This window comes from Triplophysa rosa, linkage group LG4, assembly GCF_024868665.1.
Source record: "Triplophysa rosa linkage group LG4, Trosa_1v2, whole genome shotgun sequence".
In the NCBI taxonomy this organism is placed as follows: Eukaryota; Metazoa; Chordata; class Actinopteri; order Cypriniformes; family Nemacheilidae; genus Triplophysa; species Triplophysa rosa.
Genome location: NC_079893.1, coordinates 1,245,839 through 1,317,927, shown reverse-complemented (window position 1 = coordinate 1,317,927; position 72,089 = coordinate 1,245,839). Strand labels below are relative to the sequence as shown.

Sequence of the window (72,089 nt, the reverse complement as noted above, 5' to 3'; positions counted from 1 at the left end):
AAAAATTAGTCAATCTGACAGAAAAACTTCTATTTGTTAAATATGATTTGAACCAGCTAAGAACCGTTCCCTGGATGCCCACAGAGTATTCTAGTCGAGATAAAAGAATTTTATGATCAACTGTATCACAAGCCGAGGTTAAGTCTAACAAAATTAGGATAACAGAGTCACCAGAGTCAGTCGCCAATAAAATATAATTAAGGACCCGTAATAGAGCAGTGCTATGCAGCGACTTAAAACCAGACTGGAAGGTTTCGAAAATATGATTTGTACTAAGCAAAGACTGTAGCTGAAGATGCACAGTTTTTCCAGTGCTTTTGTAATAAACGGAAGATTTGAGATGGGTCGAAAATTATTAAAATCTCTAGTATCAAGAAATACGTCTATTTAACAGTAGCATACAAGATGAAAACTGAATGATCAATAAAAATAAAACACTGCACAGTCTTCACTGTATAAAATAAATATGCAATGACTCTAAATAAAGCTACAAAAGTTTCATTTTCTCTTTAATATGTGACACAGATGTATTAGGTTACTGTCACTTTAAGGCAAATTCTTTTTTTGATGCGGATATACATTTAAAACACAACGGACTGTGCTTCTGTGAACCTTTTGTGTTTTTGACATAACAGCGTGTGTACTTGACAGTATAAGAACATATACAAGACGCGAAAGAGAACTTCATGATGATGAGTAGAATAACTGAGATGTCTGGAACTGTTACACTGTAAAACAATCTAAAGATCTCTCAGCAAAAGTAGAAAGAGCCGAATTTGTAATAAATCACTCACAGTGTCTCAGTTTAAATGGTTGCAAAAGTGTTTGTAGAGCAATTCATCTTGTTCTTCAATGTTGCCAGTTTTGCGTCAGTTCTGTGGAATAATGCCGCATAGCGGTGAGCTTTGGAACAGCAGTGTTTCAAGTACCGAAACGAGCAAAATTCTGGTATTGAACCGATTGAAATCTAACATGTACCCGGTACCCCGTCTGTTTCCAGAACCGGTTTACCGCGCAACCCTACACTCCAGGTGGTGTTTTTCTACTGAAGATCAAAACGGTAAAGATCACCTCTTCACCAATCAGCCTCAAGTCAACACCGTGTCTGACCTCCATCTCCTGTAAACCTCTACACTAAACTGAAGATAAAATGCTGTAATGGTTTCATTGGAAGTCCCACCTGAGACCCATTAGGCTTGGGGACGAAATGGTACGGCTGATGCCCGAGTTCCACTAGCTTGGTCACATATTGAGGGATTTGGAGTGAAAGGGGACGCTCTGGACCCTGCCCAGGGCCCGAGGCATTAGCATTCTGCACGGACTATCCAGGGAAAGACTCCCAGAGTCACAAAGCGAGGGATAAAGGTAATTGCTAATGGATGTGTGCACCTGCTACAGTGGAGCTTGAGCCCACCATGAATAGAGAGAGCGAGTGAACGAGAGCGAGCGAGTGAACGAGAGCGAGCGAGAGAGGGAGAGCACGAGTGAGAGAATGAGCAGATTTATGAAAGAAAGAGAAGAAGAGTGAGAGAGCGACAGACACATGTTTCTGGCCCATTGTCAAGGTACAACGCCAAACCGAAATTTTCTCATTTGACAAATACAAAACTCTCCCAGAAGAGGCTTTAAAAAACAGTTTGTGACAATTATCCCAAAGGAAACACCACTGAATACAACATTTTCTTAGAAGAAATAAAAAGAAACATCAATTATATAACTGCAGACATACAGTAACAGAAGAGAGCTTAGAACAGCTCAGATTATTTTGGTTTCTAAAGCGTTTCATTGGTTCTCATTTGGGGCTGCAAGATGAATCACGAACAAATATTGCGTAAATCGACCGGTCTCCAAGAGCGATTATGATATCGCAAAGTGTGTGATTATGTTTCAAGCGTAGTGTGTCTGTGAAGCACGGCTCTGTGATCGGTAGGAAATGCTGCTCGATCTGAAAGCAGTGCGAATTTGAGTCGCTTATAAAGTGCATTTGAAAAAGCAACAACCGTCAAACATCATCATGATAATCATATACTTTATAATCATGAAAATACCAGAGGAATGCCCATAAGCATTTTAACTGCACTGTGCACTTAACCATGTAGTGTATGGATTTTAGAAGGGTAGTATCGTCCAAAATGGAATACTAAACGGTTTTATACTAACCGGAAGTATATCGGTTTCCCAGACGAGAGCAAATGACGCACGGCACCATGTGTGTGAATAAAAATTAATTTGTACATTTTACATTTAGTGTAGTTTTCATGTGTTTTGCCCAGCATTACTTTAGTCATCATCAGACTTAAGCGGTATCACTCTGCAAGAGAGTTTGGTTTATTATAAATCGTGTGCGGTTTATTTTCAATTTATCATGCAGCCAAAGTTCTCATTCACTAAATACTACATGTAATATATTTATATGAACATTTACTCAGAGACCTCACAAATACTTTCTGAATGCACAAAACATGCATATACACATGAACGACAAAACCATAAGACCATTCTCAAATATATTCCACATTTACAACCTTTCCTGTAGTTCAGTGGTTGCTGTGCAATATATAGTATAGTATACCATGTATAGTATGTATATGATAATGTAAGTCACTTTGGATAAAAGCCTCATAACATACATTACAAAGATATCAGCTACAAAATACCAATTCCTAGGTCAATTTAGTGATAAACTGATGATCTCTTTATACAAACAGTAAAATCCCAGTAAAAACGATTATTTTTTTGTTTACAACAGTAACAAAAGGCTCTAGGAGGCTCTATTTAAATATGTAGCTACTGGGAGAAATCCTAACAATTCGATTCAATTCAAATGTATTTATATAGCGCTTTCACAATGTGCATTGTTCCAAAGCAGCTTTACAGGAGAAAATAAGAAAAACACAGAAAAGGTCAAACACAGAACAGTGCACAAGCAAGACCTAATAAATAATCTCTAATATCAGCAGTCTCCCGGTGAACAAGCCAACACGGCCCTGTGGCGAGGAACCCAAACTCCAGTGAGAAATAAACGGAGAAAAAACCTCGGGAGAAACCAGACTCAGCCGGGAGGGCCAGATCTCATCTGACACGTCACAGCTGCACTCACTGACTTTCATTCAAAGTGACTGAGTAAATGTTTATGAAGAATAGGGAGATATTAATAGTTGTGATTTAGGAAATTTCATTTGTTGAAATTCTTATTTTGTGACCGATATCAGACAACAGAGGAATGTTATAAGCAAACAGTAACTGAGTGCAGCTATAATTTCAAACTGCTGTCATGTGATGTAAGTTTAGCACTAAATTCTAAGTTTTGTAAATTTAGCATTAATGTGACAAGTAGTGCGTCTTTGCTCTTGGTTGGGGGTGGAATGGCCTGAGCTGGGATGGTCATTCCCAGTTTACCTCCACCACAGACTCAGGTACAAGACTTTCTTAAGAACGGCACTGATATCTGTCTGTCTGTCTGTCTGTCAGTCTTCAACAAAACCTTGAATGTTTTTAGTCGTTATATCATGACTCATTTCATGTTTTACGGACTCATTTCAGCCCAGCCCAGCTTTGTTTGTTGTTTTGTTACAGAAACGGTTCACAGTCTTTCTTTATGTTTGTCTCTGAGCAACACTGCTATTTCCAAGACTAGGCTTTCCAAAGTGAGTGTGAGGACGAGAGCGGCATGCACCTTTAATGAGGAAGAAGACGCAGTGTTTTCTAGTACTTGACTTGTGGGTAGAGAAACACATTGGTGGTGTTAGAAAGTTTCTCAAATCTTAGCAAACACTAAACACTTTCTTACATTCCTCAGAAAATGAGTCAAACACTCATTCATCGCTGGCCTTTAGAAGCAGACCGATGAGTGTGTGAGCCATTTTCTGAATCCAATCCAAGTATATGGACTATTCTCAAGAAATCATTTGAAAATATTAGCACGAAAGCAGTCAAACATCATACGTATTTACCCTAAAAGTAAATATTGGGCTTCACAAAGTTTTATAGACGTATAAACTTAATATAAACTTGATAGAGATAAAATAACTAGTACCTAGTTAATAATTAGAACCTAGTCAAATAACTACATAGATTGTACATTTCAAACCATATTTAAATTCAATAAAAGCCAATTTAAGGCACAAACAATGACCATAGATTCACTTCTAATAGTGCCGAATAAATATTGATTGATTCCATTGATTGATTGCTCAATTTCACACGGACGAGTTAAACCCATCAAAAAAATCCATGCATCAGTATGTTTAGAGACCATAAGGACATATAAATAATTTCCTAAGACTGACTTGAAAAAACACAAAGAAAAAGCAGACACACGAGCTTTGAGAGCCACTGCAACATTTGATCAATGTTTATAATGTCTCACAAAGAGTCACATCTCATCTCAAATATACGTATTCTCTTCTCATCAGTCGATCCCTTTGACTGACAAAGACCGAAAAGAGTTCAGACACTCACTTTTTAAAGCTAAACCGATAAAGTCAGTCTGTCTGTATCCTCCCACGCTCTCTCTCTCTTTGTGACAGTCTGTTTCTAACCGTGCCCGTCACTTACACCTGTCCTCGACTGCCACCACTGGGAAACATTCACATTTTCTCCTCTCATTGTGGAGTTGAGTTTCAGGCGTTCTGGTTTGGAAAGGGCTCTAAACTGATGCGGTCTGTGAATTTCCCCAGAGACTGGTGTTGAATTGGGGCGGAACAGACTCCATAAACTAGATCAAGCTGTGTGCGGTCAGCTGAACGTGACAGCACTACCGGAAACCAAGAGTACAGTTCTCTGTATAACAACATAACAGGATTTTTTAAGTTTTCTATTGAGAGAAATCAGGGTTTGTCCTGGCTCAAAATGAGGCCATCCTGATCTTGTACATAGGTGCATGTGTAGGCCTAACTACCCTTTAAGTGGATTAACCAAACACTTACCACAAACAACATATAAAAGTTCTAAAAATTTGATGAAAATGACCATTATTAAGTTATATCAAACATCCAATTTATGCAACCAACAGAAAAGTCGCTTAAAATCAAATATAAGCTTTTTATCATTTCAACTAACTTTTCACCCCACAATAGCCAACAGAATTCACCAGTTTTACTGAATGAGCACATCCTGTGTTCTCTTGAGGTTCACCGAGATTTAAATGATTCACTGTTCTCTTACATTCGCTAGAGACTGAATAGTTTCAATTGTTCAAACAAATCGGTTCAAATGAGTCATTTGTTTGCGAGTCGTTCTTATCATCGCAATGTGTGTTCACACTGGCGAACTCGCAGTATAACGCTGATTCAACGAGCCAACTGCACAGCTTAAAAACATTACAATGATGTACAGCAGGTTAATTTAAGGAACCTTTTCAAGAAATTCGAACGTACTTGGATGCAAAATAAGCAACATTCACCTGAACAGCCGTGAAATACAGCTAATACAGCTCCTAATAGCTCTTGCTCTGTCAGCGACTCTTCAGCGCCTCACTGGTGCTGATAACGAAACAGCGCCTCTGTCGCGTAACATCGCAACTGCAGTTAAAATCACAGTCTGTTGAATGCACGGTGTTTGTTTTTTATTTAAGACACCGACATAATTTTGGCCAGAGACCGAGGAGACGCGAAATTTGACTGAGGCTGCCGCCTCCAAATTTTCTATACTGGAGAAACCCTGGAAATGAGAANGTATTTAGTTTAATTACATCAGAAGTAACTGTAATTAAATTACAGAAAAAATAAGAGTAATCCCTTACTTTACTTTTTCAAGGGGAAAGTAATTATATTACAGTAACTAATTACTTAGTAACTAGTTACACCCAACACTGAATACAGCTAATACAGCTCCTAATAGCTCTTGGTCTGTCAGCGACTCTTCAGCGCCTCACTGGTGCTGATAACGAAACAGCGCCCCTGTCGCGTAACGTCGCAACTGCAGTTAAAATCACAGTCTGTTGAATGCACGGTTTTTGTTTTTTATTTAAGACACCCGACATAATTTTGGCCAGAGACCGAGGAGACGCGAAATTTGACTGAGGCTGCCGCCTCCAAATTTTCTATACTGGAGAAACCCTGGAAATGAGAAAATCAAACAGGTTTTCATTAAGCGGCTATCAAATCTCTGTGCATCTTTTTAACATATAGTATGGTAAAAGTAGGGTAAATTAATGTAAAGTGGGACACTTTTTGACACTGAAATGACTATCAAAGTGTCCCAATTTAACTGACTTCACCTTTTGTTAGATATTTTTATTTATTTGAAATATAAAATTATATCCAATGTATGTATAAAATGCACTTTCCAAAACAAAATATGTACATGTTCAAATTGGCAATTAAATTAGCTCTTTAGCAGAAATTAAAATAAAGACAAAAAACAAAGACAAAAATAAATTAAAATAAAAGACAACTTGCTCTGACTTGACATTTATAAATATGTATATATGTATGACTGTATTGTGTTCACATGTTAACCAGAAAATTTGTTGTTGTAATTTTTTTACCAAATACATTTTCTATACATAAGAACATTTTGAACTGTATTTGGACAAAAATGTAGTCTTTATGACAAAGCCCCCATGTGACAACTAGCCCCAGTCTCCAGCATACACATAAGCCAATGATAATGATGAATTACAAAGTTCAGCTCAGTAGTCATAGATTACTGTATTACTGTTAAAAACTAAATAACAGCATGATGAAAAGCCCAGAGTAATGGACTCTCATGTCTGTCTGCCAGTAGAGGGCGTTATGAGACAATTCAAGCATGCCGCTCGAGTGTCAGCTTTGAATTATGTCCTGAAATATTCTTCATTATGTCTGTGGACTGTGAGCACTTCCACCCCCTATAATTTGGTGGGGAAAGTACATTACACGGGCCTCTGTTTTTTAGGGGGAAAGCTATTTACTGAGAGTTAAGCCTCTGAGAGCTGAGCTCAACACACCTCTCTATAAAACACACATTAATCTTAACTCATACAGTCAGCATATCTGTTACTGCCACAAGCGGGGATTAAAAAAATAAAACAAGCCTGAAAATGAGTAAACAAACAAAGAATCAATCTATTAGGTATTTAAATGCATTTGTTAAGATGTCAAAAGTGAAATTGTTTGTTCATTATCATTAACGGATGTGTTAGATTATAAATTGGGAGAGAGTGACACATGCTTGATTTATTAGCATACATATAAATTATATTAAAATGGCCTGTTTAGTATACATATATGAAATTATGACTAACATGATCATTTATATTCATATGAGATTCATTTTATTTATATCAACTGAATCTACAGTATATGAGATTCATTTTATTTTGGTATTTTATGAAATACAGGTGCTGTGGTTTGGCTCTCCTGCAGATGCGATGACACATTAATAGGAAACAAGAGACGGTTAACTGCTGCGTTATCTTATAATATTAAAACACACATTAAAGCACTTTTCAAATTAAAATCTGAAAGTCTTTTTTTTTCAGAAAATTATGAGTGAAAGGAGGCACTTAACCTTCAGAAAATGCTGATCAACCTCACGAGGTATGCAAACCCGTTACCAAAACATGCATACATTTACAAAAATGCTGATCAAAACCCATTAAAACTCAACATAAAAATTCAACAAAACTTTGCTAATTAAAAAAAATATATATATTTTATCAATATTAAAAAACACACCAGAACCATACCAAACAACATAGAGATAGGGATGGGTTGAATAACGTTTACCACTAAAATTCTCTGTTATATTGTAAGGTATGAGCTTTTTTTTTGTCGCATTAAAGACGGAAAGTGCAGGAATCCATCAGGTTCTGCTCCAGAGAACCTTTTTGGAAGAACACTTTAGTTCCTTCTCCGAGGCAGGGTCTAAACCAGCAAAAGAAAAACGGAAAGTTTCTGTAAACTGGAAAAACAGAAATATACCGTAAAAAAATGTCTCCCTGTATTCTCCCTGTAAAATTAAAGGATATAAAGATATATTAAAATGTTTTCCCCATTTTTCTTGTAAATATGTTTTCATTTTCTGTAATTTTAAAGTTTTTGAATGTATTTCATGTAAAAAAAGAAATATGTTAAAAATAACAGAAATTTTCTGTCAGCTTCAAATTAAAATCTGAAGACTTTTTCTCAGAAAATTATGAGTGAAAGGAGGCACTTAACCTTCAGAAAATGCTGATCAACCTCACGAGGTATGCAACCCTGTTACCAAAACATGCATACACTTACAAAAATGCTGCACCGGGGGTGTCAGAAATGAACTGTAAAATAACGGTTTTCCCCCTGTAAAATTACATTTCCTCAGTTTTTCTTGTATGTTGTTGGTCTTTTTCTGTAATTTTACATTTTTTGACTGTATTTAAAAAATATATACATAAAATCTGTAAAAAAAAACAGTAAAATTCTGTTTTTTATTTTATGTGGAAAATCTGTAAAAATTTACAGGAAAATTCTGTAAAATTAGAGTTTTTTACAGTGATAGAAACGATCGGTGACGTAAGCAACGCTGATGGCCGAACTTCCGTTGTTCGGTTGTTTGTCGTTGTTCGACGGACGCGCTTAAATTTTGACGTTGCTATCGACCAGCTTTCGTCACTAAATAGTTCCTTTTGCCGGTGAGAATGCAATCGGGGGAAAAGCATGAGGAAAACTTAGTTCACGACTGACAGCCCTCTTTACACGTTCTGGGACTTTGTTCCTGAACTTATCCGATCAGAAAGCACCTATTTTTACTGTGCTTTTCTGTGGCGCAGTGGTTAGAGCATGACGCTAGCAACGTCAAGGTCATGGTTTCAATCCCAGGGTTGAAGGCACACAGTCAGAAACAAATGTATAGTATAATGCAATGTAAGTTACTTTGGATAAAAGCGTCTGCCAAATGCGTAAATGTAGTACAATGTTAAAGACAAATGGATAACAAAACAACGCCTAGCACCAGATATCCTGCAATAAATGCAGGGGCCTGCATAGAAATTTTACATTCTGAAAGTCAAGTGCGACTAAGCATAAAAGAATAAAATGAACAACTATACGGAAGAAATAATCAAAAGCCCTTAAACAAAAATACAAGCTTTAGAGTTGTATGTAAAGCCCATAACCTGATCTTAATGAAATTCATAAGTATTTTACAAAATGGCTAATTGGAAACAACGTGAATCCAACAAAAAAATGTGCTTGTTAGGAAAAGCAATAATAAGCAACCTTGTAAAAGTTACCATGAGATTGCCTTGCCCCATAGAGACAACTGAGAGACGAGATAATTTACATTCTGCTGCACTAAACAGCCACACACAGAGCCAGCCAATAGAGCTTAATTTACAGTATATCCAACTCAGAAAATTATTTATAAACAGCTGGAAGACGGATCTGAATCTTCCTTTCTACTCCACACGGCTCTGTGTCCAGAAAGCATCTGTCAGAGATCATGTGGCTAAATCTCTGGCCATCTCTTGACCAGGTCATCCTTCATTTGCATCACCTGGACAAGCTGTCCACTTTTGTCTGTCCACCAAGTATCCACCTAGGTCAGTACAGGTTACATATCCTGTCCCCGAGGGGCGTTGAACAGACATCGCATGTGGACAAACAAAAGCTTCCACTGTTCGGAAGACAAAACATTTTCCCACAAAGTCTGCACAAAGCCGCTGATCTTTAGATAAACACGACACGTTCATTTTTAATTCAGAAAGACAATCAGCCATGTAAAGACGGGACGTAAAGCTTTGTTCTGCCATGGTATGAGAAGAGAGATGAGCTTTCAAAAGGTGACAACCTTATGCTGTCTGTGATCTGCCCCGAGGGGGGTATCGAATGATCTGCCCTGCGGATGGAATGACAGTCGGAATGCTCACCTACCTCCAGGATAAAACTTCATACAATAGATGTTTTAATATCAAAACACATATCGTTCGGTGCATGTTTGATCAAAACACGGCCATGTGAATCATGTGCTGATGCTGGCCTGATTATTTATCAGCGAGGCTTCAAGTCACATGACAACTGGTATTTTTGGGTGGTCTCAAATGATCTAAGAACCTTTAAATGAAAACCTTTTGACCTCCTTTCCATTGCCTTTGAAGATACTCAGAAGCAGACCCTTCATATGAATAATAAATAAAAACAAAACACTGCTTTAATACTTAGGAGTAAGGACTGGGACCATAGTCGAGTTTAGGGTCTTATAACAGGATAAGAAGAATATCACAAGAGGGATCACAAGCAAACATAGCGCATTTAGGGGATATTCTACCAGAAAAATACATTTACTGTGACAGGGCCTGACACTTTAGCTCATCCTCCACAAAAAAAAAACATACAAAAACAAGCTTAAAATCATACAATCCAATGACAGAACTCACCATTGATCAGTCAAACCAAAGGCGTATTGCACACATTTTATGTTGAGTTTTATGTAAACGTGACAGGACTGACCAAAAACATGGCGACAGTTGTTAAAATATTATTTATTTGTAGAATTTATGTATATATTTTTCATCAATTCATATGAATGATAACAACTTAAACTTGCTATTCATGGAGTTTTTATTTCTAAATAACATTTTTTTAGCATAACAAAACTATGAAAGCTGTAGGTCCAATTGGGCTGAGTATATAAGTATACAAGAACACTAGACTAGTCACTTCCATCTTCAAGTCACAAACACAATCATGACAAATAGAAAGCATCAGATATTCTAATGGATTTAATGGTTATAATACAATTTTTATTGGTTTTAATGAAAACTACAACATTTGATTTGGTGTCTTGTGGGTCTCTAATCACTAGTAATCTCAAATCATTTTAATTTAAACCTAATCTTGTGTTTGTTTCATGTATCACAATCTTCATAGTTTAACCTTTAACATTAAGCAGGTCAATAACATTGATTGGGAAATACAAGCATGCCACCTGTATCAATACACCTGTGCGACGTCGTCACACGCGACTAATGACCTTACCGAAGCGCATGCAAGCATTAACAAATCTTTTACAATTCCAAGATTGAAAATTCATCAATAAGCCACTTAAAACAACGACCAGACAAACAGATTATTTCGCCAGAAACGAAAGAAAATATGAATAAATCTTACCTTCACGCGGTGACATGGCGTTCTACGTGCATATCACTCCGCCTATTGCCGCGCTTTCGTAGATTCGTTGAGTTTGGAGTTGTTTTGATGCAGATGTTACGAGCACGGGAAGATACAACTGAATAATGAATGGATTTCTGCTAACCATTTTTTCAACACATCCTTGTTGTCTTTGGTCTTTAACTGTTTTGAAAGCCTTCGTGTAAGGTCATTGAAGGCATTAACGTGCGATTGGTTTTCAGGGAGTTGTGCAACTGAATGTGTTTCTGTAAAGTGAATCTGGGGGGTATTCCAGAAAGCAGGGTTAATTTATCGTCAGCTAAACCCTGAGCTCTGGGTTGATTAACCCAAATCTTGCTTACTCGGGGTATGTCGGTTCCATAACACATTTGAAGAGTCAGTTTAATCAACCGTACGAAAGATATCCAGAGTTAACGCGCGCTCACAGAAACAACATGAAGACATTGTGAATGGATCACAGATTTCACGAGTCACCATGGAAACGGCCGGGAAGCTTAAAGTTTTTGTAAATTAGTTTATTTTCAACAGATGACTTAAATCTGCATCAGTGTATAAAGTGCAGGATTAAAAATCATAATATTAAATTATTTAAGTTACGTGTTTATAAAACTATAATCGCTATAAATTAATTATTTTATTAAATGTATACATATTTTAAATATATGCACTATTTTTATACTATAATATTTTAAATATATACTCATCATGGCTATCTTTGCTAGTTAAAGTGTAGATTTGTTGAGATGTTTGTAACTGTTATACCATGGTATTTTACCAAAATTGTGTTGTGTATATATTTGATCACATTGCTAATTTTGAAGGCAGTATTAAACCTCGTTTTTGTTCCTTGGTTTTCTGAAAACTGACTTTGCATTGTATCAGTTTTATTTGCAACAGTTGCTGATATAGTCATATTAATGGAGACTCTTTTAATTCTAGAAACTACTACATGGGTCATCATTTTGGAAAAAAATATTGGTAATGCTTTTCAGTACACTACACTATGTATGATAATTAATTTTCAGCAGAGGATGAATTTCTGCTGGGACAGAGGTAGAGGTTTAAAATGTTAGGCCCAGTCACATGTCCAATATATCATGTAGCCTTTGTATATCCCTTTCAAATACACATATATTTTGTTTTTTGTTTGTTTCCTTTTGACTTTGTTTGCTAAAAGGCCATGACTTTCCAAATGTTAAAAGAGGTGGAAACGGCCTACAATTTTTAATAAATTGTAAAATTTGGAGAAAGGCTTTTCTTTACTAAACTGTAGGAGGAGGCTGAGGATCAGAAATAAATTTTTAAGTAATACAGTCAGTATGAAAAACCTTAAATCTAAGTTTTTTATGTAAATGGTTTAACGTTAAACCAGGAAGAAATCTACGATCGGCCGATAAATTATTGCTCCAGGTTCCTCCGGCCAGATTAAAAAGGAAGCGGGACAGGGCCTTTTCAATAGCAGGGCCTCGCCTATGGAATAACCTTCCGTTAGCCATACAATCTGTCCCATCTCTCTCTGCTTTCAAATCTGCATTGACTAAGCATTTCCTTAATATGTCATTGGATCCTGTTTAAGTAGGCTCCGGCAAAGTATTGCGGCACTCTAAACAGGCTTAGGAGAGCTGTAACATCTGTTTTGTCTTAATGTATTTCTGTATGTGTTTAGAAGATTGGAGCTCTGTGTTTTGTGTTTCCTTTTTTTATTGTTATGTTTGGCTCTGTCCATTTTTTTTGTGTGTGTGTGTATGATTATCGGATGTATTGTACAGCACTTTGGGCTGCCCGTGTGGCAGCAGAAATGTGCTTTATAAGAAATAAACCCAAACCCAAACGTTATAAATCTGCCAGCCTGATAATCAAACTTGCAACCTTTGAGTTTTAAATCTGGCTCTCTAACCATTAGGCCACAACTATCTTGGACCCAATGCATCAAATATCGCCTAATAAGTGGACAAGAGTAATGATGTGCAATTGCTCTGGAGTTAAAATACTTCACTATTAACATCCTTCAACTGTTGGAAATTGTAAGGTGTGTAATATTTATCCAGTGATATTAGGAGATGTTTTAATAAACCTAATTCAAAGTATATACAGTATTTAATATAAATACATTTCTGTCGGGACCACTGTCGTCAATTATTTAACGATGGCATATATTCAGTTTGGCGGAATGAAACTGTTCTGGGCAAACTCTCTGCCCGTCCATGCAGCCTTGCATGGACATAGCAGGAGCGCAGCAATACTGTCCCCACCTGGGGAACCAGAACAGTTCCTGATGCGTAACAGGATTAAATGAAAAGATCCGCAGATAAGGAGGAGATAGGGATGGAGGTGGGTTTTAGGTGCAACACGATTAAGCAGCTCATGAGGAGCAAAGAAATGCAACTTAAATAGGACGCAGTCTATTGGCCTAAGAGTCGGACTCGTGACCAGAAGGTTGCCGGTTCGATTCTCAGGGCCGCGGGTAACGACTGAGGTGCCCTTGAGCAAGGCACCTGACCCCTACTTGCTCCCCGGGCGCTGCAGTGATAGCTGCCCACTGCTCCGGGTGTACGTGTGGTCACCACTTGCTGTGCGTGTGTTCACTACTAATAGGTCACTTTCACTTCACTGGTGTGTGTTGTATGACTATTGGTTAACGTTGATTAGCTGCGCCTGATGTGATCAGCTGATGCAAGCTGAACTCACCTGCCAGAACTAACGCTACGCTTCATAATGTTTAACAATAACAGCTTACATTATTTTATTTAAAGATTATTTCATTTTAAATTAAATGGGTGAGATTGGAAATGTAATTATAATATAAATGTAAAATTATAATATACAGTATTATATGTAATCTGTGCTTTCATGCCCACTTGACGCTCATCAAATACGCACACATGCGCAGACAACCCCTAAAGCTTAGTAACATTTCCTTCAAATGAACTTACCCTGAACATAACCTGCTCCGGAGCAGGTTATCTTCAGAGGGTGAGTTGCTATGGTTACTTACATACCATTAAAGTTATCTCTATTTTTGGAACCGAAAGTGGAGGTTATCAGCTAACTAACCCTTAAACTTACCCCATAACCAGCTTTCTGAAATCTTCTGGGTTGTCATGAATGTATTGTTGTTATCATTGCTTTGTTCTTTGGGTATGTTTGTGTGGTACAGTAATAAAGAAAATAGTCCCGTTAGGTTTTTTAATTGAACTTCACTATAGATACAAAAACGACAATGTATAAATTAACTTAACATTTTCATATGCATACAGAGTGTAGTTAGTATGTTCAATATCATCAGCATGGAACATGAAAATGGATTGAACAATACCCTGTAAAGTAAAAAGAAAGAAAAAGAGCTCAATGACTTGCAAATTGGGCTTAAAATCATGTAGTGTGAACTTGGCATTAGTCATATGAAGTCAAACATTTGAGCGTAACGTCAATGATGCGTCAGGTAAGGCCAGGATTGATCGATCTGCCCTGAGTTCGGAGATGAGAGAAGTCCGACGTCGTTCACCGTTCCAGACGTTTATTCCAAGTTTTGAGGTGGGAAATGTCTTAAATCCGGTTTGTCTCGATCGCAGCATACTGCAGTGATAATAGTCAGGCCGCATTGAGAGCCGTTGCTGCGATGGGTCACGTCACTGCCATTTTGGAACAGGCAAGATTGCATTGCAACCTCAAACAAGTAAATGGGGGAAGCATGGCTCTCTGGATTAAACGCTCAAAAACGAGTTTTCAGCAGAGTCCGTTATTTGTATTTTGATGTATTCTCTATGGGGAGTAACGTTTAGTATCAAATTAGGCCTACATTTCAATGTCAGAAATGATTTATTGTCTAAAGTCGGCAAAACTCACGCTTGTCAAGCATCGAAATCAGTAAAAAAAGTTAAATGTTACTGTGCTGTATATCCAGAAAAAACAGCTTGTCTTTGTCTTGTATGTGTTTATATGGGAATTTTGCCCTGTCCAATATGGCTATGACATACAATTCTGCAGCAAAAGCTGCATATATGGCTGTAACGGCCTGTTATGGTATTGTTCATGCCTACAAGAGTAGAAGAGCATAGGTCTAAATGCCATTACATGCACTGTGTAAAAATAATATATTGACATAAAAAAATTAAATGTATAGTAATTTCTTCAGTTGAGGTCATGTATAGGGTGTAAAATGTAATTCTTGCACCTTTAGTATAATGGCCTATTGAAGAAAACACCTAAAATTATAAAACCTTTTATATCATTCATCACTGTTTGTGCCGTGGACATGACTGATACTACAACTTCAGATGAGGTGTGCTATTATTTTTCTAAGTGGTCAGGCATATTGATTTTACCTGGTGTGTAATAAATGTCTTAAAAATCCCTCACATTGAAGAAGGGACCCAAGCCATATTTTGAGTCAAACATATATAGACCCTTGGCTGGTGGGCTCTCTTATTTGGGCCAGTAAGCAACCACTAATACATATCCTGAGGTTTGCATGGGCGACCATCACTAACATTCGCTTTGGAACATGTAAAAATGTCTTTATTATTGTTGTTGTGGAAATAAGAGCTAGATGCATAAACAAATAACCACTCTGTGTGCAGAGAAATTACAAATTAGGCAGATTTTGGGGCGCATTAACTTTTTATAGGCTATCACTGTGCTGTCTAACAGTGTATTTGTTTAATAAATGTGTCTTATAGATGGGTTGGACACTTTATCACAATCTTTAATGTAGTGATCAAAGGCCTCGTGCTCATAAGCACACCAAACCAATGTTCCCACTCTATGAAAACTATGTAATTTCAAGCGTTTCTAAAGATGCATGAGATGTCAATTACATCTGTTAAAGTGGAGTTTTTGTGCACAACAGAAATACTGTGTGTTTAGGAATGCTTCAGAAACTAAAACATTTTATAAATGTTGCTGCAAATAATGAAAAAAATACATCATGTTAATTGTGCAATGTCTAACTCTTTTAAAAATCATTTAAAAATAATATATATATTTTTTAAATGTATTCAATGCACAGGGTTATTCTGCATGTAGGCTACAGTTAATAATGAGTACAACATGAAAAGTATTTGAAGTACATTTCGCTGTAACTTCACTAAAATAGCAGTGCTGGAAAACAAAAATGAATTTGTTTAGTAATAGCTACAGGTTATGTAACAGCCAGGGTGTATTGCAAAATATATAAAGAAACTTGTTTACGCACAGTATAATAGATTTATAAAAAATAATTTCATATGAAATGTTTTATAATGAAAATCTGCAAATTCTGTAAATGTGAGCACAGTTCGAGACATTGATATCGTTTTGAAATCTTAGATAAGATGCATTTGAGATTCCTAGGAAACCTTCAAGATGTGTCTATTTGATCTCCCTTTAATCGCATTGCTATCTGAGAAAAGGCCACAGATTTCTGCAGTGAGCATTCAAGCGGCAGTCATTCACAAAGTTGGGCACATTCCTCGCTAATTTATTCAGCGATTCATCTAATTTGATTATGCTTTTAGCTACTAATTAAAATGCAGCGCTTAAAGCTCAATTTAACACGTTTTAATACATGTAGGCCTACATCCATTCTGCAGATATCAACCACATTCAGCACGGAAAATGAAACCTAGATTTCATGCAGATTTTCACTTCATGCAAGTGATAACATGTTGCACGCGATGTTGCCATTCATGTTAAATTTGTGATCTTTAAACACGAGGTTATTCCTAATGCCAAACTTCAGGATTCTTCACCAATGACTTCGATAAGCAACGTTTCATTATTTGTTTGCGCTTCTGTTCAAACATGTTGAAACACATTCTGTGGTATTTGTTGACAGGTAATGTTTGAGTTGTGCATTTCCTCGTGATAACCTGCCCTCTAATCTCACTCGTGGGTACACAACGGTGTCGGGATCAGAGGAAAAACAGACTATTTATGCACTGCTCCTTTCATATGAAATTGGGTGTTAATGTTTAGATTTTGGCCTACCTTTTTTTTTTGAAGGGCTAATGTGACCTACAGTACTGTGCGTATTGTTCTCTTTCTTATGTAACAGGCATTATCCTTCCACTGAAATTTCAAAGAAGTGACAATGCTTTAGGCATTTTTGAGAGGTATTATTGATAACAGATATCCACAATGCCAAGGAAAAACAAACATAAATCATTTGATCAACTCTAGCTTTCCCACCGAGCAAGCAAGCTATACTGTAGGTCACACAGCCTTTGAATTTTCTTTTTGTGTTTACATGGTTTGTGCCAATGAAACCGTATGCAAACTTTCATGAAACAAACAAAAATATAGAAGCTGTCCTTCTGAAACCTTGTATGTCCAAATTAGCTGTTTTACAGGAAATGGAAAAAACACTGTACTTTCTAAATGATTAAATACTGTGTTGTCAAAGTTGACAAGCACTTTTTAATATTGTTTTATTGGTTAGATATTTGCAAAACCCAGTGACAAACATACAGCCTATATGACCCACTTGGTTCAACTAAAAAATAAGTTACCTGGTTGCCTTAAAATTCAACTCAACGAGAAATTCATTGAGTTGACTAATAATTTATAAGTTGAATTCACTTACATTTTTAAGGCAACCATTGTAAGTTGAACCAACAAAAAACAAATATTTTTTACAGTATAATGATCTAAGGCAAAAACTAAAAATCACTAAATATGGAGATACAAGGTTTCAGAAGGACAGCAGTGATAGCATTAAGAAAACACTCTAAAAAGTGAAAACAATAAGCTTAATGATTTAAAAAAACATTTTTATTAGGTTTTCTAAGATGCTTTTTTTCTCTAAATGCTAGAATTTTGTTTACGCTCCCCAAGTGTTATGAAAGACATGAACCATGTCTTTCTTTATTTAATATGTTTATATTGTGTGATTCTATCAAGTTAAACTTTTAAAACAGCTTTTTGTTAGCTGTTTTGGATTAATTAAGTTTTAAATTTTTATACATTTAGTACGTACTTTTATCCAAAGAAACCAACAATGCAATTAGTGTATATTATACATTTTATTCAGTATTGCAGAAACTTTATTAATGTCATTTTAAGCTTGTGTTATGATAAAGTTGTCAACTGATATCGAATTCATCACTGGTCAACAGCAGACTTATGCAATGATGTGCTTTGTTGCCATGTAAAGTAGAATGTATGTTTTCCAAACATAATACAGGTTGCTTGTGTTAGCTTGCTTGATCTGTGAGGAGCAGGTGAACAAGATTAGAAAACACATACAGAACAACACGCATTTGTATAACCGTTTGACTCAACATTACAGATATAGACTCCTTGTGACTTCTTTGACAACTTGCCCCAGCGCCCCGTTTATTATTTGTAATGTAATAAAATAGATTTTAGCATCTGTAAAATTGAGTTGATGCTTCATGTAAAACACAAATGAATGACTGTAATTGACACCACACGTCTTTCTCGCTTTGCGTCAAGGTCATTTGTAAGCAGGTGCTGTATTAGTTTTATTAGCATCATAATCATTGCTCACCTCCGGCAAATATTTAAACCATTATGTCGTTCTCTTTTGATCCAGATGTTTAATCAAACACTAGTTACATAACAGAGGACAGATACGATCGACCTCATGTTTACCCTCCATTATAATCGCATGAACATGTAAACACCGTCTGTTCGGTGAGCTATTGCTTTACCATGCGAGCACGCATTTGTTTGCTCACTTAGATTCCCTCAATGCCTCTTTCTCGGCTTGTCTTTTTCTCTCTGTTTTGTGCTACAGATGTGTGATGCAGAGAAGAGCCATTTCCACCTGAGTCCAGTGCTTAAAAATGATGTGGCGTAATAACCGTAATAAATGGTACAGCACAAGCCTCAGGTCACAAACAACCGGAAAATGGCTTCCAAGTTTAAACTTTACAGCTTGTGTTTGTTCTTGACATCAAAGCTACAAGACAATTGCTCATTTATTTGTTTGGTGAGGCTGATCATTTCTGATACTATTTTTGGTTCTTAATAAGGGTACGGTTAGGCTCTCACTGTGGCTGTGTACAAATATTATGTGAGCTGCCTTTTTGTCTACTGCACGTAGCGTAACAATATCCGGGATTCTATGGATTCGTCCTATTTGAAATATAGCCTCAGTGACTCCATAAAAAGTGTGCAGCTTTGTATCATGCAAGAAACTGTACATTTTTGTAAGATGTTAAGTTACCTTGTAAAAACAAACGTACAAATGTATTATTAGTAATAAGTAAAAGCAAAACCCCTGCAATTCAAGTAAATCGTTACTTGAAACGATTACAAAAGCAAAACAACTGAGGTGAAACCAATCATTCCATTTTGCCTTTTTGTAGAGATGCACCGATACCATTTTTTCACCGATAGCCAATTATTCAGAGTGATATCTGCCGATACCGATTTTTAAGATTAAATTAATATTTCTAAACTTTCTGAATGTTATTAATTCATATAGACAGTTTCATCTTAACAACTTGGTTTGGTTTGAGAAGTGGGGAGACACAAAATTGCGGAAAATATTATTAATTTGAATCCTATCAAAAATTAAAAATACCTATGTTTTGCGTTGTTTAAATTGATTAAACCATTAAACCAAAAGGTGGTTTTATTGTGTAGCAAAAGTTGACTAAGAAATGGAAGAAAACATGGCATGTAAACCAGAATCTGCGATCGGAAGGGGACGAGACAGAAGGGGATGAGCGGGATGACTTTCTAAAATGCTTAACGAGGTTTAACGTACCTAAACAACGACCAGGGAAGCTCACGTTTCGGTCAAACCTTGTCATAAACACTAACTGCTGTTAAAAGATCTAGTCCTTATCAAACGAAAAAAAGTAATAAATCACACGTTTCTTCCCATAGAAGTCCATTATAAGGAAACCGCTTAACATAGCCTACCGAAACAAAAATATATATATATGAAATTCGAATCAAAACCACGTGATTGAAAACAATCTTTTTTAGCGTGTGCACGCGACGCCCGCATCGACACAGGCAGACTCTCTGTGTCCTGCTCGGTCTACTTCTCCGTGGCGATGACGGCGTGTGGTTAAAAAATCATTACAAACAAATTTGAAAGTGAGGGGGACACGAACAGGATTGAGAAAAGTGAGGAGAACGTGTCCCCCTGTCCCCAGTGGAAATACGCCCTTTTCACAATGACGTCACTTAACTTCCGCCTTTTTGCAAAGCAGTGTATCGTAACATCCGTCTTGCAACAAACAACAAGAAGAAGAAGAACTTCCGTTTTGCCGTCGCGCTGGAATTTAACAACAGTGAGAAAAAAACTGACAGAACAAGTATTCAAGTACTTATCCTAGCACCTTCGCTAACACAAAAAGAAAACAAAACACTTACCTTCATAATCAAACAGGTACTGTTCAACGAAGAATTTGTATCCTTTCTCTAGCGAAAATTTGTCTGCAAGACGTTGTACATCATCTAGACGTATTTGTGGCAGATGTGCAAGCCACTTGGTAAACTCCATTCTGAGGCGCTAGCGGAAGTAACTTCTTCTTCTTGAGTTTTACTGGCGGTTGGCAAACCAGCTAGGTGCATTACCGCCACCTTACGAACTGGAGTGCTAGCGGAAGTAATGATACACTGCTTCGCGGCAGAACGGAAGATGCGTGACGTCATGTGAAAAAGGCGTATTACCCCGTCAACAACATAAACGTTACTGCGCATGCGCGCGTTTGTGGGCTGCAATTAACTTCCAGTACACGTTGACAAAAAATACGGTGCCTGCAGATCATTTCTGATAACATCAAAATAAACCAAGAAGAGCCATTACTTGGCTAAACTTGTCTCTCCAATATTTTGAATTGACTGCGATACCAAGCTCAACCGCTAGATGTCAATGCACGGTATACGGTTTGTTTAAATGCGTCAAACTACAGGACCCATTCAACAAATTGTTTATTTAACAAAATGAACATACAACAAAATTCAGCAAATCGTTTATTTAATACAATTATTATGCGGTAAAAGAATAATATAAATTAATATTAACATAAATTCAATTAAATAAAAATAGTCATTTTATTAGACACTAGCCAAAGAAACACAAACCGGAAGTTAACTGCGGGTCAGGCACGCGCGCGTCCGATGAAACGGTCTATAAAGTATAATGACTATTAATACTGAACATCAAACTTGTGATGTTCCTTAACATTTTCTACAAAGCACACATTTATTGCATTTTCCTGTCCACTTTATCAGCCCTGATCATCGGCTGTTTTTTAACTATCGGTCAATAGCTGGTAGTCTAAAATGAGCTTTTAATGACCTATACCGATATTTATTTTTATTTGTTTTTCAGTTGAATTCAAATTGAAAAGTTATTTATTGATTTTTTGAATGTTTCAAAAGTCAGTGAGTTATCCCGTCAAATAATCGTTATGTCAATATTGGTCAAAACTGTCACGAATATGATTTTTGTAAATCATAATTCTGATTTTTATTATGTGTACTATTTTGTCTTGTCTTCATTATAGAACAATCCGAGCTTTGATTTACTGACAATGTACGATTTTGGAAGGCCTTCTACCAGCATGTGAAAAGCCAGCAACATCAATGATCATTGTAGAAGAAAAAAAAATTGAGTTAACTTTACGTGCATTTAAATCTACCGATGAGCTGAGCATGTCCTGTAAGACTCTGTCAGCATTCATTAGGAGATGCTGACTATCTCAGAAAACTGCTGCTTAAGATGCTCTAAAGAGATGCAATCGCACAAGCCAGAATCTGCAAGTCAATTGCATGCATTGATAATAAGACACTATTGACCCTGAATGATAAGATGGATAGAATTACTTTAGAATTCTACAGTAATGTATACAGTTACACACATTTAAACACGTCCCACTAAATTTTGATATACTGCACCAGTAGTGAGTGTCCAAATACATTAATATTACTGTTATATATACAGTATATATATTATATATATTATATATATATATATATATATATATATTATTATATATATAATATATATATATATTACATAAAAAGCAGTTTTTACTCAGCTGTTATTGTCCTAATTGAATAAAAACTGCTTTTGTAGCATAAACAAAATAAAAGTAATAGCCTATCCTCGAATATAAAAACTACATCGCGCAAATTGACCCCAAACAGGCTATTATTTCAACCTCTTCATCTGTTTTCATATGTCTGCCTTCTCAGATTTATCAAAAGCCTGTGGTTTTCTTTGACTTATGTAGGCACCTGTAAGAACATGTGAAAGTGGACTCTCGCTTTATCGCTCTCACGTGGGTGTACGCGATTTATGCAATGAACATATAAGGTGTGGGCTGCCGAGGGGCGTGTGCGGTTTGTGAAACTCTACCTGAAACCACAGGGATAAAAAAATCTGTCACACAGCTTGCTTCTCAATTTTCACGTGTAAAAGCTGATTTATCTGATATTGTTATTAAACGCACATTAGCGATCATTAAATGTAATTATCTCAAAATGTGGTTTGCGGGTTGTAGTTTCAGTTACGTGTAAAGCTTCCAAGGCAGGAATTTACAGGTTTCATGACTCACGATGAGGTTTGCGTGATCTTGGCAGTCTGGCTGGTATGTTAGTCATATAAAAAGAGTGGTTTGCGATTTTACCAGCGGAAGGATCCACTTATTGTTGTTCTGTGTTAGACGTTTTAAAAGCACTCTACAAGCATGACTATAATCACAATATACTGTAGCACCTTATTGTCTTCTGTAAATACAATATTATTAATCACACAGTTGGATCCAAAGGTCATTTTCGTTGCTATATTTTTTTACAATTTGAGTTGAAAAGTCAGAATGTCTTTGTGTTTGGTACTTTAGATCCCTTCCTTTGGCAAGGACTCTACACTACACAACCTGATCATCCATGTTATCTCAGCATGATACATATGAGAGGGTTCAAACAGGGCATATTCTAATGGAAACAAGAATATCTGAACTTTTGTACAACGTGAACACGTACAAGCAAAATAATTCTTATTCTGACACAGATTTTTTTTAATTACAGTTCTAAAACTTTCAGATTTTCAGTATGATCTCAGACAATATAACCACACTTTATATGATATACAGTACATACTGTATAACCCCCAAATGCCAAATGATTTTTTTTATTGTATATACTGTATTTGGTATCACATTATAAAAAGGTTATAATAAGGTGTTAACGTTGGTTATGTAAAAACTGTATACCACTGTCCTATCAATAAAAAAGGAAATGTGAAATGTGTCAATTAACAAATACATTTAGATGTAGACATCATGCAAATCTATGTACACATTAAAATCTGTATTTGACATTAGTGAACTAATAAGAGCATTACATTTGTGTTGCCTATTAACAAAGATACTATAAATAATAGTTTTCCTTCATTAAAGTTTTACGGTTCATTGTGCGTTGACTACAGATACAGATGTTGGTCTATTTGCAAATTAGATTTTTTAATATTGTAACAATTGCCGTTAATAAATGGTGTAGAATTTCTGTTCATTGGTAACGTCAACTATGCCATGACTGAAGGTAATGAATAAGATCTCACTGTAATGTGTTACCAGACGTCTAATGTGTCATGCAACATTAGCAATGGTCTACACATCATGTCACTCAAACTGTCGTGCACCCGCAGCAGTCAGTAATGACCAGAGCGCGTAAAGACAAATTCAGCTCTCGTCTCCTCTCTCTCTTTCCTGGCCGTGAGTAAGTCACGATAGACGTACGGAGGGAGGAGCTCCAGTCAAGCACCAGTACGAGCTCATTCACTGGCCGCAGATCAGACCGATCAGACACTGGAGTCTGCGACTATACCGTCTAAACCGCGGGTGTCCGCCGCGCTCCGGGGGAAGCGGACATCACCACTGCTGAATTTCAATTGCACACTGTCATTCTCCGTTGCTTGACTATCTTCGAGTGAGTTCCTGAAACTCAGAGATGAGGACGCAACATTTCTGAATAGAAAAACCGTAATGACCGTAAATGAAGCATCGGACAATGGACAGCTGAGGGCTAGTTGGACCTGGACTTTTTCCATGCGGTCTTTTTGCGCGGTGGGCTTTTTCGTGCCAAGGAAACCTATTGAGAAGTCCAGAGGGTCCGGGCGCGCTGTGTGCGCTGCGAAACTGCCCGGGTTTGTTTGATTCACAAAGCGCAACTTGGCCAAGTGGACTACAGAGACTTCTGCGCTGCGTAATTTGGGTAGGAATAGCATATCCTTACACCATTCAATTGTTATTCTCGTTATTTATTGTACTTTTGTCTCCGTATCTCTTACCTTTTTTTCTTTAGGTATTAATTAAATCTTCGATGTCCGCAACGAAAGGATAGATGCCATAAATGTTGTCTTACAAATATAAGGATCACAACGATTTTTAAGAAAGGATTAGTAAGAGTTTTGGAGAAATACACGAGAGCTGGCACACTGTCTGTACTATACAGTACAAGACGCACAACACTTGTTTCTCATCCAAACTGTCGGATAGGTATATGCTTGGTTTCCAGTGCACATTCTGTTTATATTTTCGACACAGAAAGCAATGCACCTCTTAGTGTAACCCACCGTCTCCTGAGATCTCTCAGACACCTTATAAGCTTGATTTTACTTATTCATTTCCAGCTAAATTCAACCCCTGTAAATGAAACTCGGGTGACTTCATTGTTGAAAGCTTAATGTGCCATTGTCTGTGCCACAGATGCTCACCTTCAAAGTCACATTCACACAGCAGACATACCTACAGAGAGAGAGAGAGAGAGAGAGAGAGAGAGAGAGAGACAGAGACACAGAGAGACTCGGAGAGAAGTCTTAATTTAATGTCTTAAGAGGACCAGAGTTCGCAGTGCAAACTCAGCACAGATGTTGTTATCTGTGTGCAGTCCACATGAAACCCTTGCTGATAGGCTAATGCTGATCTGTTTAATACATTAATATTCACATGTAATTTTAACACAGTTCCATTTACGTCTGCATGAGACTGTTTGTTCTTAAAAGACCTGATTAACCCTCATGTTGTGTTGAGGGCCCTCGAGGCTTTTGTAATATCTCCAGGAATATATGCTTCGCATGAGTCTTCAGGTTCGATCATGTCAGAGACTTCATTTCTGAATAGTGCGTGTCTACTTTGTGATTCAAGCTGTAAAAACATCCATAAAATTAGTCAGCAGGGGAACATTAAAAGAATTCCGGTGGGGAAAAGAAAAGTAATTTCTAATGACTATGTCTTTATGTTTGGTGTCGCGGATGTACAGTAAATGATGTCTGCGTTACTGGTCCTACAATGGCTTTGCCATTATTAGAACGTTTCGGAACAATGAAACTCATTTCCTCCCAAATCCTCATTGCTCTAATGCGGTTGTGGTTTTGTATTTGCATTATTCACAATGAACATCCAATTTTCATTACTCAAAGGAAAGGATTTTAAATGAAAGTATAAATGTATGCGTTTTATTTAAATGAACAAAGAGAGTAATATATTACATTACGGTAAGTCTATGGTATTGTATATATGGTAAGTCTAAGTCTATGTTATACATTACGGTAAGTTTTATTTGGTATAAATTGATGTCATAAAAAATAATTGTCCTACCATAAAAATGGTCATTTTCATACCATGAAATGGTAATTGTCACAAAATGTCACGCCATCTCATTCTTCGAGCAAAAGCCATGTGTTTTATCTCCCGATCTTGTGGTGACATTCATATTCCTGTCAGGTTTCAAGGGGTTTGTATTGAGAGTGCAGACTGTACCCTCCATGACAGTGTGCATTGAGTGGGCGATGTCATCGGCTCTTCAGGACCATGACATTACCGAGGGTCTGGCCTCTGTTCTTATACGTGGGTGTTGTGGCGTCTCCCGGGGGCCTGCACATAGTGCCGCAGACACAATGAAGAGGCCATCTGCGCTGGCACACGGGTTTGTGCAGGGTAAAATGGAGCGTCACTGATTCGCTCGCCGCTTTGCCCCAAGCCCTGTTTACACTTGTTTTATTCTGTCCATCCCTCCATCACTTGATCCCCTTTTCTGGATGCTGAGGACTCACGGCGGCATACGCTGCACACAGAAACCTGCAGCAGTCTTGTGTTGGTTACTGCTCTTCTGGAAAGCTGTGAGCTTATGTGCTCAACATTGGGACAAACAACACCGGTGAACTCAAACTAGCCGAGAGGACTTTTGTGGTTATTGTTACCTGCCTGGATGTTGTTCAAAGCTGTATCCATGAACTGAATGAAATTAGGCTTTCCTAGAAAACAATATTTCAATCATGTCTTACCTTTGGACACCTGTCAAATGAGATCTTGATGTCTTGCACTGCGCTCAGATTTGTCTGCAAATGAAAAGTCAGATATAGCACACAACCCCAAATTGACTCATCAAATTATGCCAAAACCAAATTATCTGACCTTTGCAACCCACAGTCATCTTTAGCTCCGTACTCTTGCTGTGCATCAACAATTGTCTGGTTTTATTTCTGCCATGAATTTTAACATCTGAGAAACATGAAATATTTAACTGCCTCTGGGTTGGGTAATAAACTGAAGTTGTCTTAAAAATGTAAGGATTGAGAATGGTGCCGTTGCCATTATAATTCAATATCTGTATTTAAGTCTCAAACAGGACTAGTTTAGTCTAAGAAATGCACCAACTTGCATTTCTTTTTTTTACATTTATGCATTTAGAAGACATTTGTCAAAAGCGTCTTATACGTTTTCTTGTCAGAATGTGTAATCCCTGGGTTAAAACCCATGACCTTTTGGGGGGATCTATTGACAGAAATGCAATATAATATACATAACTATGTGTTCAGAGATGTATAAAGACCTTACGTAATGAAGCGTTATGTTTTTATTAACTTAGAATGAGCTATTTCTATCTGCATACACCGTGGGTCCCCTTACATGGAATTCACATGTTGTTTCTACAGTAGCCCTAAACAGACAAACTGCTTTACAGAACGCATTTCGTAAATACCTTATGTCCTTCGGCAAAAGAAGGAAAAACGTGACGACATCGTAGTACTGTGTCAGCCACCGTAGTGCTTTAAAGGGGAGGGGTGGAGTGTGCCATTGGTTGCAGTTTGCAACCTCACCACTAGATGCCACTAAATTTCTTAACCTGGACCTTTAATGTAGTCCTTTACCAATTTGGCTTATGCAGTCTGAATTCATTCAGAACAGCCTATTTCATAGTTACTTATTATTTAGAAAAAAATGACATAGTAAGATTTGCATCATGCTTTGTGTGGTCGAACGCCACTCACTCACTCAACTGTAACATGTAACATGTCATAGCTTTTTTGTGGGATTACATTTGTAATTGGAAAAACTCAAAGTTTGAGAACTTTGTTGCAGTATCACTGTGTTTTTTAGACAATGCCTGTTGATGGAAGCAACACTGAGAAAATTAAATCATTGATCTTCTTTCTCTTGTTTGAGATAATTGTGCCTTGTAAATACATGCATTTCTCCTGAGGCTTCCCATTGAGCAGCTAGAAGATTCACATTCATTTAGTCTAGATAACAGTGAAATCCTTTTGTCTGGCCAAATTGTGGAAAGAGTCATCGATATCCACATGGGAAGAAAGCAATTTATAATCTAGATGCATCAACTTTGACAGCGACACTCACTGTACATACTCAAGTAAGCGAACGAAAATGCTTCGCTACTTTGGTTTTGTGCTTTGTTGTGTGGTAAAATATGCGATTGTTGTGTTGCTGCTGCAAAAAGTAGCATCAACGGAGTTCTTACACTACTTTTCTTTGTAGGTTAAACACGTGTTGAGCAAGTTACAGTCGACATTTATTGCTCGACATAGTATATTCAGTGTAATGGCACAGATGTTCACAACACAGTAACGCAAGAGTGCTCATCAAAAATGTTCAACAGAGCCACGTGCATGCGTTCGCACGCTTACGTTTGTGTCCACGCTCGTGCGTAAAGTTTCTAGCCTTTGAAGAAGAAGAGCTTGTAATATGAATGAAGCGTGAACCGTCGAGAAGCTGTTGGAAGTGTTAGTTTTATTAAATGACTCAATCACTGTTTTACCTTCTTCTTTTATTCCATTAGTTACAATCGTTTCCTGAGCTCAGGGCGAAACACGGAGCTGAATGATGTGAACGCCCTATGTGATTCATCCGGAAGAACAGCGCTAGATATATAATTTAAATTTTAAGACGTGTCAGAGCCACTGCTGTCATTATTTCATTTGCTTCGATAACCAAAGCAATTACGGAAACTTTTAAACGAGTCACGTATCATTTTGATCTTTTATTTAAACTCACTTGAGTAAAAGAGTTGAATGTGGAAGAAGGTCCCTCTGCATCGAGGCCTTTCTTTAGGAATTAAGATTACAGGATCTTTTTACCTGTGTGCGAAGAAAATATTAACACACAGCTCCTACACAATTTGAGCTATCATTCACGTCTAGCCGAAATGTTGCGAGGTGAGTTGCGTGCCACAATTCAATACTTAAGGGTTTGAAATCGCTAACTGCAAGTGTGAGCAATAGTAGCGGTGATGTCTGTCTCGCAGGGAATTATAGGGTTGGGTTGTGTTAGAATGAACTGCAGTGGAGGGGAAAATCATATGGAGAAGAGAAGAACTGAGACCTTCCCGTAGTGATGTTGATTTGCAGGGAGAGGTGCATCTGCTGCGTGCAGATGTCTCACAACATACAGCATTCCCTCGGTAGATCTGACTGCTAATTCTTGTGAATTAATTGTGGCACGTTTGTTTAGCGCAACATTTGGAAGAAAAGGTTTTTTGTCACAGCTAGCTATAATAAATACATGTATTCATATGATTTTAGAAGACATGGATGCAGTGCTTCTTCCCTGAACATAGTGAGCTAACTATAGAGGATGCAGGCGGTATGCAGCACAGGCTTGCTCACTTCTAAGGTCCCTTCTAAGGCAGCATTGCACTTTTACAGTGAAGGTAATCCCATAATGCATCGGGACCAGCTCAGAAAAGAATTCATCAAGATGGCAGATAAAGGAAGAGAAATGAACATACGTGGCTGCAATTTGAAACGTTTGCCTCAATGTCGCCATCTCTGTTGACAACATGAAACTGCAGGTTACTTTTCCCACAAAGTCGATAAAAACTGAGTGCCCCATATTAGTGTGCGTAGTGTATTTAATAAAGATGCACCAATATATCAGTCAACTACCGGTATCGGTTAATAAAAGCAATTTTTCACACTACCAGCTATAGGCCGATAGTTAAAAACAGCCGATGATCAGGGCCGATATATCCTGTCAATCAAAAGACAAGAAAATGCAATGCATTTGTGCTCTGTAAATAGAAAATGTTAAGAAACATCACCAGTTTGATGTTCAATATTAATAGTCATTATATGAATTAATAACAATCAAAAATATTAATTTAATCTTCAGTATTGGCAGAATAACAATGAATAGTATCGGTGCATCTCTATAATTTATATATAGAGAGTTTTGTTTGTTAGCTTAGCAAAATGTTCATGTTAAACTTTATTCAAATCAGTTGTAAGTAAACTAAAAGAAACCATCATAAAAATACTTCCCTGCTGCAAAAAACAATAGAACCCCAACAGAAACCATTACAGAAATTCTAATGACTTACAATAAAATACCATTATGAACCAATAGCTTTTTACATTAAAACCATTACCACATTTCTTTTAGTTGTGTTTTGGCCATCATCCCAAACAGAATCGTGTTCTGTTGGTTCCCATCTGCCATATAACATCCCACCAGTAGAATCCATCACATACCAGTAGAGCCATTACAGTTTCCAAGAAAACCAATACAAATCCCTTTAAAACCATTATAACTTCTTTAATGGTTTCTATAGTTTTTTTCAGCAGGGATAGAGACCATTATAGTTTACATTACAATCCTATTATAACCATTAAATCCGTAAAATTTTCGATTGTGTTTAGGGCAGGGTTCTATAGTTTTTTTTAGCAGGGCGTAAGGATTGTTATTTATGTAACACACAGAATCGCATGCTATATAGAGCGCTCTAAATAAGTCAGTTAGGCAGGTGTTGGATCAGAGCCTGGTATCTGCTCTATAAAGTCAGATTTAATATTTCTGTTGTTTGGATGGGCGACCTGTCACCTACTGAAAACAGTAATAAAAATAGTCCTTGTGTTTTTACCTTGGGTGTGAATATTAAATGGGTTACATGTCCTGATTTTCAACATGCTTGTATAAAGGGAGCTTGTTACATCTAAATTTTTCTTCCTGGAATGAGGTTACAACCGTAACCTTGTACTCCTGTAAAAATGCCACCTTTGTCATATTCATCGCTGCAGGACTGAACTGCTTGACAGCAATTCAACAAAAACATGAAACCCAGACAATGCTTATAAAAGATTAAAGCGGTACCTGTCCTTTATAAATAGCGTATCCTTAAGCAGGTTATGCAGATGATTGTTTAGCAGTTGATTGTCTCGTACGTGGCGGGCCGAAGTCATTGATCGCCACGCTTCATTGGCCAACCTTGTTGTTTTGGCGTTTCATTACTGATAATATAAATAATGAATGTCCAGCCCCCGGTGTGGTGTCTTAGTGAGTGGCCATTTTCTCGACCTGCTCAAGCAAGACAATGCCCGCTGTCTACAAACAATAGTTCTTTGGGGACCAGATCAAATATAATTTCCCCTTCAAAAAAGGTTAGCGTTGTACCACGAGAGCTGTTAGAGGGAACACGAGTTTCTACTCGGATGCAAATGAGTTCTGAAATGACCCACAGTGTACATCTTCTACTTTTGCATTATATAGTTTGCAAACTAGGCCGGATTCTTCCTCCCTGGGAACGGCGGTAAAGAGAAATTTACGTTGCTGTAGGCCTGCATGCGATTGGGGTTCAATATTGCCGTGTAAATGGCACGTATGGGGCCTATATGTATTGCCTCAAAACAAAGGCACTGAGTCGTGTTGCCAAGATAAGATAGTGGAGGCAAGCAACACAATATGATTCCACTTGTTACGATTATCTGAGGAGCTCGCACAAAAACAAATCTGCTTTAGTCATACAAAATTACCCAAAGTCCATCGAGTGTTGTCATTTTTCTTTGGTTTGATGTTTTTGAATATGATCATAATGCTGTCGCTGAAGCAATGATGAGATGATAAATCTTTGCTTTACGGTCTAGCATGCGTAAGAGCTATTTTATATACTTCCTAGGAGGTCCCAGGAGATGGCCTGTTGTGTGTTCGCTGATAGCACACAAACATATGGCATACATCTATTCGCATACACCTGAATTTACACCAGTAGCAAACCCTCAGAGCCCTCTGTGATGACCAAAACTATCGTATAAAATAATATTTAAAAACGTTAAAATAATTATTTTCAACATTTTTTCCCTATTAGATATGTATATTTGACTTCCTTGATCGATGCGGACTCTGTCCACGTGAGATTTCCAAATCTCACGAGAGTTATTCAAGATCGCGGAGCAGTCGCAGTTCTGTGATGTCATATACTCTGTCTGCGCTGCCTGCGCAAGCTGCAAGAAGTCGAACGCTTGCTTACATGGAGGGGGGCCTTCGACGAAGATACCGATGACAGAACAATTGTAAATCAATGAGAGAGATTCATTTTGAGTGACAGTAAAAGTGTCCAGTCATATCGTCTTTCTAAACGGGCGCGCTTTGTTTTCGCTAACTTTAAGGTGAATTCCGCCATCTGGGGGATTGTTCGCCAGCAGTCTTGTAAAACGTAACGAAAAAAGAAAAAAGTGGAAAAACGTCACTCACATTAGCCTGTGGATGGACTTTGTTATCAAGTCTCTGAAAAAAAAAGAGTAAAGCTGATAAACATTGTTCAATCAAAACAACAGGAGGAAGTAAGGAAATAATTTGATCATCAAACTGTAAGCTATTTATGATTTATTAGGCCGCCGTGCCTCAATTCATTCTGGTTGCTGATGTGCACAGTTGTTTAGCTTTATTTGAGACGAGTCATTGCTATGTTCAGTCTTTACCAGAAATCATTGTGCGTATTTGCTGTTATTCTGCATAACAGTGACATTTTATCAGATAAATGGTAATTTACTACAGTCAGTTCCATACGTTTAGTTCACTGTACCAGTTTAATATTAAGATTTATTTAATTCAATTCAGTTTTATTTGTAAAGCGCTTTTCAGAATGTTTCATTGCTGCAAAGCAGCTTTACAGGAAGAAAGACAAAAATAAACAAAAGTTAGTATTAGTATTAAAATAACAAGGGTCCATCTTTGCTCTTGATTGTTGACGGAGATCGCCTGGGCTGGAGCTGGGATGATCAGTTAAGTTCACAGGATCTCGCAGGAGGATTTCTTATAGTTTATTCGCTGGTGAATCTCTGTTTACTGTCTGCTAGTGTAGTTAGCGGTTTTCTTTGCTGAGAGCGCTCTCATGAGGTGTCGCTTTTTAAACTGGTATTATGTGCGTTAGTCTGTGTTGGTTTTATGTTCAGACTGGGAGGCAGTGTCTGTCATTTGTGTGATCATAATGCATATGTGTAATAATGATTTTTATTTTATGCGTGTTGTTTTGGTGATAGCTCTTTCTGCTGTTTGGCTTGTTGCGTTTCAAGTATGATGCGCGTACACAATACCTTACTTTACTGTTGTAATTGTGTGTGTTTTTTGGGGGGGGGGGCGCAAACGGCCAACGTCACGGTTCACTACTGATTTACACCTGCAAGACATAGTTTGCTCGTCTGCAATACGTCTCGGAGATGTCTGCTGTCTGTTGTCATATAAACATCTAGAAGACGTCTGTAAGATGTTTATGATTTGGAATGGATGAAAAACTGCTCTCTCTAAGATGTTTAGCAGATGCTTTTACACAGAAGATGTTTTCCAGATCTTTAGCAGACGTCTTACAGACGTATAGGTCTGTGCTAGTTCTCTGTCTGTAACATCTGCTGTCCTGTAGCTCGACTGGTAGAGCATGGGCGCTTGCAACATGAAGGTCATGGGTTTGTTTTTCCAAAGAGTGCACATACTTATAAGACTGTATAGCTATTAGCTTGAATGAATTGTAAGTCACTTTGCGTAAAAGCATCTTTAATATGATAAAACGTCGCAGCAGTGGTTAGTTTAACTACCATAACCAAGTTGCCAGGGTTTTAGTCGACTTAAACTTAAAGGAGGCCATACAGTGCTTAGTTTACTTTTTATTTAGGCCAAGCTGGATTCTGCATCCCAGAGGAACATTCTTATTGCTGTGAGGTTGCTTATGTGCAGTTTAAGAGACTTTATTTAGTTCTCAGATACGTTTCATGTGAGGATCCTTTTTGTTTCAGAAGACTAAAATACGCGCAAATGAGGCCGATGTTGGCATACGGTAAGAGTAAATGAATGTGACTAGCCTAATTTGTTGTTGGAAAAATTTAAACAGAAGTTTGGTTCACATTGAGACACTAAGAATGAATTGTGCCAAAGTCCGTTTACAGAAGTTGTCCCACTTGGCGGCCATGTTTGCAACGCCTCTAGGCAGTTATTTACGTCATAGCAAGTCAACAGTCCTATCTCTTTGAGTGGCGGAAGGTGGATATTTCTAAAATCGCTGGCCAAAATCACAATTAAATAGCATATTTCCGAAAAATGATTAAACCTGATATGTACTGTACCATAACTTCGGTTTGCTAAGCTTAAATTTCGAGGTCGAAAATGTTCTTTACAATGCAGAAATGTGGGTTTGAGAAACAGACAAGGTTAAGGATGTTAAAAGGAAAGTTCACATAAAAATAAAAATTCGGTCATCATTCACAATATTCTTTTTTTATGTTGTTGTAAACCTGTATTAGGGCTGTCACGATTATGACATTTGGCTGACAATGAATTGTCTATTGTTTAATTGTCTCTTCAAAGACTTTGACAATTATAAAGATTAATTACAATTCATTTATTAAATGAATAAAACATAGATACATTAAGAAATGTGAACATTTCTTAAATAACTAGTAACATTCCCTATAGAGCGACCTTAACAGAAAAGATTGTCTTAAGAGAAAAAATGGAGATATGGGAATGATGTCGTCTTGCTGTGTAGATGCAGCAAATCTGGAATCACTTTAATAAAACTCATTAACACAAAAAATACAAATCATATACAACTTAAATGCATGAGAGGGCAATATGTAGGCTTCAGAAGCTCCTAATGGACCACAAATTCTCTACTCACTGTCAGACGCACGTTGGCGCTTAAAAAGAGAGACTGTTTTTGTCTCTTCTTTGTCCTGTCATCAAGCGTGACACGCGAGCGCTCATTTCTCCCTGCAGTTTTTTTGCATTTCTTTAATCTAATTTTATTTACGCCCCCCACCGCTGTTCTACCTGCATCCCCAAGAGTTCGAACAGAGCGCGTGTTTGTCATCATATCATGCTGTGTTTGCTCTGAGCTGTCAGCACGCAGCCCGTGGGTGTCATGCGGCATGCTGGACCTCTCGACGGCCGCGTCGATACGATCGGAAGCATTTCAGTCTTAAGAGTTCCACAGGGACTGGCCGGGTGTTTTACGTTTCATCATTTAGATAGAAGTGTGTTGCGTTGAGTTTCAATGACATTGGGAAAAATACTATCGGGTTGTTTCCTGGCAGTGGAAACGTACGGTCACCCAGAGGAAGTTGTTATTGCTTGACGGATGCTCTTTTTTATCCTTGATGGAGTTCTTTGTTGTTTCGTTTAAGTGTAAACTTTGATTCGGTTGTGTCTGGTAAAGTTCCCTAGGAGGCTTAAAAATAGAAACAAATGAGACGATTGTTGACAAGCGGTTGCAGTGCGGAGCCATAAAATTATGCAGACGGCTCGGATATTTTTGCCCTGGAGGAATAAGATGAGAAATAATTGGCAACCACATCATTGGTTCGAATCCCAGGGAATATAGCAGACTAATCTGAATTCAGAATGAAAAGTCTATGCACTTTAAAGTGACTGTCTGTCATCATTTACTCACCCTCTTGTCATGTCAAACAAAAGAAGATATTTTGAAAAATGACTGAACAGCGATGGCAGCCATTCACTTGCATTGGTTTTGTGTCCACACAATAGAAGTCAATGGCTGCCATTCGCTGTTCGGTTATCAACATTCCTCAAAATATCTTCTTTTGTGTTCTGCGGAAGAAAGAAAGCCATACAGGTTTGACGTGACAAGAGGGTGAGTAAATGATGACAGAATTTTCATTTTTGGGTGAACTATCCCTTTAAAGTAGGTATTTATCATTGTAAAGGACGGGTTGTTGTTAATGTAATGAGATAATTATGGGGTAGATTTGTAGGGCAGAAAAAGCACATCTAATTTATTCAGAGAAAAGTCGCATATATACTGCAGGTCAGTGCTTATCAAGTTAAGTCGGTTTACATCATTCAATGTGTTTCTAATTTACTGTCAGTGTAAAATATATGCATGCATCCGGTGTGCAGACTGTGCAGTAGAGAAAACAGACAGAAAACATCGTGTGGGTTGCTTAAAGGGATAGTTCACCCAAAATTGACAGTTCTGTCATATTTACTGACCCTCAGGCTGTTTCAAACCTGTATAAATGTCTTTGTTCCAATGAACACAGAGAAAGATATTTGGAAGAATGTTAGCAATTTTCAGTTCGGGCACATCGTTTACTACCACAGTAGGAAAAAAATATTGTATTTAATTTTGTTTTGTTGAACACAAAATGAGATATTTTTTATACAGGTTCTGGGGCACCCTTGACTACCATTTAATTGTTCCTACTGTGTTAGTTAATGATGTCCCGGGACTGCAAATATCTTTCTCCGTGTTCATCATAACAAAGTAATTTATACAGGTATGAAAATACATGAGGGTGTGTAAATGATGACAGAATTTTCAGTTTTGGGTGAACTATCCCTTTAAGTACACTGTCTCATATGTTTTTTTTTATTGTGATTCTTTTTATTAGGTCATTTTAAGTAACAACATTTATTCATTATTATGTATATATATTTTTAGCAGAACGTGTTGTGTTTTTACTTATTTCTGACAAAGAAAAAAACAACACATTATTTATATTACATTACGTTATATTATAACCTTGTATCTCCATATTTCACGATTTTTATTTTTTGCCATATGTCATTATTATTATTAGTCACCCTTTGTCACTGGGATGTGCAAATATCTAACCTATAAAAAGCATTAAAACGTGCTTGTCAACTTTGACAACATGGTATGTAATCATTTTTTGGACATCGAATTTGGACATACAAGGTTTTAGAAGGCCAGTGACGATATGTAGCATTATGTAATAGATATATACTATATTGTTTTTTTGCAGAACTTTTTAAAAGACGTTTATAAAATGTATTTCTCTTTGACTGTTTGTCAGTGTTTTGATATTAAATTGCTTTTGTTATGGGATAACTGATAACTGCACTAATTACCTTTCTTTCTCTTGTCTTTTTAGATACGAGACAAAATGCTGGCCAGGATCACTTTCATTTGCCTCTTCTTTGCTGCTGCCAGTTCTGGAGACACCGAAGCCAGGGTATCTTACGGTGGAGCTTGCGAATCTTTGTGTACCTGCGAAGAGAAAGAGGGACAGTTATACATGAACTGTGAGGAGAGAAACATAAGCAAAATATCTCAGGTGCAGGTGCCAGCAAATAAGTCTTTCCATCTAAACCTGTACAAAAACGACCTGGTAGAGTTGCGTGCAGAGGATATGGATGCTTTCCAGAAAGCTTCGACCTTGCATCTTGGCGCCAACAGCATACAAGAGCTGGAACCTGGCGTCTTCAGTTCACTGGGCTTTTTGAAAAAGCTTCACATCAACAGCAATTTCCTGGTCATGTTAAAGGAGGACACATTTCAAGGCCTGGTCAGTTTGGAATACCTTCAGGCCGACACGAACTTCATCCAGGTTGTGGAGCCCGGGGCCTTCAGCACGCTCGTCCGTCTTAAAGTTCTGATCCTCAACGACAACTCCATCGAGTTCCTTCCCGCAAACATTTTCCGCTTCGTGCCTCTGACCCATTTGGATCTGAGAGGGAACAAGCTGCAGACGCTGCCCTACGTGGGTTTCCTGGAGCACATTGGTCGGATTATGGAGCTCTTGCTGGAGGACAACGCCTGGGTGTGCGATTGTGAAATCTTACATTTGAAGGTCTGGATCGAGAACATGCGGGCGCAGTCGTCCATTGGCGATGTGATTTGCAACAGCCCCCGTCATCTTAAGGGCACCCCGTTGGCCAAGGTGAAAAGGGACGTGCTTTGCCCCTTCCATGCTGGCATCAACCTGGAGGAGCCGTCCAAGTCCTTAGACATGGTTGTCACCCCATCCACCAAGGTTGTTCAGATCCCTAAAGCAAAAGATGACGCACAGATCCCCACACCTGCCAATGGTCAAGGGACATTCTGCGTGTCGACATGCTCCTGTCACAATCACCCGAGCGCAGGTTTTTTAGTGCACTGTGAGGACCGAGGCATTCAAAGGATATCTGATCTAGGTGTTTTTGAACAAAGCCCCACCAAGCTGGTTTTAACTGGGAATTTGATACAAAGACTTTTGAAATATGATTTAGTGACGTATGACAGGTTGGAATTGCTCAATTTGGCAAACAACCAAATAGACTACATAGACAATGAAACCTTTCTGAGTTTGAGCAGTCTGAGAAAGCTGTACCTCAATGGGAACCGAATGGAGAAGATTTCCGCAACGATATTTCTCGGCCTTCATAACCTGGAATATTTGTATTTGGAGTACAATTTAATCAAAGAGATCGAGGCGGGGTCCTTTAACCCCTTGACCAATCTCAAGCTTCTTTTCCTGAACAACAATCTGCTCAACGCTCTCCCTGGCCAGATCTTTCGGAACGTGCCCCTGTTAAAGTTGAACCTACGTAAGAATTTTTTTATGCACCTGCCCGTTAGCAACGTGCTGGACCAGCTCAATTATCTGGAGCAGATTTACCTTGAGGACAACCCCTGGGACTGTAGTTGTGACTTAGTTAGCCTCAAGCAGTGGGGGGAAAAGCTCAACAAGGACACCGTGGTGGGTTCCATCTTATGCCACACACCTAGAAAGCTTTCTAGCATTGAGCTCAGAAACATCAAGCATGATGTCCTCTGTCCTGGTTTGGTCACCTATTACTCATTACCTGGAGCGACGGAGAACAGTGTTCCAGTCACGATCGCCCCAGAAGGTGGAACCAGCGGCTTTTTTCGCTCTCTGACTGATGCAGTGCCACTCTCTGTGCTTATCCTGTGTCTTCTCATCCTTCTCCTGATCATCATATTCTGTTCTGCCGGCATCGTAGTCTTTGTGCTGCACCGTCGGCGAAGGAAAGCCAAGAAGAAGCAGGCGGAGGAGCAGCCGCGCGAGAGCAGTCCCATCCACCTGCATTACAGCATGTACGGCCATAAGACCACCCACCACGTCACTGAGAGGCAAGGAACCGGCATGTATGACGAAGCTGGCCGTAGCCCGATCATTCAGGTCTGCAGGAACCCCAGTTACTGCTCACAGCACAAAGAATATGAGCTAGATGAATACGACGCTGAGAAGCCCAAGCACATTTGCCCTAGAATCCTCGACAAGGAGAGCGAATCACTCCTCACGGGAGCCAAAATGAAGTTCAGGGCCGTTACCGATTACCCCGCCGAGTTTGGGAGTTTGGGAGACGCGACCTCCTTGTACAAGAACATCTTGGAAAGGGAACGCGAGCTCCAGCAGCTCAGCCTCACGGAATACCTCAGGAAAAACATATCACATCTTCAGTCACCCGTTGACGTGCAAGTCCCCAACCATCACCAAGAGCTAAAACTGATGGAGAGGCTGGTGTACGCAAGGCCAAGGAAGGTCATGGTGGAACAGACTAAAAACGAATACTTTGAACTCAAAGCCAACTTACATGCAGAGCCAGACTATTTAGAAGTCTTAGAGCACCAAACATCTTTCAACTGAGTTGAGGACACTGTTACAATACACCCCATACTACAAGTGCCTTAGAGCGAAAGAAAACTATTTTTACGAGGGCACAATGTCTCATTTCAGGTCGTGCTTGGATTCATAGCGTTTATACTGTTGGACAGTGAAGCAGTTGGATTATACTTTGCAACAACATTTAGCGCAATGAATGATGGCGTGATGTTTTGTCTTTGGACGAGATTGGCTTTTCTCGAGTTCATGATACCCAAACATTCATTGTGCAGTGGAAATACTGCGTTTTCTTTGTTTGCTACATCGTAGATAAGAATATCATAGATGCACTTCACAATTCTCTATGCGACCGAATTAAAGCTCTGTTTATCTGTAGAAAAGAAAAGACGAAAAACTAAAGAAAATGATTTTCGTCAGACAGAACCATAAATGCTAGTCGTGACAGTCCCTCATAGGTTGTGATTTCAAAGTGCCCAACACAGTTTTCGCTCATTAAATATTAAACTAAACCGCGCCGGGTAACGTTTCGACCGCGAGGTCAGACTTTACGATCAGCCGCCGCGGCCCGTTTATCGTGCCTGAAATTGGCCTCTCACCTGGAACCCTCCGTGTAGCTAAAGAGTTTGTTCAGAAATGATATCGTATAAACCCACTTGCTCATGTTTCAAATATGCGCAGAAACTCTGTTGGGCGTGCTTGGAGAAACGGAGAAAAGAATTGCACTACTTAAAATACCATTTAAAGGTGGTTGATGACAATCAGATGTTGTGATGCAGCACAGACTATAACACTTTTCTCTTGAATACCCGGGGAGTGTAGCTTCTGCTTTGTATAATAATGTTGTTTAAAAGTTCCGTTCATATACACATCATATCCGATTCTTTTCTTTGGGCATGACAGTTGTGCAGTGTGTTTTATCTTCATTATCTGACAGAAGAGAGAATTATATGTATATATATACAGTATATGTATATTGAGAAAATATGCACACAAGCTGTTGTGTCGAGCCTTGAAATGTTTTATTGTATGGAAGAGCACCATAGCTTTATTTTGTACCAGTGTAGATGAGAGTTATTTATTCTGTATATTTGTACATAAGTTAACATTTATATGTTTGTGCCTTTAATGTGGTACCGATTAAGCTGTAAATAAAAACAAAATGAATCGAATGCATTGCAATATTATACCCCACACAATCCAAAAAGTACACTGTCTGACCGCGTGAAGGCAAAAACATTTGGAAAAATACTAACAATGAAGATAAATCTCTCTGATGCTAATAATACAAAATAATATAATATTACCTGTTTGTTTCTACATTGTTGCTGTCACACCATAGGACGCATGTACGGTATATTTGTCAACTACCTAAATATCTGTGGTGTGCATAATTCATCATGTGAGATCTACTAGAAATATTGATATGTGATAAAATAAAATATCAACAGTCTTTTTAAAAAGAAGAAATTTGTGTTTAAAAATGTTTATTTTTAATGTGTTAAAGGTCTGAAAGTTCATCTGTTAATTGGTAGATGGACAGATTGCATGACTTGCCCTCATGCAGAACTATGCAGATTGAAGTTAAAATGTGATCCAGACTACATCAATACTGTTTAGATTTGGCACTGTGTTGATGTAAGATCTGGGCTCGGACACAAAACCAACTGAGACGTTTTGTAACTTTAATTTGTAAACAAAGTGTCTGTTCTCCTAAACATTTAAAAAAAGCAGCTTATGTTTTAAAATGTTCATTTCTGAACCGGTGACAAAGATGATTCAATCAGTATAAACTATAAAGTTGTAAAGCGTATCCAGCTGTTCCGACATCTAAATGACTATGTCAGCGGTGAGTTTGTGAACTTGACAGCTTGCTTTGCCACAACACAACTCTGTCAGATCTTTGTTTTTCAAAAGAGTGCACAGGTAACAAACGACAAGGCAGACGGTTTCTTTTCATCCGCTCTGCTCTTGCATCTTCCTCGTTTCCCTCCTCGAGCCATCATATATAATAATCTCCTGAGAAGCTGGAAGTCACCCGGGCATGTGGAAAACAGCATTACGACAAAACATCCGACTTGTGACAGCTCGATGCAACTTCCAGCAAAGTGCAATCCAGCATTCGGCGTTTCTTTTTTTAAGTATGCACATTTTTGTGGTGTGATTGTTTCACCGAGACCCACCGAACGTTGTTCTGTCTGGTACATGTGTAACAATATGGCACGCACTTGAACAATGCGACCGTAGTGATAAACGGAGAACTGCAGTAGACTTGACATGCAAGGTTCTGCTAGAGCGAACACACGGAGCTCTCGCTTCTAACATTTTAACGCCTTCCGTAAACCAGTTTTAGGGCGAGTCTGCTACACTTCAGTACACAAACTGATCCTTCATCCTGAACTCGCCTCAATTCGGCAAATCCTCTACAGAGGATGCTCAAAAATGGATGTAGAAGGCAGTGAGATGGGTCACTTAAGGGTACCAGAGACACATGCGGTGGGGCACACTGCCAAAACACTGAACTGCAATGACGTTCTGTTCTAATTTTAAAGAGATAGTTCACCCAAAAACACAAATGATGTCATTGTTTTATATTCACCCTTGTGTGCATCAAAACCTGTTTGTAACCTATTTATGTTTTGTAGAACACAAAATATATTTTGAGAAATGTCTCAGTGGTTTTGTGTTCATACAATGGAAGTCAATGGAGATCAGTGTTGTTTGGTTATCAACGTTCTTCAAAATATCTACTTTTGTGTTCTGCAGAAGAAACTCGGACAGGTTTGAAACCATTTATCATTTTTGGGTGAACTATCCCTTTAAGTCTTTAATAGGTGATGTCTTACCTAAAAACATCATTTAAACATAGTATTACGATTGTTTATTTTATAAATCAAGAGTTTGTTAAATGCAAGATTTAACTGAGACTATAAATGTCTGAGTGAACTAAACAGGGTCTCGTAGGTACAGTAATGGCTCTATACGTAATTCACTATATACAAGACATCCCAATCTCTCAACTCGCCCGGTGAGATGTTGCGTAACTAACATTTATGCATTTACAGTGTACACCACTGACATGTCATGTCAAAACACAGACTTGAAATTATTGGTAGTTAGGTTTGTTTAGCATTAGAGAGCATTAGAAAGACTTTCAGCAGTGGATTTCAAACAAACCAGTGCATTAAAAGTTTTTTTTCCAAGAATACACAAATAAAAGGCGTCTCTGGAGAAGAGAATGGCTTGTACTTGACCGAACAAGTATGCACATATTTTTAGTCTGTTTATAATTGAGTTGCTATGTACTTTAATATTGTGCTCGTAAGTCAATGTGTGTTTAACATGCATTTGCAAATATGCAAAGAATCTCTTTGTGCATCTTTATACACTGTACATTTCTTTACATGTAGAACATGGAATTAAACTATTTTAAACCATAGTCTGTTTGAATACTCGATTCTGATTGGCTGGAAGGTGTGCTTTTAATGCACCGGTAGTTCCAGTCATTTTGATCTATGTTTGAAATTAACTGAGGAAATTTACTTTCATTTTCACATGACACTGCAAAATCAATAACAGCTTTAACTTGGCAAATGGATGATTCTTGGCCTCCACATCGTGCATTAAAATGTTCAATTTGACTAAAGTCTGGATGGCAAACAATAACCTGCAGTTAAATTCTGAAAAAAAACAGAAGTGCTTATCTCAGCCCCTACTGGTGTTTTCCCTAAAGTGATGGAATGTCTTAGTCCCTTATCACATTCTGTTAAAACCCTCCGGAATTTAGGTGTTCCTGTGAGACAAGCTCTCAGCCTTGATCAACGTGAATTATTTGGTTCGAAATAGTTTTTATCAATGGAGAAACATCGCGAAATCGAGGCCAGTTGTGAGCACTGCAGAGATGGAAATGAATATAAATGCTTTTATTTCCTCCCGCCTTGATTATTGCAACTCACTTTTTACTTAATAATTCTTCATAATTCATCCCTGAAACGCTTACAAGTGATTCAAAATGCTGCTGCCAAAAACGTTAACTTTAAAAACATGCAGAATTAAAAAAATATATATATTTACCTAACATCTTTAAAAATGTTTTTTTCAGTGGATCACAAGAGAAGATATTTTGAGAAATGTCTCCGTGGTTTTGCGTTCAAACAGTGGAAGTTAATGGAGTTCAATGTTGTTTGGTTACCAACATTCTTCAAAATATCTTCTTTTGTGTTGTGCAGAGAGGAAGTCATGCAGGTTTGAAATGACATAATGATGAATAAATGACAACAGAATTTAAATTTTTGGATGTACCGTCCCTTTAAATACGTAGGACGTTCTTCGCATACAGTCACATTCCTGACTGTATGCAAATAGAGTCCTTTTTTCTCAAGTATGATTCATGTTTAACTACTCAATTTACAGAGTCATGTACTCTGTTTCCTTCATGAGAAAGGTTTGCCTGTGGTTGTTGAGATTATGTTGAGCAATTACAGTAAATTCAACTGACTCCCTGAAATTGATATTACTTGTCAGTCCAAAATGTGTCCAAAAACGCTCCGAGTATCAAATCGCAACACATTTCATTTCTTTCCAACATATCACTTCTGCTCGCTCTCAATAACAGCATTCAGAGGCGGAGTCACGCAAATCCATGTAGTGACTAGTTCTGAGATGACATGAGAGTTAAAACCATCTTTTTGCAAGTTCTGGAACGTTGTGTGGTAAAGTAAACAAGCATTTGAAGTCAGTTTTCCATGCCAGTGGTGATAAATCGGCGTCCACGAGTTCATCTCCTGGGGCGAAATGATAAAAAGAGAAACTTGTTTCTTGCAGCACTGTGAATCTTCTATCAGAGGTCTGTAAGGCTTTGCTTCCTTGAATGAGCTTTGGAATACATTAGTTGTTACTCATGGCTAATTTGCTCCCTGTTTTTAGTCACCGCCGAAGTGACAAACTAGTTTGACGGCGCGATGGGCAAGTCATCACAAATGCCCGCTCTCATATTCTTTCCTGTCATTCACGACAGAGTTGCTATGGGCTACACCTCAAGTGTGTGACAGATTTCTGACAGTTCTTCTCCTTCATTGGCCCTGTTCCGAAGGAGAAACTCATCGCAACCCAAATGTCATAGTTCTTACCCTTGACCTCTCCAGACAAGAGTTTGTAAAGTGACATGTGTCTGATGAGCCGATGCTAAAATACATGCATGAGGTTTTTCTCTCCATCGGATGACTGTTCTTAAAGGTTCTCTTCCTTGTATTTAGCTACCTGTTTGTCCAGAATCGGCTTGCTAAGTTTAACTAAATACAAAGTGGGTGTTGCGAACATAGCTATGTATACATAGATGCCCGATCGACATGTTAACACATCTGCCATTTTGGAACATTCAAGAAAAGACATTTTGTGGCCTCTGGTTGTAAAAACAACACAACTTGGATTTAAATCACTGAAGAAACCAGATAACCTTTCACAGGTGTTTTTTGTGTTTTCATATAATTCAGTATTACAGGTTTTGAAACTGTGGTTATCTTTTTAATGTCTTGTATATCGCTGCTGTCCTTCAGAAACCTTGTATCTCCGTATTTTTTTGCCATAAACCATTATTATTAATCACCCTTTATGTTTGTCACTGGGTTTAGCAAAATATCTAACCAATGAAAAGTATTAAAAAGTGCAACACAGTATGTAATTATTTTAAAACGCTCTTTCCTGAAAAACAGCGAATTTGGACATATGGTTTTAGAAGGGCAGTGACGATTTGATGGTTTAGTAATTATAATGTTGCTGTCTACACAACAGCGCATAACATTTGCCATATTTATACGTGTGTGTGTGTGAGAGACTTCAGTTATAGACGTATAGTCAGCTTGCTGTCAAGTGTTCACAGAGCACTGTTGACCTTTCCAATATGGCGGACGTCTTGCAGAAAGCGGACCATAAAACAGCTGTTAATGAGGCATCAATGTGTATTTTCTATGAATGCAAACATCACATTAGCCTTTAGTATTTGTCAGTTTATTAAGAAAAGCTCATTTTGATCTCATGCCTAAAACGCCTACGTTTGATTTTCACACATATATCAGAAAAAAAAAACATGAAATGCAGTGTAATTTCAATGTTATTTCAGTTTTTTCAGAATTGATTATTCATATGTATGTGTTTAGGTAAAATATATTTTTTGTTTCATTTTGTGAACTACTAACAATATTTCTCCCAAATTTCAAATATAAATATTGAAAATGAAAACTGGAGAAGCAGGTGAAAATAACAGAAAAGATGCTGTGTATTTGTTCAGGCCTCAAATACTGCAAAGAAAACAAGTTCAGATTCACTTTTCAGCAATACAACAGTCATAAAATAAAACATGTTGATTTTTATGTTAGTGGTGTGTGTGCAAGCAAAACTCATCTCAATTCTTAGATGTTGGAGGCGGTTGTCGGGGCTTTGCTATGGGGTGGTTTTTGGTATGTTACAGTTCTTTTGCCAATGTGCTCTTGTTGTATATCATTGCAATAATAGCATGTTTTCAATGTATTCCTTAATTCTCCAGATTCGTTTTTCTTTTGTCAAATTTTTATGTACTGCAAAGATGCGCTGCAACAATGTGAAACAGATAAAACATTGCTATAGAAATAAATTTGAATTGAATTGTTAATCGCAAGGTGGATAATGCAGTCTGTAGATTTGGTCCAGGATACTCCTACGTGCTATAAGTCAGGAATTGTCTTGTCCTTGCCTAGGATAACATATGAAGTCAAATAGCTCACTTTACCTCAACAAGTCATTGTGAGGACTCATTCAAGGTTATGGCACAAATAACGTGATGTGAGTTATGTAGTGCTTAAGTTATAAATGCCTGAATCTCCATAGCAGTATCAATAAGGTCGCTTGCTTTTGCAAGCACCACTAACCGCATGCGCATATGGTTTTGTCTAAATCCTGCCATTGAGCTACATCTCTTTTGTTCATGTCTCTGTTAGACGCATTAGTATTCAAGGTCATATGTAACTAACAGATTGTGTCTTATTCCCCCTGAGCAAGCTGATGAGTTCCCACTTTTAACGTGCCGTCCTATGAATGTAATTGGTGCAGTCCAGTTTTTCAAGCAGCATGTGTTAACATTAGCTTGACATGTTACCTGTCCTCTGCATATCTCGTTTGCCTCGGGGAGGCGGCGGTACGGCATGATTTTTATCCCTTGTCAGCAGCCAGCTCATTTAGGAATTCAATAGCCAAGCTGGCCTATGAACTGCACACTGTGTGTGCTTTAGCTACAAACTACGCTGACAAATGATGAGAAGTGTCCTTGTGTGATATGCATCAAAATGGCATTGGCAAGTTGATTTTTTACATTTTTCAGAGCAAATGGGAGTCGTCAGGTGTTCAGGTGCAGCTGACGTGTTCAGGGTGGTCGCCAAGGTGTTGCTATGGTGTCACAATTATTTAGAAATAGACAACCTTTTAACAAGACACACAATTTGAGGTGCCATTTATTTCGAAATAGTATGTTGTAAACCTCTATTCATCAGTGGAAGACAAAAGAAGATATTTCGAGAAATGTCTCAGTGGTTTTATGTTCATACAATGGAAGTCAATGGGGTTCAGTGTTGTTTGATGACCAACGTTCTTCAAAATATCTTATTTTGTGTTCTGCAGAAGAAATGAGGACTCATTCAGTTTGGTGATGTAATAAGGTGCGTTTCAAAACCCGAAGGGTCATCACATGATCTTTGACCTACGTCCACTCCAACATTCCTCACGAGTGAGCACACGTTTAAGGGTCCTGCAGTGAGCTCTGCGCCGTATGTCAGAGTTCCTGTGGTCCACTGGTTTGTCAGTCTTACTTTGTGATCAAGGTTGGACACCAATGTCACTCTCAAACGCTTTGGCCTTCTCACAATGTCTGCCAGACCAGCCCCGGGGCTATTGTTAGCTGCTTCACTGCGCCTCTGAAATGAGTGCTGGCCTTCCCTTTCTAGATTAGATGCCGTCGCCTCTTTTCAAAGTTGAGAAAACTGCTCTGATCAATTCCTCTTGAACTCGCTGACGCCGTGCACTTGAACCAACTTTGCAGCCTCACGTCTTCACGTGTCACACATAATTTCCTCCAGCGCTCTCTTGATTTATCTTTCGGCTTCTTTTCGGACTTCCTTTCTTCCCGGTCTGGATTGTTTCTGTTACACTCCATTATACTTCCAGAAAGTTTAGTTCTTCCAGGTATCTGGCAGGGATGATCCCGGGATTCATTTTAAAGGTCTCTGGGTTCTCAGCTGTCAAAGTTCTTGTAAGCGCACCGTTACGCTGGCTCTGGTTACCAATGCAAACACAACACTATTGTGGAAGGTCGGGGGGGAAAGGGCGCGAAAAGATAAATGTGATGTCTTGGCTTTTTGTTTGTCGGGTGTGTCCTCTGCTTTGTTGAGTTACCGCTAAAGGGCGCTTCTGTCATTCATCTCAAGAATTTGGTGGCGTGCATCTGGTCAGTGTCCAAAAACAGGCGGATTCTTAATGGGGTTCTTAACAGATTAACACACATTGCATGTCTGAATAAGGAAGAAAAGTTATCGGAGTCATGGTGCTGCTTCAGGGAATGCAACCTCGAGTCTTTACTGCTTTAGGTGGGGGCCAGTTCTCCAAAGGACTTCATGAGTATCTGTAGGGTTTTGTGAAGTTAAATGTTGAAATAATATTTGTAAAGTTTGTCCTGTATGGCAAAATGTTAACATCATGCTATATTTGTAATAGCCCTTGGGAATACAAGCAAACACAATAAAAGAACCGCTCGCAAATAGTCACGCGAGGCTCTTTAAGGGTTTTTGACAACTTAGCAAATACAGTAAGCACACATCCGCCAGTATTATATGTATACCTGTATAATTCTTTAAATTGAGACCCAGAGATGGTCCCAAACATTCTGCTGAACACAAAGGAAGATATTTGTAATATTGTCAGTAACCAAATATCTCATCCCCCATTGACTCCCATATTTTCCCTAATGGGGTATGGGATCTGCTTGGTTACTGACCAATTCCTTTGTGTTCAGCAGAACAAAGACATTTATGCAGGTTTAGAACAATCTGAGGGTGATAAATGTGTGTGCATGCGAAACCATATTTACATAAAGATAGACGTTGTTATAAAGAAAATAGAGAATATTTGGGAACATTAGCAACTCGAGCAGATTTCATCTATGAAGCAGTGTGTTTATTTTCTGATGTGTTCAGGTGTTACGTTACACAGGTGTGTCACCTGAAGGGCTCCTGACAGCGGCCTTTAACCCAGAACAAATGTCTCGGTGCCTTAGGGTTTCATCACGCCAAACCACAGTCAAACCAAAATGTTCGACGAGATAAGAACAGCATTCCAACATTCACGGGACACTGACAGGGGCCAAACACATCAAAGAAAATCTGACATTCCTGCATGGAAAGGTAAATACTGATAATATGATGTAAATTACCGGTGGAAACGTGCGCGTGTCAAATCCGGGTCAGTGATTTTACTCTGATGTGATGAAGTGCATATTTGTGTTTTTCCATGCCGTCAGCACAGTTTATTTACTTAATATTCATCTCTTTCAATGGCATTATGTAGTCATAAAAGCTTCTGTGAGATAATCGGGCGTGGATCTGTCGATCTGTCATTTGCATTTACAGGGAAGTATTTTTTTTAAACAAACTCTTTGTACAGGCTTGTGTATGTCGTGTAAAGCTTGTGTACATTGGCAAAGGATAAATGGACGTTAAATAAAAGCACCGTTGTGCCTAGAGGTGGTTTGGTAGTTGCCAACAATTGGAGGATCGATATCATACAGCCACGAGACCATTTCAAAAGTATTTTCAGATTTTTATTTACCTTAATATTTATAGGTACTGTATGTGTTTAGGTAAAATGATCATCATCATATTTGTTTTTATTTTGTGAACTACTTACAATATTTCTCAGAAATTTCAAATAAAAATATTATTTCTATTTGCATTTATTTCCAGAAAATGAAAACTAGAGTAACAGGTGAAAACAACAGAAAATATTATCTGTAAGTTCAGATTCACTTTTAAGCAACACAACAGTAATTTGTTTACATGTAGGAAAAGTTAAAAAAAAAATGTATTTGATTACTTGGATTTTTCTCACAGTTTTCATGTGTTTTGTCGTGCTGTCAGTCTTTCACATTTCTGTTGGATGACTTGATGTCCCTCCTGAGGTTTGATTTTGTTGAAATTCTTAGAAGTGACACACATTGTGCCTTATTACTTTTATAAAACATTGATTCAAAAATGAATAATTATATTTAATATTGATAAAGCACCTTTATAGCGGTCAAAGCACGTCAAATATGATAAATACAATTGCTACTGGTTTAAACTAAACAAATTAGTATAACAAATTAATTTTCTTTAAAAGAACACATTAAAACGACAGCATTTATCCACATACTGTATGCAAAGTATTTGAAATTAGAATAAGAATATTAATAATAATAGGTGAGAATATATAAACGTCACAGCTTTATCTAAAAATGAAAATGAAATGAAATATAAAATAAATACATTTCATTAAATGATTTGCAGCATAATATGCGTTTGAATCCACCGACTCAAAGTCAATGTACATAGTTTCTACAAAGCGCCAATACACAGAATTTCCATCCACTTCTTTCTGTAAAACATGAGAAAAAATCTACCAAGCTACTGTATGTGGAAATTACACATTGCTTTAGGTCCTCGTGCAGGACTGACTATTACAGCGGTCAGTCAAGTGGAAAAGTCACATTTGTGGCGTGGCTGCACTGAAATACAAGGAAATGGAAGACCGCGGCCAACGTTGAGTGTAAAGCTTGAAAAAATCCCTCATCCACATCTAACTATATCCAATCTAAAGAGCAAGTGGACAGTCAATGTCACAATTCATGTCTCTTGCAGATTCACACGGCTGCCGTGTCAAGTCCTCGGCTCTTCAAAGATGCCTACGCGCTGCTTTATTTGCCATCCACTGACGTTAAATGAGACGACGAGGCATGCACGCAGCTGTAAATGTAGACGTCTGAAGTCGGTAATGAGCATTGCATGCTGTATATTGGTGTCTTGAATGCTGTCACACCACAGATATGAGCAAGATATGAGGTTTTCATCCAAAAGGTCACTCTTATCGTTTTGAGGATTAGCTCACGTGGTCGTGTGTGTTTGAAATGGCTCTCTGGTGAACCGTGGTGTGATCTCCAAAGGCCATCGTCCTGACGGCAGGTCAAAATGTCATCAGGCTTGTGTTTTCTCAAAGATTTATAATGACTGGGTTCCATTTACACATTGTAGGGTTTGTTAGAATATGTTTTTGATTAACAATAAAAATCAGTGAGCATTCCAATCAGTATTGGAAACTGTGAGCCCAGTCTCATGAATTGCGTATAAATAACACGCGGGTAGCATTATTGTGAAATACGTACACCAAAGTTCGATTTTGCGTGCATAAATACACCTATTTTTGCTTGCATATGATACGCCAGTTTAGCGCGCGTGCATATTAACCGGCAATTTGTCTTATTAACCTGTCCCCTAACCCAAACCTAATGTTAGCGTGCATGCATATTATAACCTCTACCCTAACCCTAAACCTAACAGTATTATTTTAATTATTTCAGTGTTTCCTCTTCATGTACGTTTCAAAATGGCTGCTCTCCAGCGAGGTGCAAGCAAACATTGGCGAATCATATGCACAAAATCTAACTTTGGCATACGTATTAAACGATAATGCAACAGCCTGTTATTTATACGCAATTCATGAGACCGGGTTGAAACTGTCCCCTTTTCCAGATTCACGTTTTATATTCACGATTTATATTTTATGCTGTTGACTGCAGTTCTGAGGAAAATGTCTCTATGATGTCATTTGACTTGAACTTATCTATTTTAATATATTATGAAAATTAGGGATGTTCAATGATTAATCGCAATTAATTGCATCCACAAAAAAAGTTAGTGTTAACACAATATATATGCATATTAGTTTTGTATTCATAAACAAATGCGTATATTTAATAAAAATATTAAATAAAAAGATAAATAAATGTTTATGTGTATTTTTAATTATATCAAATATTATTATATACACCGAGTGCACAGACATATCTTATTATGTATACACAAAATTTTATTCTGAATGCAATTAATCGCACGTTTTAAAGAGAAAACATACTGCGGGATTTCTGTGAATTAAAATGTGAAAACCAGAAGCAATAGTACACCTTAAAAAAACATAAAAACTAATTTTACTGTTATTTTTACATATTTTTAAAAATACAGTAAAAATATCATATTACAGAAAAAATGCAAATTCAGAGGGAATATCCAATATATACAGTATATATATATATATATATATATATATTATGGGGGGCAAACAGGAAATAATTATTGAATATATAAATGCAAATCCGAATATATAAATGTAAGTCTGAATACATAGTTATAAATCTAGAAAATATAAATGTAAATCTGAATATATGCTTATAAGCCTGAATATATAAATGTAAGATAGAACTCTCTTGTGATATCCCAAATCTGTCCTGTATATATACAGTATAGTGTCTCATCCATTCTGCAGAGTAACTTTCCATCTGATATCCATTTGATAACGTATGTTTTACAATTATGAAGAAAATAAAAGATTAAAAATGTATTTGCTTCAAATCAGAAAGGATTAAGATAAAACATTTATATTATCCAAATGAAAGAGTTCAAGATTAAACATTCGTATGTCCCAAATAAGAACCTTTATCATTTTAATCAAACATCAAAGATAGGATGATGTGTCTTGGCATGCTGATGTTATGTCTGAAAGTATTCGAGCGCTGCAGGGGATCATGAGTTTGATTTAAAGTTTGTTCTACAAACAGACTGGTCTCACGAGAATCCTTGAATTCGAGTTATGTGACTCTAATAAAAATGTGATTATAAAAAGGTTTTTATTAGGCCCCCTAAACCCAACCAAACATACTTATCAGATCAAGTGTACTGTATATGAATAAGCCACCTCATAAAAGATTACCAATCACCGTGAGACTGTGCTGCTAATATACAGCCATTAGTAAGACATTTGTAGATTGATTTTCACAAAAATAGGTCGGAGGACATGAACGTGAGTAATGACTGAATTTTTAGTATTCCCTAAACTCATCAATTCCCTCAACATACTTGAGGCAATAATAGACACAGGCATCGGTTCATTTGAAGGTTTACTGTATCCTTTTACACCTCTCAAGAGCCTTATTTACCTCCATCTCTCTTCCCCTCTCTGGTTCCATGTGTTTTTTTAAATACAAGAGCGTGTCTCCATGTGTCAGAGCAACAGTTGTGATGGCCTCCTAACTTACACCCAGTCATCATTAGTGTGTGTGTGCTAATGACTTCTGTTGCAGCCGCTGTCACTCTCCATATTTTTAATGGCCTTCAACGCTAGAAGATTCACCCGTCTCGCAGGAGGACGCAGGCTTCGTGACAGTGGTCTTCCTCCGGTACCCGAAAGAATAGCAGCACAAGCTGTTTCCCATCACCAAGCTCATTGCCTTTCAATATAAGCACTGTCAGAGTTTTAACAAACAGCGGCGTGTTTGACATTCGCATCAACCGCTCAAGTTAGCCGCTTTAGTGTTTGCTGTCATGGAAAATGTTGTCAGCTTCAGAAACGAGATAAAAAATGTCATCTCGACGGCTTAACGGCATGTTATTGAAAAGGTACGTTTGTACTTGAGAGACAGATTTTCCCATGACGGACTTTTAGCGTGAAAAGCAAAACCACGGTAGCGGTGCGATGATACGACAAAGGAACGTTAAAGATTCAAGGGTTTCATTTAACAAACGGATTTGAATGGATTTTGGATGGAGTGGGTTGGATTCTTTTTTTTTTGATTCTGAAGAGGTGGTGAAGAGGTAACTATGCCAGAAATGTGGGTGGTTGAGCTATCTTTCACATTCACAGTCGGATAAAAACAAAAAAACGGGTTGTTTTTCTGCACGCACGTTGGAATCGTAAAACAACAGTGAAACACAACTGTATGCGTGCTGGGTATTATGCTAGAGGCATTTCTTGAGGGAAAATTTGCATTTATTTGCATAGACTGTGCTGCTTGTCACGCTTCTTACTACACTGAATATATTTCTCAAAGTAAGTTTATTTTTGAAAAGTCAATATCTGTCCTGGCTACAATACAGTTACTGAACATTGTCTAGAAAATAAACAAAGTTAATTAAACAATGACATTCATTGTTAAAAATACAAGAATTTCAGACTTCAAGTCAAAACACGATCACATGGGAATTTGTAAATATTTTACGCAGTGGCTAATTCGCATGAATTTGTACGATCGTATTTATACGTTTCAGTACGATTCGCCTTTGCGCCAGTGGCGTTCAGGTTCAGAAGTGGGCTTGGTGAGGATGCTTTTTTCTAATAATCGTTTTACTATGATTCGCATCGAATGAATTAATACAAATTTGCCACCTTATAGTTACGAATTCCTATGAGATCAGGTTAAATTTACTAGAGACATTTTCAACAATTGTCAATGCAGTTGTCAATAATCAATTGTGGCAACAGTTTCTACCTTAAATTTAACTAAGCCGTTCATAAAAATTTGATGGTTTATAATTGTAAACGCAGTTCCTCCATTTTTCTATAAGTGTTTATAGACTGTTTCAGCGTCAACAACATAAACAAACGTTATGTGGCCCAAACTTAACTTCTGGTTGATCTCCGCAAAGAATCAATAACTGCTGAGTAGATTAAAATGTATTTAATAAAATCAATATACAATAAAAATGAATATAAATTAATATTAGTATAAATGAAATATAAAATGTTATATTATAAGTTTATAACCAAACAAACTGGAAGTTAACTTCAGGCCAGGCCTGTGCGTCCAATGAAACTGACACCGTTGACCCATCGAAGTTTAATATAATGTTTGTATTTTAAGAACAAAGATGCTTTAGGATTTATCACAATGGTTATAATTATAAATATAGCTGCATATTCAGTATGTTCAATTTGGGCGTCATTATGACGAGGGGGGTTTAGAAACACGATCTTTCAAAAACGGTCCATGTCTGGGCTGCAGATGTACAAAGGCACACAGATTAGATTTAGATTACACATCTGCTCTCTGAGGGCATTTTGCCTCCCAGCAAGATCTAACAGAGGTTTTCTATTTGAGATCTGGGTTATAATTCATGTCATTCACATTTGTATGTTCAAATGCAAATATGCAAGATGTGATGCCGCAGCTGGTTAATAATGCAAAATAAACACACAAAGTTCCCGCATCATTGCAAATGGCCTTATTTTAGGATAAAGACCGGGTGAATGTACAGTATTATGTTTATTATTTGTCTGCTTACCAAACAAATTAATTAATTGAAGTGACTTAATGAGTTAAGTTTCAAATAATGATTGCAAAGAAAAACAAAGGAGACGTGAAACTCGCAAAGCACAAAAAACATAAATATGTATGCACAAATCAGCCCCAGTACTAGTTTTAAAGTTTTAAGTTTGATTGCCAACTTAGGTAACTTTACAGTCAAATCTATTGAATGCTTATGATGCATTATACCCATCCGTTTAATAATATTAAACACTTTTGAACATGCAAGTTTGGAATTTTTCTGTTACATTTGTAACTTTTCTGTCACTTACTGTACAACAGTCTTTCAGACAAAAATTTTAAAAGATTAGTATTATTATTAATAACATTAAACTTTTTTCTTTAGTTTTTAAAAGAAGGCTTGACACTTATATTTAATTAAAGAATAAAACAAAAACTGTAGGACTTACTCAAAGATATTGTGCCGAAGGCCTTTGTAGCACGAGATATGTTGACTTAAAGATTTAGGAAGCAGTTCAGTCGTTTGGAAGCAAACAAGAGTGAAAAGGTTCAGAGGAAGACGGATGTAAACAAATGGCAGATGTTTATTCTCGCCCTTCCCCTGGAGCTGTACACACAGTCCTGCGCCATTAATGTGCCATGCCGTTGACACAGAAGAACACTATCATACAATATTAACACTAGCTCAGCTGAACGCAGAGATGAGAGAAGACGTGCCATTGTTCACACTCTCAAAGAGGACGACGAGGGTGACGGCTCTGCTCTTGGAAGTTCAGACCAACTCATCCAGAGTCATAGTATAGAAATGTCCTCTTTAACTCCGTGCTCTAAGGGGTTCTGAATTGAAATACCCATGGTTTCTTCAAATTCTCATCTTTATGGCTGTTTATGTTTAAACGAACAATATTAGTTGCTACATCTGGATCTAGGATTATTTATAGCTCACTAAAGAAAGAAGAAACATCAAAAATTTGCTTTCATTATTTATTTACTCACCCACATGTTGTTCCAGTTATACACATGTAGACATAGACGCCACGTTTGCCCGCTCCAGACACGTCGACGCGTCCGCCATCTTGGAACGGTCAGGTATTCAGTTGCTGTTGTTGCAGGTGAAAATTTGTTGGTGTGTTTTTTATATTTAAGAACTTCATTTAATCATCACATCACATGACAGCAGTTTGAAGTTATAGCTGCACTCTGTTACATTATGCCATTACTATACTTTCCCTGCTTATAACATTCCTGTGTTGTCTGATATCCATCACAAAACAAGAATTTCAACCAATTAAATTTCCTAAATCACAACTAATAAGCACTCCTTATTCTTCATAAACATTTCCTCAGTAACTTTGACTGAAAGTCAGTGAGTGCAGCTGTGACACGTCAGAGGAGATCTGGACCTCCCGGCTGAGACTGGTTTTTTTCTCCATATATTTCTCATTGGAGTTTGGGTTCCTCGCCACAGGGTTGGCTTGCTCACCGGAAGACTGCTGATATTAGAGATTATTTACTAGAATGATCTTGCTTGTTCTATAAACACCATGCACTGTGCTGTGTTTTGCCTCTTCTGTGTTTTTCAGTATTTCTCCTGTAAAGCTGCTTTGGAGCAATGCACATTGTGAAAAGCGCTATATAAGTAAAATTGAATTGAATTGATTTCTCTGAGCTGAGAATTTTTGAACAATATTTCAAAATTTATTCAATAACTTCAACTACACATTTTGTTTAATTTGCATAAGCATACAGTATGGATTATACTGAAAATACTGTAGCCTAAATATTGACAGACTTTTCATTTACTGTAGATTTTCGTACACTTCCTGTTAATGTAAAAAAGCTTTGAGCCTGAATACGGCTGAACACGTTTTAAAAAAACGATTCTCTGCATAAAGGACCTGGCCGCCCCCACAGTGCTATTCTTATATCCATAAGAACGACGCTATAGTGGATATTTAAAAGCTTGATAGCTCTCAAATCACATTCCATCCATAAACAGTGTGACGGAGCGCACCATTAAGCCTAAAGAAACAATTATATTTAATTATGTAAATAGCTGAATCACCCAATAAAATCCTTAGAGAAATAGAAAAGGCAGTCAGGTCAGCAGATATTTTTCGAGGCCGCAAGTTGCCGTATCACAGCTTGATTTTCACAGTCTCAGGAGTTAATTGAAGTCAATAACATTCAACCCCCGGGGCGGATCTGAAATGATTTGTTGCAGGTGAGTACTTTAAACCCCGCGCCGCTTTGATTTATTCCGTCACAGAGAAGAAAAATTTGACGGAACAAAGCAAATCGTACAAAGGACGGAGGTAATTGTGTTCATGCCTTTCTTGTACAGCCCTTCTACAGACGGAGACAAATCGATATCAATTTGACAAAGACTTGAAGGAAAGACGAGTAGCCTTTCAAGCTTCGTACAATTCAACCCAACTCCTCCAAAACGACTTCAGTATCATTCGTTTGTTCAGAAAAATGTCAGTGTTAACAATGTGAACAACAGGCTGAGGGGTGTGAAGAGAAAAGACGAAACAAAAGCTTCAGAGGAGTCTCACTGCGTTTGGACTAAAAATAAAAGACTCTCTCGGAGGAGCGCTCTTCTGTGCTGGAGAGGAGGAATAACTTCACTCTTCTGAAGGTAACACGGGTTGGTCAGAAACACAGATTTCACATCAACTGCAAAGTGTAGAACCCAGCATTATAAATGCCATTCACAACCGTCAACTGTTTACCATCAAAACCATTGGAAAATATCTTCATGTGGTGTGTTTCAGATCCTATTCCAGATTTAAGATCTGATTTAAAGGTGTCTCATCTGGCATCACCAACAGAACCCAACACATTACCAATAGAGTAACTTCCATTGAAACCAATGCAGTTCCCATTACAACCATTACATTTAACATAGTTTTCATTTACTTTTTAATTTCACTTTGGGTCACAACGTAATTCCCAAAGTTACATTTGTGATGTTCCACTTTTTTGATGAGCTTGCAATTGTAAAATGTGAAAAAAGATTGAATTACCTCAAACTTTTGAATAGTTCCATACTGTACACGACTCTCTCGCTTTAATCCCGAAAATCTCGTTTTAGTGGTTGGATGACACAAAGTTTCTCAGTTTGGAAGCAGATGGCGTCCGTGCGTGGAGGACACATTCCTTGGAAACGTTTGTCTTCTGAATGGATAAACACAAGTCAAAACATTTTTGCTGTGAGTGAGTCCTACATTGACAAATGAGCGAGTCCAGTCCCCTGCGGACCAGATTGCTATAAACGCACCACTGACACCAGCCCACTTATCCCACACTCCTCCACGGATGTGGAGCTCCTCCGGTTATTTTTAGACTTACAAGATCCCTCCAAACCTGAAGCCCGCTGCGACAGCCGGCCCTCCGCAGTTCCCCGTGAGCGTGCGGTGGATGCTGTTCATAGAGCAGCACGGCCTGATGGGAAAATAGCCCAGTTTAGTGTCACAGATGTGTTCCGTAAAATAACAAGTTTGGGGCGACTATAAAAGCAACGGGAATCATTAGAGAGCTCTCAGTTTGTGAGTTTTACTACCTAGAGGAACATTTTATTGCTCTTTCACAGCTCAGGAGGTTTGAGGGAGTTCTCAGGTGTGTATCAACATAGTTTCAGATGTTTATCCTAGAATCGTTTGGGAGGAATACAAATAGAAACAAATCCACGAAGAGGTTGAAAAATGAATGTCGATTGTAGAGGTAAAATAATGAGAAATGTTTGAGTTGATATTGAGATCTTCAGTCATATTGACTTTTGATTGCAGACGAGAGAAATCTGAGCTCAGTTTGACACAAAGTTGACATCTCTTCTCAAACTCTCATGACACACACATTTCTCACATTTCTGACTCTTTTCTCAGGAGAAACATCTGAGACTTAAGCAAACGTTTCCATTTGCTCTCCATTAGATCCAATTGATCTAATGATTGATTAGAGAAATAATTGAGATATGATAGAGATCTCAGTCGTGATTTTTTTTCTTGTGTATTTTCTTTGATATAAATAACTAGGATTTGCCAGAAAAGTTAAACAGCCAAATTATTTCTCTTGTATACACAGAGTACAGAGCTCTGTAGAATGTTAATCGTCAGATTTTCAAACATAAGTGTCTACACCCGACCTACCATAATTATACATCGCAAAGCATTTATTATGTGCAATATAATCAGATCCGTGCTGTACAGTCAATAGTCGCAAATAAAAATGACAGAGATGTATGTGATTGCACATTGTAAAACGCAAAATGCGGAACACACCTTCAGCGCTTGACCCCATATATAGACCGCTTTACCAGCGATTACAACTGCAAATCAGACAACGTCAAACAATGTAAGCCCACCGGCTCAGCATACCGTTACGTTTAATGAGGCTCTGTATGAACCGCAACCGGTTACCTTTGCAATAACACATTCAGTTTTTTCTTTATCAAATCTCAGCCCAAATTAGTATCAGATGCTCAGAGTCGCCCAATAAGCCCATTGCGTTTGGACGACTTCCAGATCCTTTCTGCTTTGCGGTGCATGCGCTCCCAGCCAGCTCCAACCATAACTCAGGTCGAAGGTCTGAAACTAAAAACAGATCAGACTTGGCAGCCGAAGAGTGCTGATGGTCTACAGAGCCCCGCTAAATCTTAAACAATCGGCTTATGAGAGTTTAAGCCCGGACCGTGTTACAAAAAGCATACTGTTGCTCTATTTCTTTCTGCTGTTGGGTTGATCTGAGAACAGTTTGATAGTCGTTGTTTAGGCCCCGGCCAGATGTTGAACGCCTTCCATCCAGACCTCTGAAGAGTTATTTAAACTGTATGTGCCTTCATAATTGTGATGTCATCGTTTGAGCTGGATACATCAAGCACATTAAGAGACGTTTCATTTGGGGGGGGCACCGTGTTTATTTTATTTTTTAATGAAAAATAGAAGTTTAACCAATTTTGTTCAGTGAAACATCATAAAAATAAGACCATCAACCAAACAAATTGATGTGTATGTACATATATATAGGCCTACTGTGTGTGTGTGTGTACAGAAAAGACATGTGAAATGCGTGTTTTTGGAACATTTTTGTGTGTATCTCATGTAAATTTCCATGTGAAACCCACGGGATCACATATAAAAACCCATGAGATGACAATATGTGGTGATGTGTGAAGAACATGCGATCACATGTGGAGACATATCACTACATGTGTTGTCATGGGTTTCACAAGGGAATTTACATGGGATTCACACAAAAATGTTCCAAAAACAAACATTTTACATGTGATCATGTGTTTTTTGCACATGTGAATTTCGTGTGTCTTTTCTGTAATAGACCTCTAATAAGCCTATAAGTGCCGTTTGACATTTTTCTTCTAAAATGTTTATTTATATCAGGCTCCGATGTTTATATTAAAAATTATTTCACTTTAAAGGCAACTAGGAGGTATTCGTTGCCATTAAATCACTAAAAGGTGCCTGATTAAAAATGTTAATTTTAGAAGAAACTTTCAAATGGCACTTTGAGGCTTGAAGTCTTCAAATATATTGTTATGTTTTCTTGATATTGTCACTCTTCTTCAAAAACCTTGTATGTCCAAATTCACTGTTTATCAGGAAATGAAAAAAAAACGCTATCATTTTTAAATGATTACATTGTTGTCAAAGTTGACAAGCCCTTTTTAATACTTTTTATTGGTTAGATATTTTCAAGTCCCAGTGACAAACATAAGGGTGACTAATAATAATGAATTATAGCAAAAAATAAAAATCACGAAATATGGAGATACAAGGTTTCAGAAGGACTGCACCGATATGTTGTGAAGAGTTCATTTGCAAAAACAGATAAATCAGTTTTTAAAATGTTTAAAAATGCATGTTTTTTATTGTTTTATCATGTTCTTATTGTGTTTTATTGTATTAGTTACACTGAAAAAAAGGCATTTTGCTAATTGTTCAATTTACTTAATTTAAACAAGTTAAATCAAAACATATCCATGTACAGTCTATCCATCCATCCATCCATCCATCCATCCATCCATCCATCCATCCATCCATCCATCTTTCTCAATTTAAATTTAAATTCAATTTTAATTTAAGGGTGCTTTATTGGCATGACAAAATGTACATTCGTATGTAAACAAATGAAAAGAAAGATAATTATAGTAATAAAATAAAATAAAATAAAATAAGTGTTTATGTTTGTAGTGCAACTTAAAGTGGTTTATAATATATGTAAATATATAAAAACAGAAATAGAGTATAGTTTAAACAAAGATTTACAAAAGCTAAATATAGATGTAAGTAGCAGAATAAAGGGCTATAATAATATAATGTTATGTAGATATATTGGATTGTTTTCTCTTGTGTTGTGACAGGCAGACACATATTGTGCAGCTAACACACATCAGTCCTTGTGTTCTCCTGACACACACGCCACTTTCTCATCGTCTGACACACTTTCAGACGTCTGGTGTACGGCCTTGATTTTTCCATCAAACATTGTCCGTATGTGCGTGTGTTTTGTGCATTGTGTTAGGAAGTGGAGTTGTGTTGAGATGACAGTGTGGACACAGTCTTTGGTCCTGCAGCAGCCATGTGTGTTTTCTCTCTTTCTGATCAGTGGATATTTGACTCATTCTGCGCTGCATGAGTTGTTTGCTATGTGCCGCTGCACTTGTGAGAGATCTTTACACACTTCTGTATGCAGGCTCTCAATTGGATGTTTTACCCATTTAGTAAAATCTTGATTTGGATTTGTCAGCGGAGCCCACACTTCACTGCCACAGAGAGCAATCGCTTCAATCACTGATTCTAATATTTTCAGCCAAATTATAACTTTGATTTCTACAGGACATTGACGTTTGACGTTTGATGGCTGAAGGCCCTGCGTGCTTCATCTCTCAGTTGATGATTTTAAAGCCAGGTCATTGTAGTGTGATGTGTGTGTTATGGGGTTTGTGTCTAATGTAAATGTGTGTTGTGATAGTTGGGATCTGGATCTTTTCTGAAAGGTGATCATTGGAGTTTTACTGAGGTTGACTGTCAGGGCCAGGGCCGGACTTAGGAGGATGGGGGCCCCTGGACTTAGTTGTTTTCGGGGCCCCCGTACCATTTAAAATCATGTGTTTGTTAGCATTAGTAAATGTTTTTTTTCTCCAATGACTAACATTGACACTTGTTATTGGTTTACACGTTTATAATGCTTGTTTTGACAGTGGGAGCCACAAGTGGTGCGTTTATAGCGTGTAGGAAGTTTCAAACATACTTAAATGTAAAATCCAATCAACATTAATAATCAACATTACAATATCAAGGGGACTAATATAGTTTTTGACATAATCATACAGCCCTACCATTATGTATTTTAAAATTAAATTAAATTTATTGATCCATAATAAGAAAACTACTAAAATGGAACAAATGTGTGTGTTCTCCCTGTATTTCTGGAGGATTTTGAGAGATTATACGTCTTGATCTAAAATTTGAGAACACCTGCATTAACATGAAACCAACAATGAGCAATACAGTTGTCAGCATTTATTAATCTTGTTTATTGTTAGTTAATGCCAAATACAATTGTTCATGTTAGTTCAGGTGCATGTTTTTAAAAATATTAGTAAATACTGAAAATAAAGATTAACAAATGCAGACATGTAATCTAATGCTTAACTAATGTTAACAAATGCAACGGTGTAAAGTGTTAAAAATATATTAGTATTCTATTGCAATTCCATCAGTAAAGCATATGACAGATCTATGAGTTTGAAATGCACATTAAAATTGTATTCATATAATGAGATGAAACGTCTTTTTATGGCTTAAATAGTTTCATAATAATGAGATGGGTCCATAGTTTTGTAAAGTCTAGTTAACTGAGGTTGTGCAGGGCAAATAGGCACCCCTCTGTTATAAATCGTTTTAAATCTTTAATTACTTTGTCTAACATAACATCATTTTCATGTCAAATTCTTAAATGTAAATCTAAGAGACAGTTTAATGCAGCTCCAGGCCATGAATCCATGAATGGTATATCTGCAAGGTATCATCTTAATTTAGCATTTAATTTTGCCAGAATCTCAACGTCAGACATGAAATAACTATCCAAACGCAGTTTGAAAAAGCACGAGCAGTTTGTCCTTCACGCGTCCCGTAGTTCGGTTGTTTTAACTTTGTTTATTAGTTAGCAGAATGTTTTCATTTTTTATTTACATGGATGGATTTAACAGTGTTTGCATATTATTTACAAGAACCGCTTATGGCCACAGAACGGGAAATATTAGAAATAAACTCTATATTACCTGTTTTTATTCAGAGATGTCTGCAGAACACAACACTTTTCATAACACGTTTTTTGTAAAAGCAAAGAAAGTGTAACAACAACAACAGCTAGTAGACTCTACTGCATCTACCTGTCGATGAAACAATCTGTCGTCTTCAGTGAGCGGACACAGACTGTGAGGAGCGAGCGTCAAATGGAAAACGGGAGTGGAATCATATAGCGGTGTAATAAGAGAAAGTTTTTCGCGGGGATGTGAATCCTCTCTACTCTACTTCGGCTACCGTTCAATTTCGCCTACCAAAGACGGGCGCCAGCCTGTGAGGGCAAATGGGCAGCGGCTCAAGCCACAGTGCCACCCCGTGAACGCGTTCCGGCTCACGTCGGTCCGCGAGTTTCAAAGGAGAAATAACTGAAATAAAACCGGAGGGTGGCGGCCTGGCGGGAGATGGTGACAGGTATGCTCTGGATTCTCTGCCTAAAGATCAAGGTGTGGTGCCATGGGTGTAAAAATCATTATTTCCTAAATGCTGTTCTTTCGCGTTCTTGTCTCTCAGTTTTTGGTTTTCTTTAAGCGCGGCACTGCGATTGCGCTTGTCAGCCATTAGAACAAGCGTCTTAATGAGCAGACAGGTTTCAACTGCGGTAAACGTAACGGATAGAATCCACAAATGACCAATCAGGAAACGCCAACATGACTGACGGAACGTATTAGCCAATTAAACGACATCGTTCCTACATAAGGCAGTGCTATTGAACATTGGTAGGCCAATGCACAAAGTTTAAATGAAAAATAAAATTACTGGCATATAACTATAAACAAATCAAATTAACGACAGCAGGCGGGCCCCCTGAAGGGCGGGGCCCCTGGGCTAGAGCCCAGTCAAGGCCAATGGTAAGTCCGGCCTTGGTCAGGGCCCAGGTCTGACACTATTGTTCTAGCAGGTCTCTCTCTCTCTATATATACAGTATATATACTGTATATATGTATAGAAAGCAACCTGCGAACATCCATCCACAGTGGAGGCCAGCAGATGTTCACAGTTTCTCTAAATGCCACAACTGAATTACCAATAATTATCATTATTCATTATTACTGTTATTTTCTGTATGCATGGCCGAGGTCCAAATTTCATTTTTGTTTTGGTCTGTTTTAATACGAGCAGTAAATAACGAATATTGACTCAAACGTTTATTCCGCAGATGTTTGGCTAAATCTCGCGTATCGTTTTCTCTACGGATGATTTGAGCAGATCAAAGCAGGTGATTTTCCATTAAATATTAGAGAGCCAACAAAAGAGGACAAAACCCTTTCTTTCATGGCGAGGCACATTTTTATTGCATTACATGTAGCCCATTTCTCCCTGCGGTTGATGTGGTTGGACGTTAATATAATTGCTGTAAACACAGACGGCATCATACCACATTTTTAGCAACCATTTCTAATATCTGTTTGACGCCGTCCTGGAATTTCTGCCAAACAGAGCTCCCCATTCATGAGATATTCACTTTGAAATATTCCAAAGGCCTGTCTCGATGTCAGTCGGGTGATGTAAGTGGATCAGTCTTATCAGATCATTGCCTCTCCCCCTAGACAATGAACATACCCTGTAATTCAAAATCAATGTGTCATTGATGCTTGAAACTCTGATGCCGGTCTGAATCAGCCACGGACAGGCGGTGCCTAATAGACTGAAGAGATATTTATTGGGATGTTGGGAAGGCAATCCAGCGTAGAATGAACCGTGCATGTCATTCGGGCATGAAGTGACCTTTTTCAGAAAGACTACCGCCGATGGCTGCTATGGGAGTGTTGCGTGTTTGCCAAAAAGATGCTTGCTGTGTCGACCTGAACTGTCTGACAAGTTCGCCGCGGAGGTCGGGTCCAGATGCCGGGGTGGTCCCACATGGGGGATCATGTCGCGTAAGACAAGACAGCGGTAGCGTAGATCGGCGTTCGAGTCATCTTCGCGACGTTGACCTCTGTTGACAGAAAAAGCATTGCGTGATGCACAGCTTCAAGGGCACTTTGATGTCCAAGTTTGACAAGTGCACATTTCTGGGACTTTTCGCATGAATTCCCCAGCCAGGAACCGAGTGACCAAGGCTTGTTGTGAATTTCAATGTCAGGCCTGTCAGACGGAGCGAAGACGAGCCCGTGGGATGATGGCTGATGCAAATTAGTGCCAATCTAATTCACTGTCTAATTGATACCGCAAGTTCTGCTCCAATCGAAGACAACCTGAGGGATATATATACAGTATATACAGTATGTGTGTACATTTATTTCCACCCAACATGAGAGTGCCTTATAGCAGTAAGGCCATGTGTTACAGTGATTTTAGCACAGGTTTTTTATGATGCAAAGCAGAACATTCCCTGTAAATTATAACCTCAGGTGGCGGCGTTTTGCTTTTCTACAGAGATATGATGATTTCAATTTCATTATTGATAGTCAAATTGTTTTTTTTAGAAAATTAGAACCTCAAATATGGTAAATGCAGGTATATAAATAAAATGCTTCTATATATTCAAAATTAAATAAAATAAAAAAATATATAAGATGAATAACAAATAGAAATATAACATTATAATAATTATAGATATTATAATTAAAAAATGTGTTATAAGTTCAAAATAGTTCAAACTTGTAAGTCATAAATGAGTTTTAAATTAATTTAAGCAACTGTCTGGGCATTTGTGTAATACAGAGTGTCATTTAATTTAAATTATACTACAAAAAACATCAAATATAAAATAAGTAAAATAACAATAAAAATCATTTAAAAATCCATGAAGTCAAGTCTTACAAACAGATTTTTTCTGCAATGTTGCTATTTCACGATCGGACGTGTTTTACGACATGCTTTGAAATATATTTTATGCTTAAAACCACACGTAGCATCCAAGACACAATCCTCCACATGTCATATATCTGTTTTTCTTCATCATGCACAGTTCTGCCGGGTGTATTCATTGTTTGCAACATCTGCTTAGGCAGACTACTATTAAGGCACCATTACGTCCGAGCATAACAGCGGTGAAGCAATTAGTTTAAGTGAAAACTACTCAGCAGGCACAATTATTTTACGCAATAAAGGATAAAACGTAAAATGGACCATCTTTCCACCTTCCCTTCTAATGGGACACGAGCGTTTGAGGCGACACATGCGATCATAATGGATTTTCAACACCCCACAGCTTTGGTTGCGCGATAAACTCTCATCGGAGACGTCCTCGGGGGAATGCACATTAGCGGAGGACGTGACACCTTAATCGATGGCGTCCCTTTAACGTTCTGACGTGTTTGTTTCTGTCTGAAACATCTCACACATCTCTTTATTCTATAAATTATGTTCAGTTCATCTGCTGTAATATCTCGTGCTTGATCTCGAGATGAATTATGTGAGCGGTAACATGGTGAGAGATAGGCCTACCGTGTGCTCGCTGTGACAGATGTTCTGAATGTAGGAAAAGTTAAATCAAAGCTCATTACCGAAAGAATAAGGGCACGGTTATTAAAGCATAAGTTCATCTCATGCATACGACAGACGAATTTGGAAAATTAGGCAGCAGTCGCGGGTGAAATGAGGCTGAATAACCTCTGAGAGGATCAGACGGCATTATTAATTGTTGGCACAGGACGGCACCTTGAAGCAGCGGGGAAATAAATTTCAGTGGCAGATTGTTATGTCAGAAAGCTTACTTCAATGTAAAAGTTTAGCCCCAAATTATTTCTCCAGACATCAATGAGATTAAATGGACAGCAAATGGAAACTTGCTTGAACTCTCATCCGCGTCTCAGATGTTTCTCTTGAGAAAAAGAGTCAGAAATGTGAGAAATGTGTGTGTCATGAGAGTTTGAGAAGAGATGTCAAGGATGTGTCAAACTGAGCTCAGATTTGTCCAGTCTGCAATCAAAAGTCAATATGACTGAAGATCTCAATATCAACATTTCTCATCACATCCTTGAATTGGACTACTGCAGTTTCCCCTCCTTATCGCCAATGGGTTTTGCACCTTTTATGAGCGCTCATGATGGAAAAGATTCGGTTAGCAAAAAAACAAAAGCCAGAACTTTTTCTGAATGTTTGGAGCACTTTTCTGGAATATTTTAAGGATATTTTAACTATATCCTATTCCCCCCTATTCATTATAAATATATAAATAACATTATTTTTATTATTTATTGATTTATTTAACTGATTTACGTATTACTCTTTGTGTAAATCTATGTTTGCCTAGTGTTTTTTTATTTTTATTATTCCTAATATGAATTAATGTATGGTTGTATGTTATACGTATATATGTATATGTGTATATTTATGCTTCTAGATTATTTATACTATCTCACTGTGTTTATGATATTGTCACTTTCTGTCAGACCTAAAATGGAAAAAATAAAACATTTCTCATTTTGAGACAAACTTATGAGACTAAGTTGTGAGACGAACTGGATATGTGTGTACGGTTTACATACAAACACAGAGATTACAGGATTGATATGACAGCCAGTTTTCCTGAGTTTTCACTTTTGTTTGTTGGCAAGCGGTTTTTAATTTTCTGAAAAAGTTTGTTTTTGTTGAGATCGAGGGAATTGATATACGGTCACAGATCGGCTGCATTTCTCATCACGCTGGCGCCAAGACAAACACTGATCATATTTTTTCATTCCACACCATTGTGTACTGCATGCTAAACTCAGAGAAATCCAGTTTGCCGAGATAAAGCACATGGTGCAAACTTGTATAATTTGAGATTTCAGAGGTTGTTTTGTTGGTGTCAGGAGTGTTGGGGGGGGGTGTGTGACTCATTCCTGTGATGGATCCCACAGCTTCACAGCAGTTGAAGGGCTTGGCTCGCAAAATAAAGCAAAGATGTGCTGAGTGAAAGAGACGTGTTTATTGATGTCAAGTGTGTGAGTGACAAAACCATCTCAAGGGACTAAATTGCTGAGTGTGTGTGTGTGTGTGTGTTTGCGTGTGCGCGTGTGTGTGTGGTGGCCCTAAATAATCGAGATTTAAAGGAAGGTAGACAACCGTGTTCAGAGTTGCTATTGTTTCACCAAAGCTATAACACTCTAATGCCCAGGAAAGAAAGAAAAGAAGCATGTTTTTTTCTAAAGGTGATGCAATGGAGATATTACAGATCTTACTTTGATTAGAAAGCGAACAGCAGGGTTTTCTCTCCAGTACTAAAACATTCACTCAATAGTTCTGTAGGGTTTTGGTGCGATCCAGACCCGGTCAATACAGATAACATGAAAGCTTTCAGAGATCTGTGATCTCTGCTCTTTTGGCCTGTATCTGTCAGGACTTTATAGGTAAACCAGTTTAATTTGAAATCTATTATACGTCAAGAAAAGCTCGTCTGTTTTACACGTGTTCTTTAAAAAAATAAATGTATGTCTTTATAAATCTTTCAAAACTTACTGCAACAACAAAGCTTTGATTCTCTACTCCTTGTTTTTGGCTTAAAAATGCCTTCATTTTCTTACAGAAAACAATAAACAATGTTCTTGCTTACAGGTTGCTCAGGAGATTTTAAGTCTCAGATGTGTCTCCTACAAACCGGGAGAAAGAAAAACTCAATGAAATGAGAGTGTACTTGTTGAAACCCATGAAGAGTGTGGAGGTGTAAATGAATGAAGATTGTAGAGGTGAAAACATCTGGATTTGAGTCAATGTGATGAGAAATGTTTGAGATCTTCAGTAATATTGACTTTTGATTGCAGACGAGAGAAATCTGAGCTCAGTTTGACACATCGATGACATCTCTTCTCAAACTCTCATGACACACACATCTGTCAAATTTCTGACTCTTTTCTCAAGAGAAACATCTGAGACACAAATGACATTTTAATTTTATAGTGAACTTCTCCTTAAAGCAAACGTTTGCTCTCCATTTAATCTGTCCAGGAGAAATAATTGAGACATCAAAAAGATCTCATCGGTTAGTCTTCTTTCTTATGTGTACTGTGACATATAAACATCCGTTCATTCAGGGATGTAACCATAGTTACAGTTATCTTCAGACACCTTTAGAAATGCAGTTTAATTGGTATTGCCGAGGGATGCAAATCCCGCTGGCGGCGTTTCGTCTCAGCACTTCTGCTTCTCCCTTAAGCAAGACGCTTAATTCATGTCCGCTCCAGGAATCCTCACGGCCCTGAGCGCTGACCTCCCACCTTCTGCTCACAAGCACACAACTCTTTCTGCCAAATCCACTAATTGATGAATCCATATAAAAAAAAAAAAACGTGAGATTCTTTTTACTCCCTCTGTATTGTCATCAGCCAGTTCATTTCAAGTTTGGCTCGTCGTCTGGCGGCGGCCGGGTAAATGCAGGATCTGTTATCAAAAACTCATAATATGCTAATGAATTCTCTGAATATCAGTGTCATTGCATTCCTTCCCTTCGGTGAAGTCGCTCCAATCACTCTGACAGACGAACGGCGCAGAAACTCGCATTGTGCAATTCGCTTAACAATGCGGGACTCAAATCCCCCAGGCGTGTTCTTTAAGCCACTCTAGAAAAGCAGGCCCTGCATGCATCGCTGGATGTACGACTGCCGTTACCCGTGCAACATGCCATGACACGTTAGGGTATTTTTCGGAACGTAAAGACAACTCGAGGGCGATGATGGGGAAATGAATGGCTGTCCCTGTTAAACTGCACAAAATGTAGCCTGAAAAAGATTATATATTAGCTCATTCGAAATGATAATAGTTACGAAAACTGAAACGCGTTAATATATATTAATGAAAGCTACTTAAACTTTACATCATAAATAAAACCTCAATATATGTGTGTTGTTTGAAGTGATCGTTGGTTCCACAGGTGTTTTGGACTCTCCGGTGCATTTTCTGATGTGTGAAAACCTTCTTTTGATGCATCTGTCTCCTCTCTGTCGGATATTTGATTTCTCCAGTAGCTTCTGCCGCCAAGACAGATGGCAAAACCATTTCTTCATGGACTTAATCTGAGTTTAAAACCCAGTATCTCCAGGATATGTTTTTTCTTCTTTGTTAAGAAGGCCGTCTGAAGCTCTGACAACATGCGTATTTTGCTTGAATCTTTTATCTTTAGTGATGCCCAGAGGAGCATTTTATTGGCATTTACAGGTTATTCTTTCATAGCTCATGAGATTTTAATTGGTTTCTCAGTTATGTATCAAAATCGTCTCGGATGTTTCTCCAGCGGTTCCTTTAAAAAGGAAACAAATGCATTGACATAGAGGAATAATATAGTGATTTGCATCCGTGAAAGCATTAAGAACATCTCTATTTGTTCTCTGTTTAACTGAGATCTTTTAAGAGAACGTATTGGTTGGTTTCTTGTCTTGTTTACACAAGCTGCATGTGTTTGTATTCTGAGCTAATTTGTCACTTAATTTGCTGAATATTTCTCACAGTGGAAGGAATAAATCATTTCACATCTAACGATTATTACCGCACACAGTCTGTAAACAGAGATCTGGGTTAAATCATTGCATCTCCAGCATCGATCTGAAGTGCATATATTTACACAGCATGCCATTCCCACCTGACGGACATCCCTAAAATAGGTTTACGGAAAAATAACACTAGATTTAAAAGTTTCCTCGGTGCCCACATGACAAAATACTGCAGTATGCTTAGGTATTTACTATAGTTAACTGTTTTTGAACCTTACCATAGTACATGTTATTCCATACTGCAGTATTTACTGTAGTCTGTTTCTACACAATACTATAATATACATTTACAAAGGACACTAATTACTGTACTACAGCATACTACAACTCATAACAGTGAATACTGCATGTTTTAGTATACATTTACAAAGCCCACTAATTGCTATAATATAGAAAGTGAAAGTGATGTGATGCCAAGTATGGTGTTCCATACTCAGAATTTGTGCTTTGCATTTAACCCATCCACGTGCACACACACACAGCAGTGAGTAACACACACACACACACACACACACACACACACACGCACGCACGCACGCACGCACGCACGCACGCACACACACACCACTGAATACTGTATTATATTGTAGCAATTAGTGGGCTTTGTAAATGCATACTACAGTATACAAAATTGACCACGGTTTACTATAGTAAATAGTTAAGTATACTATAATATATACTACAGTTTATCAATTCACTGTACTTAATGAGACAGAATACCATTGTGTACATTTACAAAGTACACTAATTACTTTATTACTACAGTATACTACAATTAACCACAGTTTATTATAGAAAATGCTAAAGTATACTACGGTATTTGCTGCGGTTGATCAATTCACCAAAGTTAATTCTATAGAATACTGTAGTGTACGAATGAATATAATTTACCACAGTTTACCATAGTAAATGCAAAGGTATAGTACAGTATTTTTAATGTGGGTATGATGTGAAATTAAGCTGATTAGTCTTTAACCCAAGAGCTGTTTTCTTTTTCTGATTCCGTTGTGACAATGCAGACTTTGTAACTAACAAGCATCAGCATTATTTAATAGGTGGAGTGTGCAGACAGACATTTGTGCAGCTGTCCTCAGGTTGACCGTCATTGTTTACGGACCTCCTTTAGATTCAGCTGGCCGTTCTGCCATTGGCAAATATTAAAATCTGTCTGTCATTTTTGACCCATCATTGACAAGCTGCTATCTAAACGTGACAGCACATCATACCGGCCACCATCGGTCAAACGCACCAATCTGTCCTGAGGATATCGACCAGAGTTCATAATGTCCCGAGCGCCGCTGGCGAGAGGGTGCTGCGCTTCATCCGGCCACGGCTGGAGATGGATGACCAGGAACGATTTCCTTTGAAGAAATAGTTCACCCGAAAATGAAAATCCTGTCGTTGTTATTGACATACATTGCCGCATGCCTTTTTTTTACTGGTACACAAACGTTTTTTAAGAATATAGTGACCAAGTGCTGTAGAGAAATAGTTGTCAGTTTGTTTTTACTGTAAATGTAGTCGAATGCAAGATTTTTCTACAGTAATTAAATAGAACAGATTGAAATGTTTAACAATATTGAATGCCTTGAAGCTTTTATGTTGGTCTTTTAGGACCTTTGTCTTACCCAAGCGTTGGCTTGAAAATAATTATTATTAATAATATAATTATGTTCTATGTGGCAAAGAGTCAAGTTTGGTTCGGTGAGTAAATTATGTCTAGATTTTTATTTTTGGTGCACTGTTTCTTTACATCCTCTTCTCATGTAATTCAGTCTTAAAGGTGCAATGTGGAGATTCTAGTGATGAGGTTGCGAATTGCAATCAACAGCTCACTCCACCCCTCCCCGTCCCTTTTGAAGCACTACGGTGGCTGACACAGGACTAAGATGTCAGTGCAGTTTTGCTTCTTTGCCCAAGGAAATAAGGTATTTACGAAACGCGTTCTGTAGAGCAGTTTGTCCATTCAGGGCTACTGTAGAAACAACATGGTGAATTCCATTTAAGGTGACCCTCGGTGTATGCAGATAGAAATAG

General features: G+C 37.9%; 1 protein-coding gene and 1 long non-coding RNA gene across 2 annotated transcripts; both read left to right on the top strand.

Annotated features, from left to right (window-relative positions):
* The first annotated feature begins 23,835 nt into the window (after positions 1-23,835).
* On the top strand, positions 23,836-42,356 carry slitrk6 (SLIT and NTRK-like family, member 6). Its single transcript, XM_057332379.1, has 2 exons — positions 23,836-24,275; positions 36,478-42,356. Exon 2 carries the CDS (start codon positions 36,490-36,492, stop codon positions 38,974-38,976), a length of 2,487 nt encoding a protein of 828 aa, XP_057188362.1. The 5' UTR covers positions 23,836-24,275; positions 36,478-36,489; the 3' UTR covers positions 38,977-42,356.
* Positions 42,357-43,628: 1,272 nt separating this feature from the next.
* Positions 43,629-49,402, top strand: LOC130553426 (uncharacterized). Its single transcript, XR_008962859.1, has 3 exons — positions 43,629-43,795; positions 48,165-48,371; positions 48,930-49,402. It is a non-coding gene; the product is annotated as an uncharacterized LOC130553426 (long non-coding RNA).
* Positions 49,403-72,089: the final 22,687 nt, after the last annotated feature.

Excerpts from the sequence above, each read along its gene's own strand:
- slitrk6 (XM_057332379.1), top strand. The coding sequence starts at position 36,490 with ATGCTGGCCAGGATCACTTTCATTTGCCTCTTCTTTGCTGCTGCCAGT.